This window comes from Labeo rohita, chromosome 2, assembly GCF_022985175.1.
Source record: "Labeo rohita strain BAU-BD-2019 chromosome 2, IGBB_LRoh.1.0, whole genome shotgun sequence".
NCBI lineage: Eukaryota > Metazoa > Chordata > Actinopteri > Cypriniformes > Cyprinidae > Labeo > Labeo rohita.
The window spans coordinates 4,079,404-4,151,492 of record NC_066870.1 but is presented as its reverse complement, the minus strand read 5'-3'; the positions used below and the strand labels follow the sequence as shown (position 1 = coordinate 4,151,492).

The window sequence follows — 72,089 nt, the reverse complement described above, 5'->3', positions numbered from 1 at the left end:
ATTTTGCAGATTCTGCAAGGTGTATGTAAACTTTTGACCTCAGCTGTACAATTAATATCACAGCCATGTGCACTCCTGCTCAAAATTCCTGGAGTTCAATCAGTTGCCTGCCGCTGTAGTGGTGCAGTACAGGGATGGGAAGAGGTAATGATCTAGATACAGCAGTATTTATTAAAATAAACAAGAAGACGAGCCAAAAGGTTAAGGTAAACGCAATTGTGACCGATTTGTAGAACAAAGAAAATAACCGAACATTAACCAAAGAAATCAAGAGCTATATATATACAAAGGATAATGAGCTAAACTAGAAACAGGTGAAGAACATAATCTGTAATCAAGGTGACTAACTAGAGTATACTCAGACACCAAGGCAACAGGATTTAAACACAGGAAACAATGCTGCATTCCATTTACCTCAGATGTCAGAGTTACAAATACAGGTTGGTTAGTACTTTGTGCACTGCTGAATTTATTGAAACACAGAGAAACAGAAATGCTAATAATAATAATTAAAAAAAAAAAAAACGAACTGGCTATTTACCCTGAAAACTTTTCATCTTTATTTGCCATTTGCATGATCTTGCATTGGTAAATAGCTAAAATCTTAAATATTTATACTATAACTAATTAGTTTTGATTAATGCTATATTATACTTATCATTTGTATAATTACTAATAATTTATTAATTTATTTCATGATTTTATCTTAATTTTCAACTGAATTTCACAATTCCAGCCTTTCAAGGCCACAGTGCCAGCTGTCCTTTGCATAACCTGGTGGTGATTTTGTGAATGAGAACAGCTTTCTCCTGGTCTGAAGGGGACAGAATTCAACCAATACGTAACTAAACTCCATAGTAAAACTGACCCTCCTCCAGTCTGAGCCATAATGGCTCTTCATGCTGAAGGAGCTTCACTTGTTGAGGGCTTGCAACTTGCCCATCAAGTGTTTTTCTGTTTCACAAGACCCCCTGATACTCTGAGGATTAAGTGTAGTTAGTAAACACTGCAGACAAAACTAGAATGGGTGGGAAACTGGCGAAGGAAGAGCAGCTCACATTTGTGGATGGGATTATGGCCAGCACGGCTCATCCCAAACATTTGCCCAGTCTCATTTCACAAGCTGACCTCACATTCTCGCAGATCTCATGCATTTGCACCAGTGAGTGCGCCAAAGAGACGGAGAGGCATTGTTATGTGTCTGTGCAGGCAGTGCTAATGCAGTCATCTATTATGTAAAAAAAAAAAAAAAAGTTTTGCGTTCTGAAACTTTGCACAATTACCCTGTCATGACAAAAAAAAAAAAATCTAATTTCTTTAAAGATCTCTCTTCAAATGATTGAATTACCGTGTTTACTGGTGTTTTTGTGATGATGAATGTTATCTTAACGGTAAAAATACAGAAAGCAGATATATATATATATATTACGTAATTTCATTACAAAATAAATGTAATTGTAATTAGTTACAGAAAAATGTGTAATTAAATTACAGTTAATTTTGAAAATGTTAATGATTACAAAGGGGGTCACATATGAATTTTTTCACACACCCACATACAGATTTAACTGACTTCTTTCAGAAATTGCATTTACTGATCTAAAATGAGACACCAATGATTGAGGAGTTTAGGACACAGAATAGATCACATTCTTAATGCTTATTTGATAAATGTATTATTTCCTATTTGGGTTTATGCATATACTTTATTTTTCTTGTTATCCCCAAGGCATTGTTAGATGCCAGTGTTTCATGTCATTTCATTTCAAAACCAGTATCATAGTTATTCCTTGTTATGATCTGTATTTACCCTCAGAATGATTTCAGTGTAAATAAGAGGTGTTGAGTCTGAATTTGTGGTGGCTGTGCTTTAAATTAAATTATTACACTGTGGAATGCTTGATTCTGACTGGTCAGTCATGACATTCCAATGTATGTTATTTCTCAATAACAACTGGTAAAAGCTAACAACACAGACTCATTCCGGCAACTTAAGTCAGCGTTATACGCTTGATAGTTTTTCTTGGTGGAAGCTTCGCATTTGGTTAGCTAATAAAATATTAAAACTCAATTCAATATTATGCGTACAATTTCTTAATTCTGTCAAGATGCCGCTTAATTTCTTCACAGAAGCTTTGTGTTCAAATATTTCAACTCAGATCAGTGTTTAGTGTCTAATTATTTGCTTTTGTGGCAAGCAGCTATGTAATAAGTGGGATAATTTACATCCAGCTGGATCACGAATGATTTGTGTGAACATAGGCGCATTTATGTCGGGAGACACATTCCCTTCACAAATCAATGTAACCCACTGCATCTTCAGCGGCTCATGTGTCGGGAGTAAATGACGACCACTATTTGCATCGAAACAATGGAGTTTGGACTGTTACAGCTGATCTGAGGTAAGACGCTCATGTCAATTAACTATCGTGGGAGCGGCCTCTGTGGGTGTAATGCCACACCGACAGGCATCTGAGAATGGCTCGATTTGAAAAAGGGGATATTATTTTTACAGATTAATTAAAAACCACTGCATGAATTTTTATCATTATAGGGCAGATTTGTACATACACTGCCAGCACACATTAATGTTCAAACAACATGTAAAAGTGAAGTTTGCATCCGATGACCCCTTTAAAGAAAACATAAGAATACTTGCAATATAAAAACTACTAAACTGGTAGTTTACTGAGGTATTAAAAAATGAAATATAAACTTGTTCTGTACTCACAAGTTACTGTTTTTACACTTAAAAGTATATTTTTATAAACCAAAAATTTTCCATTTTTAAAATAGTACACCTACAAGTATATTACTAGTGTATTAATAGTAGTATACCTACTACTACATAAAGTATACTTGGAAAATATACTTCAGTTTGAAAGGGGAGTCAATAAGTTTATGAAATCATATGCAAACCACATGCTGGTGCTACTTAAAGGTAGCCAATACTGTATATGTGTGGCTACTCTATCAAAACAGTATACTCAACTACAAGCCATGTACAAATATGCTTAAACATTTTTTGTATGGTTGTCATTAAAAGTCAAGTATGCTTAAGTATTTTAAGTATATCTTTGATTTGTACATAAAATAGTAGACTGAAGTATACTCTCGTATTTTAGAATACTAATAGCACACTTGAATAAACTTCTTTTTTGTAAGGGTTGGCCAAATCATTCACAGTATGAGTTGCTTTCATCAGGACTTCCAAAATAATGCTTCATTCTGGGCTGTGACACTTTGTTGTTGATGGCACAGACCCATTTGGGTTTGTGTGTGTGTGTGTGTACAGGTATGTGCGTGTTTGCCCGGCTCACAGCTGTGCTCTACTTCTACGCATAGAATCAGTGTGTCACTCTGTTTGTCATCCCAAATGTCATTCGGGTTCCAGTTGCCTCATTTGAACCAACCTTTGAGTAAAAAGACACAAAGAACCCAGAGTGCTTCCTGAACTTTCTGTACAATGACCATTTATCATCTTAAATGACACATCACATCATCACTTAGAAGTAAGCAGGGAAATATTAAACCTCATTTGTGAGGTGAGATTTGTTTTAACAAGAAAAGGGCACATTCTTTCCTCGTATGATTTACTGGCATCAGGTTATGGGCAGCAAGATAAACATCCCATTTGCATTAGCTTTTGCTATTCTTAGGTTGGCAGCCAACAAATAAAGACAATAGCAATGAATAGTTAATTAATATAATGGTTTTACTCAAAATACCAATAGACAGAATCCTTTTCTGGTAGTATAGACCAGAGGGTCTAGAATGTCCGACCTGATGACGGGGAAGGTACCAGCCCATCCCTGAGCCAGAGGCGCCTGCTCCAGCCACGGTGCCATGAGGCTTAAGCTTTTAATCACTAAGCTTAATCCACTGGACAGCTGGGGAATCTTTACGAGCCAAACTGTGCATGATGTAGCCTGTTAGTGTGCCCTTTATCTTTCTCTGATTCACAGTTATATTAGGGTGGTGGGATGTAAGTCCATGAGACCAGTGGAATGTGGAATCACAAAAGTCCTATTGGGAATGTGATACTGCTATCATGTTAAAGCGAATTATTGTGCTTTATGAATCCACTGTTTATGAATATCTCTTGTACCACCAAGCACATCATGCATCCTTTTTTTTTTTTTTTTTTTTTTTTTTTTAATCTACAACATTTCCCATTATTTGTGACCCTGGACCACAAAACTAGTCATGAGGGTAATTTTTTTTAGACTGAGATCATCGAATGGTAGCTTTCCACTGATGTATGGTTTGGTAGAATAGGACAATATTTGGCCGAGATACAACTATTTGAAAATCTGCAATCTGAGGGTGCAAAAAAAATCTAAATATTGAGAAAACTGCCTTTAAAATTGTCCAAATGAAGTTCTTAGCAAAGCATATTACTAATCCTTTTTTTTTTTTTTTTTTTTTTTTTTTTTTTTGATATATAAAAAGTTTTTATATATTAACAGTAGGAAATTTACAAAATATATTTGACATAATGATTTTTGGCATACTAGAAAAATGTATAATTTGTATAAAAAAATGTATAATCCATTTTAGGTGGTGTTTGTTGTGTTAATATGCAAACCACTGAAAAAGACAAAGTCCAATCAACTACTACATAGGCGAGGGCTTTGGAGATGAGAATAGCAGCCTGCAATGTAAAAACCTTCTTGTGGAGAGTAATCTGTAGATTTAGCCAACCTAATGGAACTTCTGCCATTGGACAAATAGAGAGGACCAAGGGACCAGGGATGGAGATTGTCTTCTGGCGAGCTCAAGACTCAGTGGCTTTCGTCTTCCAGACAACTAACTTAGAAGCAGTGGAGTTTATTTTTCCAAGGTCTGAGGATGATATGAATGTAATTGTGGAGAAATTTTGCATTACATCACTTGCTCACCAATGGATCCTCTGCAGTGAATGGGTGCCGTCAGAATGAGAGTCCAAACAGCTGATAAAAACATCACAATAATCTGTGCCAATAATCCACACAACTCCATTATCATCTTGTGAAGTTTAAAACTGCATGATTGTAAGAAACAAATCAGTGTTGGGTGTAACTAGTTACTAAGTAATTAGTTAATGTATTTCAATTACTTTTCCCTTGAAAAAGTAACGTAATGGATTACTTACTCATTTTTTTTTTTTTCTAATTTAATTACAGTTACTTCTTATGTAATTGAAATTAATACTGAGTATAGACTAGAATATTTATATACAATACAATAGTGGATATAACATCAAAATTTAAAGTCTATAATCTTAAAATGTATGCTTTTTATGTACCCTTCTCACTTTAATACTTTGGTAAGTTAATAAGAATATCATTTTAGTGTCTAGTTCTCGCTATTAACTAATTGGTTATTAGCATGAATATTACTGGGATATTGGCTATTTATTATTATATACAAAGCACATATTAATGTCTTATTCTGCAAGACCTTATTCTAAATCCTTAATCATAACCGATTCTTAAGCTTAGCAACTTCACTATGTACTAATAAGCAGTCATTATTGAGGCAAAAGCCATAGTTAATAGTTAGTAGTGAGAATTGGACGCTAATCCAAAGTGTGACCAAAATAATTTCTGTAGTTATCTATTATTTATTTGAAAGAATTAAAAGAATCATTTTATGTCTATCATTGTATCATTAACTTGTTGAGGCTGATGTAGGATTTAGAAAGTAATTATTAAAAAGTAATTAAATACTTTTTGGAGAGAGTAATTTGGACAGTAATCTAATTACACTGTTGAAGATGTAATGAGTAACAAGTAATTAATTAATTTTTTAGAGTAACTTACCCAACACTGATTAAGATGTTTTAACTTTAAACTTCTGGCCAAAATACATTATCCATAATCCAACAACACTATCTCGAGTGAAAAAGTCCAACTCCTATTCTCCTCTCACCACTGACTGACATATTTATTTAGAACTGTTGTTTTTTCCTTGTAAATGATGTTTGATCTGTGTATATTTCTCTCCTTATTCAGACAAAAGCAATGTCTGCTTTTGTGGACATTGAAGCTTCAGACATGGCCAATTGCACAGCATCCTCAGCTTCCCCCTGGATCTCCTCCATTTTGCATCTCCACCTTCCCACTTTTTCCAGCACCATCCGTACAGGAAACCATGTGCAGTTTACCTTCTCATTACTAGTTGGCAGCACTCCAGTGCTGTAAACAGGATCCAGATCACATGCAGCTATGCACATCTCCTGAATCTTCTTCTTTGGCACGGCAGGACCTGCACAGTGGACTCCCAACTCCTCGAAGAGAAATAGTACAAGGGAACTGGGATACTTTGCCAGAGGACAATCAAAGACAAGTTCTAACCTTTATAACTGCAAACAATCAACAGGATGAGGCAGAGACTGATCAAATGACCAAAGCAATGAAAGTTATGATTACAGATGACAGACTGCAAAAAGTCAAGTCTACCTTTGTTTCTGGCTTGCTCTTCATGGTGGAACAGCTCCAGATGGAAGTTCAGCAGGAATTCAGAACCATCTAAAAAAATTCATCAATGCAACTTTGCACAGACCTAAAGAAGTCTAAAACTGAAATGGTGGACAGAATGCAGGAAAAAAGAAAATGCATCTTTACTATCTCATCCTACCTCCAACTTCAAATGCCTCACACTACTCCTACTGCACCTTAAGTTAACATTTTCCACATTTGGAAGGCCTTCAGATGACTCTGAAGCCAGGTGGTCAGCCTTCCAATAATGACATTTCTGCCACAACTACACCCAAATCATCCTCTGCCCCTGGAAAAAATAACATCCACTGCTTCTAAGTTGGTTGATGTAACTCAAAAATGAGTTGTCCACATAAGTATCAGTATCTGGAAAGGGAAAGCCAATGAGTCTTTGGAAGGAGCTCGCTCTACCAGACAATCTCCGTTTCTGGTCCCTTGGTCTGCTCTGTTTGGCAAAAGGTGAGGAAGAAATTTAGTTAGGATTGATAGATTACTCTCAACAAGAAGTTTTTATTTTACTGGCAGCTGTTCTCACCTCCAAAGCCATCACCTATGCAGTAGTCATAGGACTGGACTTTATCTTTCCTGTAAGGGTATGTTTCTACATGCATCTTTCATTCTACATGGCTAGACCTAACCTCCTAACATTCTACATGGCTAGAAAAGTAATGACAAGTAAACTTAGAACGTTTTTATGGAGACAGACAGCAATACCATGATAATTATGCAGGCTTAGGTAACCCTGTGCCCAAAAAGTCTACACTTCAGCAGTCAAAAACTGCATAGCTGTCTCTGTCCCTTCATGACAAAAACTATAGAGTTGTTTTCAGTACATTTACTAGTTTTTTAAAGGGGTCATCAGATGCCCATTTTTCCACAAGCTGATATGATTCTTTAGGGTCTTAATGATAAGTCTATAACAAACTTTGGTTAAATTTTAGCAGTGGTAGTGTAAAAAACACCCTTTTTACCTTGTCAAAATCAGCCCTGTTCAGAGTGAGTCATTCTACTGCATGTTCCTTTAAATGCTAATGAGCTCTGCTCACCCCGCCCCTCTCTTCTGTGGGGTGATGAGCCGGTCTGTTTACTTTAGCTGCATTTAGCCGCAAAACTTGCTAACTAGCACATTATTAAGAAAGGCGAAGATGCATAAAAACTCTTATACTCATTTCCGCTGTAGGTGAAGCTGCATCATGAATGATTCACGCGAACATAGTGTATGTATAACATATATGTAGATGGCCAGGCACATTCACTTCTAAAACGAAAGTAATGTTAATCCTCTGCATCTTCAACGGCTCAGATGTCGGGAGTAAAAGATGACTGCTATGATCATTATTACATCCAACAACAGAACACCTCATTCGCTCAATCAGAGACAACTCTTGTCTTCCCCTAGTAATGGCGGAGTAATGGCGGAGTAATGGCGGTCAGAGTCGGACTGTTACAGCTCAGTCAGGGCAGGTCTTAGATAAGATGGTCATGTCAATAAACTATCTTGGGAGCGACCTTTGTCAGTGTGATGTCACGAGGATATTTCTTATAAAAGGGGATATTACTTATAAAGATTACAAAAATACCACTGGGTGGATTTTTATCATAATAGGGTGGTTGTGTACACACACTGCCAACACACATTTACATTCAAACAACATGTAAAAATGAGTTTTGCATCCGATGACCCCTGTAAGAGATTATCATGTTTGTATATCTTTCTCAGAATAATTTACAAATGACAACCAACCTACCCTAATTTCTGGTTTGGGGTGCCACACGGATCTGTGTTTGGCCCAATCCTCTTATTGATATAACATTGCTAGACTTTCGAGAATATCTGAATTTATGAAATTAAAATTACTGTGCTCATATTGAATGTCAGCTGATACAACTTTTTTAACCAAATTATCCACCCAAGTGTTGTGAGACACCACATGATTTTGAGCTGGGTGGTCTGTAATCTCATTTTGTGGTTGTGGTTCCTCACTATTATGTAAATTGTAACACAAAAATGTAGTAAGTGAATAAACATTGAGACACTGAATGACTAAGAAGAAAATGTAGCGGCTATGGGGACTGACCTCTATCTTTTAAATATCTCCCTGTGCCTTGGCCAAGTAAGATACGCCAAACTCCCTTATTTTTTTCCCTCTGTGTTTCGACATGGGTTCATGAGAGATTTATGGCTGTCATTCTGAGGACCATATTTCCTTTAGCACTCACTCTATTTACTGTTCCTTGTCTTGTCTAGCTTTTTTACATATGATAGCCACCTGTAGACATGGAAAAAAATCATTGCCATCTCTGTAAAGGTATTCCAGAATGTTACAACACAAATAACAGACACCTGATTCACCATAATGGACAATTTCCACACAAGTGTTCATGCTGAAACCAGGCAAAGTCGGAAGTGGGATTGCTCAAGTTAAAACTGACAATTTCCAAACCCAAAGTGTTACATTTGTGATGATAATGCATCTTCAAAACCTAGTCAATAAAAGCACGCTTCTCACTGAAGTTGATTGGTCTGTTGATCCATCATTAAGCATCGATTGTCAGTTGTGCATCTTTAAGCATCATCCCAATGGTTATTTTCAAGCAGGAGTTGGGATAATTCTTAACAGCCTAAATTGATGAATCCAGATTATTCTAAAGGAGGGAGCATGTGCCCAGAGTTTGTCATTTTCTGTAAGTCTATTACATGGGTCATTCATTATAGGTTCACTAAAACCTATCCTGGATCAAGCTATAACAAACATTTTTGTAATAAGTCCAAATTATAGAGTGACTTAAAGGGGTTGCACGCCAATGCATTCCAAGCGTAATACATTCCACATGTCTAAGGCCACCAAAAGTGATTTTGTCCCAAATTTAGGGAAAAAAATTGAATGTGCAAATTTATCAATGAACTGTTAATACAGCATAAAAACACTTTTTTAACACAGGTTTTAACCAAAATTTGTGAATTACAAGGTTAGTGAATGAGATCCAGGTAATTGTAGGCAACTGAGCTAAGTACATTTTTGATTTCTAAAAAATAATACAATAGTGCACATTTGAAATTCTAGAAATTTGCATCACACATAGTTCTATACAAATGTCTATAAAGACCTTTACCATTATGCTTCAGAGTTTAAGATGAATAATAGAGTACGAGGTGGAATTTCCTTTTAGATTAAAATGTTGCTAAGCCTGCACCTCCGTTGGCAAAAAGACTGATTCACCCACAGCAAACGCAAGGACGTAAAATCTGCCAGAACCTGAGGCCCAAAGGACAAATCCGCTTCATGTTTATCTCATTTTATTTGAAATCCAGCTATGGTCTCCTAAAGTTTTTCCCTAGCTGTGCAAGCATGTGCGTCAATGCGAAAAACACATGCTTTGTGTATTATTTATAGATGAATTTGTTTATTTATCAGAATCTTTTGCTAAAGGAAAACCTGCCTCATTTCTACCATTCATTTCAAAAACCATTTAAGTTGTTTTCAGTTAAATACTGCTTTGTATTTTGGAGTTAGAAATCACATGCGTCACTTCAACCCTAAAAAAATCCATTATTTTTAGATTAGTTTATTTATTATGGTTATCTTTTTCTAAATGTAAATACATAGCCTGTGTCCAAATTTATGAATAACTTTAAATAATATTTTTGAATAAATAAACGTGATTAAAAATGTGCACAGACAAAATATTTGTCATTTGGTGTTTTGTGACTGGTTAGGACGCAGTGAAAGCCTAAACACTAAACACATAATTTACCTTTGTTTTATATTTGCCATGCTGTAGACCAGGCATGACACGTATCATCTGTGTTTAGCTTCTTTTAAGTTCAGTTTTTTTTTTACCCCTTTCCCCATACAGAAATGTAATATATGACCTATACTGCTCTGTATCAAGAGTGATATTACCATATATGTGACCCTGGACCATAAAACCAGTCATAAGGAGCAAAGGTATATTTATAGCAATAGCCAACAATACATTGCATAGGTCAAAGTTAGCGATTTTTCTTTTATGCCATTAGGATATTTAATAAAGATATTTTGTAATTTCCTACTGTACATACATCAAAAAAATAATTTTTAAAAAGTAATATGCATTGCTAAGAACTTAATTTGGACAACTTTAAAGGCAATTTTCTCAGTATTAAGATTTTTTTTTGCACCCTCAGATTCCAGAATTTCAAATAGCTGTATCTCGGCCAAATATAGTCCTATCCTAACAAACCATACATCAATGGAAAACTAATTTATTCAGCTTGACGTCACAGTGACCCTTATGACTGGTTTTGTGGTCCAGGGTCACATATAAGGCCTGTAAGCCATATATAATTTCACATATGTACATAATCTGGTTTGTAACATATATAAAATCCACAGAGTACATGTATATGTACATGGTGATTTTATATGGTATTATATGTAGCAGCTTACAGATATAGATCTTATATTTGGTGGTTGTAACTGTAATAGCTTGACTGATGTTATGGTCTCTCCACAAACCCTCGTAGTTGCCTAGAAGCACTACCTGTGTAAACACTGTTAAACTTGCAGTGCAAACGCTTCCATTTCTGTGGTTTCTTCACCTCATAGCCCTTGATTTCACATCCAACCTCAGGCAGAATGAAACATGCCTCAGCACAAAGCTTCTGTGGAATGGGCAACTACACACTTCTGCTCTATGGGAGACTAGAGAGGGGACTGCTGCGTACTGGAGTTGTTTTCGGCACACAAGAACATTTTAACTGGCAGATTATCTCACTTTCCCACCCTTCTTGACCACATCAACCCTGTTGTGGGGGTTAGCAGACAAAACGATGAGAACGTAGGAAACAGATTGCTCTTGTGTGTGTGTGTGTGTGTGTGTGTGTGTGTTGGTATTTTTTCTACAGCCTTTGCTCTAGTTGCACCCACTTCCTCAATGGTAACAGCTGTCAAAACGTTTCAGGATTACAGTACGCCGCACAGTTACGGCTGGCGTTAGAGCCTGGCACAGGACAGGAAGCTAGGAGGGGTGATGCATGCTGGGAATAAGGGTTACACAGAGCGAGGTGAGAGCAGCCCAAGGGAGGAAAAACTAATACGATGCCATTCCAATGCTTGTCATTCTCTAACATATGTCAGACATATCACAGGGTTTCTGTGATGATCTAGCTAACAAAAATTAACCATGTGAAGGATTCTGTTTGTTTGCTTCTGTTGCATTGATTAACAGAAGATAGAGACAGGTGTGAAATAGCCGAGAGAATAAGTGAATGGAGGACTGCTCTGATATGTGCCTTAAAGGCATAGTTCACCCAAAAATGAAAATTACCCCATGATTTACTTACCCTCAATCCATTCTAGATGACTTTCTTCTTTTAGATGAATACAGTCAGAGTTGTATTAAAATGTCCTGGTTCTTTCAAGCTTTATAATGGCAGTGAATGGCTGTTGAGATTTTGAAGTCCAGTAAAGTGCATCCATCCATCATAAAAAGTACTCCACACAGCTCTGGGGGTTAATAAAGGCCTTCTGAAGTGAATCGATGCAGTTGTGTAAGAAAAATATCACTTTTTAAAGGTGAACTCTTATGCTTCTTTTTACAAGATGTAAAAAAATCTCTGATGTCCCCAGAGTGTGTTTAATTAAGTTTTAGCTCAAAACACCCCACAGATAATTTTTATAGCCTGTCAAAATTGCCACTTTTAGGGTATGAGCCAAAATGCACTGTTTTTGTGTCTGTCCCTTTAAATGCAAATAAGATGGTGCTCCTGGAGAAGAGGGCGGAGCTTTAAGAGCTCATGCTCTGCTGCTGTCCTTTGCAAATAAACATTCCACTATTAGTACAAGCCTGTTATCTTTACAGAAAACATACTCAGTTTAAAAGTCAGTCATCTGATTGTACTGTGCATAATAAATGTGCGTTTATGAATTACACAGACGGGAAGCATGGCATGATAAAAATAACTACATGGCTGGTCTCATGGTGCCATCGCATTCTATCACAAATTTTATAAGCCCCACTTGAGATTATGAGCTTGAGAGATTTAAGCGGTCGACTTTACATTGCTTTCATATGCAATTTTTAACTACCACATTCCTATTTAGGATCATTCTGGTAGCACGTGAAGGCAGCATCAGTGAAAACAGACTGAGACAGTCGTAGCTTTATCAACATTAGCCTTACAGAGTTCCAAGAAGTGCTTTCAGAAAGGCAGTTTGGAAAACAAACATGTAAAACTTACTTTTTCTGGAGCTGAGATTCGTGCACAAAGCATTGATATTGTTGCCTAAACATATAGGGGACTGTTTTTTTCTGGGATATTTTCCTAATGAAATTTAACCACAGTGTCTTCAGCGGCTTAGATAGAGGGAGTCTATATAAACTCCTGTGCTCGTTGGTGCATCAGAAAACACAACACTTGTAATGCTTCTTTGGCGCTGACATTGTATTCCTCAAGTAATGGCGGACTGCTGCTTCTCACTCAGGGCTGTGTTTATGCTAATAGGGCAGAGATCATCACAAATGGGCGGGACTTTTTTCCTACGATGAAGTGTACGTAGGAAGAATCTGAAATTGCTGAAATTCTTCTGGCAGACTGCATATGATTTATTAGAATTATAAAAAATGAGTGGGTGTATTTTTACCATTATAGGCTGGTTGTTTTCACACACTGCAGGAACACGACTGTTCAAACACCTTATAAAAGTGATTTTTGCATAATAGGTCCCCTTTAAAACTTTATAAACTGTAATCTCTAGCTTTCAACAACACGCATTCACAAATGGATGATGTAGGATGCAGGTATAGGGAAAACTCTGGTGAGAATATGCTAACATTTTTCTTTACAAATCCCTTAAACTTAAAAATCTCAACAGCCATTCACTGCCACTATAAAGCTAGGACATTTTTTAATTTAGCTTTGACTGTATTCGTCTGAAAGAAAAAAGTCATATACATCTAGGATGGCTTAAGGGTGAGTAAATCATGGCGTAAATTTAATTTTTGGCTGAACTATCCCTTTAATTGTAGGGCTGCCCCCTAATAGTCAACTAAATATTAGTCGACGAGAAGTCGACTAAAATTTTATTAATTAGTTAGTAGCAGAAATAAATGACGAACAGATCTTTAATAGCTTATCTTTAAGGTAATCACAATATATCAGGCATAAAATCCAAACTGACTGCTCGAAACAAAATATGCAGTCAGTTTGCTTGTGAAGAGTAATACATTGCAAAACTGTAAAGGGTCTACGTTTTGTGTACATTCACTATATCAACAAAACATTCTGCTCTTGTAAAATAAAGAAAACCAACAGGATGCCCTTTCTGTCACCTTGGTCTCTGTGAACTGGAGTGCATCACAAAAATGAACCGAATCTCATTGTATAGACCACTGTATATATATCCACTTTTTTCTTCAACACAGTTTCTTCAGACTTCCGGTCCATAATCCACTAGGGAAATAGGGAAATAACAAGAAGAATAAGAATGTGCAGTAAATGGTAAAACTGTTTGCACTACAAACCAGTGTGTTCATAATTAAGATAACACATTAAAATAATATGGTATGACACACCAATTTGCAATATCTAGCAGCAAAATGAGCTAACAGCTAAAAATAGCTGGACACGGATGAGACCAGAAGCCTGACCCACAAAATTTACATGGCCGGATGGTGGATAGAAAACTTGAAATGTCTACTTTTAAATGAACAAATTCTCTGATTATGTAATCGATATTAAAGGTGCATTTCTCTCTAAAGGTGCATTCATTGTACTGCGGAGATGGCAGGTCAGTTTTTATACATATTCATAGTCATTTCGTTTGTAGGTGCTTTGCAGCAAGCTTTATGCATGCAATTGTGCATGGAACAGGCGATACATTAAAGGCGCCCCAAGTACATATTGAAGTGAATTAATATAAACATGCAATTAGTCAACTAATGGCTTAAATAAACTGCTATTTGTCAACTAGAAAAGTGTTTAGTCAAGGGCAGCCCTAGGGTGGACTATTAATAATTACGTGAATACTGATGTAGATTTTCCGATACCAAATCACATTTATTAGCAATTTTCCTATGTTCTTAGCACATGAGTGTTGTTGGGAAACTCAGAGCTCTCTTAGTATAAGGCTTTACACAGCTGGTGAAGAACTTGAGGCTGTTGACTGAACAAAAGATCCTCAGTGGGGAGTTAGTATCATAATCTGGCAAAGTTGTTTGACTTCTGATTCAACATAATCAGAGATTCTTGAGCCATGTCAACATGATATGGAACAGGTTTCTGCAAAAACGTGTAAGCAGAGAGGCGCATATTAATGCTGTTCTGCTGTTTATATTTTAAAAATCACTATAGGTACCAAGACTAGTCAAAATTATGTTACAATTTATGAAACTGTATACTTCATTTTTTTCCCCCCTGTCCTGTCCATCTGCCCAGATGTACATCTTCCTCTCGGCTCACCAATTCTCACTAATTACATCTCTGGTGACGACAGTCTCAATCCCATCCCCAATTACAGCCGGACATTGGAAGATGCTATTCCAGCAGGAGTTTAAAATGGATAGCTTTAACTGAACCAAGATTGTGAACTTTACTACAGATATGAAAGCCATTAAACATAAAGTCATTACAGAAATCTGTCACTGACAAAAGAGCAGCTTGAGACAGCTGTTTCCTGCCTGTAATTAATCTCTGTGCCCCCAAAATAGGATAAAGACAAGAACAGGAAACTGTGACACACCGTGGTGATCAGTTTCATGTTCTTAATTCCTAGATGACGTCATTAGACTTGATTGTGTAGCTTTCCCAAATTTCAAAGGAAAGGGGGTCAGTCAAAGACCTAAAGGTTTGTAATATCATATTACATATTGACCTGCCAGCATAGGTTACTTTTTTAATAATGAAAATATAATATAGCTTAATAAAATCCAACAGAACCAAAGGGTTTTTTTTTAAGTCATATTTCTTTGTTTTTAAAAAATGACTTCCCCAAAATAAATGTCAATTCTGATCACCAATTTTCAGACAAATAAAATGCCCGCATCTAAAGGCCCTTCAAAATCAGAAACACAAAACCTCAACATTCTTTTAAAAACTCTTTTATTATTTTCAGATTTTCTTGCCTTTGTTATACAAAGATGTTAAATAACTTAAATACATTCTTACCAGTCATTCATGATCAGTTTATACCTACAAGCTATACACATGAGGTAGAGGAAAATAATTTAGAGGAAAATAGTTTCCCATAAGACAAGAAAAAGTGGACAAAGACAAACTACTGACAAAAACTCTGCCCTTAAAAGAAAAAGAATGCCTTTTAATAGTTACAGCATTGCACAAACCCTGACAAAATCAGAATAGTGACCAAGCCATTGGAATTTATGGAAAAAATTACTGTGCATTTGTTCAATGCCAAGTGTCTGCGATCCACTCTCCATGAATGTAGGTCTAAAACAATCAACTGACTTGCTAATTAGGTTTATTTCATAAAATCAACATGGTAATATAAAATAGTATAAAATTGTACAGCCTTTATGCTACAAATGATGAGATTGCTACAGCTAACTGGGACATATATAGCCTTACTGCAGGTGTTGTAGTTTTGTGTTGGTTGCATACTAAATATTGGTAATCTTTGGTATACATTCCTTATAATAAAATAAGGACAAAGCTGCATTTCAGACATAGGAGCGGAACTGAATTTTAGAGGGTTTGCTTTGTTTGTTTGTTTGTTTTTTATCTTTGGGGGGAAATGTTTTCTTTTAACCATTGGGAGCAATTATCAAAATGTATACCTCAACCCCAGAAAGCACATACCCAATTACAGGCCAAATGCAAGACAGAGAAAATATATAGAAAATCATCTTGAACTTTACAAAATGTACAATTAACACATGCTCATAAAACGTTTCAAAATAAGTTATATTTTGTCTCTGTGTCCATTTTTTTGTACAGGTTGCATTTGAAAATAGAGAATAAGAAACCAAGACAACAACAAAAACTTATAACATATGCTTTCACAATGCCTTCTGTCAATGAAAAAAATAGTACTGATTACTGAGAACATGCAGCATGCCAAAAATGCAACTATATGTGATCTCTACACTATTTTTCAGCATATATAGTGAATTAGAAGAGAATTGTGTCTTATATGCATGTCATATGCCGTTTTCTGTTCACTTCTGCTGTGGGCAGACACCATGACTGGTGAAACGCTCGGCATAGCCATTATGGTATCCATTTAGCATGCTAAAGTCTATGTTTGTGTTTCCATGCATTCTTTAATTGGCATTTCCCCATCAAATAACTATTTGGAATTCAGCTTGTTACTTTAAATGAAAGAAAATTTGAATCCCTTCTCTGACAGAAACATTTCCTGCACCCCTTGGTTTTTGTATTTGCATCAAAATCTTCTATGAAAATAATTGATTTAATTATAATATCAGCATTTTTGTGTTGTTTTCCATGGCAGATATATGAACATCCTTACTTGAGAGGCAAAAAGTCTTAATATCTGTTGCAAATTTGCAGAAGTAAATGTGTTTTGTTTTAAGGATAATAATTAATAAAATTATCTTTTTTTTTGTAGTGCTGTCTACTTATAAAGATGTCGTTTTTAGCTGAGCATTTGCCCATATTCAATTTAACACCAACTTTCCTTATTGAATCATCCACCAGAAGTTTTTGCAACATTTGATCAAAAATTTCAATTTTAAAATTTTACATTTAAATTTGCTTATTCAAAGATCTGACACATAAAAGATAAAATACAGTGCTTTCCAGATGATGCATACTTTCACAGAGATCTATTAAGGATAATTATTTAAAAATTGTAACATTTATTTACAAAGCACTGAACTTAGCACTTCATAAAAAGTTGAGTTGTGTGATCTGTTTGAGTTGAGAATTTGACTCAATTTTAAACAACAACGTACCTCTACTTAGTCAGACAGATCTAAACATCTTTATTCTGGAAAGTTCTGTCCAACATCCATATGCATGTGCCTCACTTTTGTCTGTATGCCACAGGAACATAACCTTAGCTATTTACAACTTTCAAAAAAAAAAAAAAAAAAAAAAAAACATAAATAAATAAAAGAGCTTCCAAGCTTCAGTGCGTGAATGGTGCCATTTTTCTTGTTGTCTGTCTCTCACTCAGTAGTTCATTCACACTAAACTAAAAAAATAAAAGAGCATATATAATCCATTCATATATATTTTGTCATATCTTAATTTCTGTATGTTGTATTTACACGATGTGGATCTCAACAGAGTTTGGCGATCTGAATACAAAGTCATACATGGTCAAAGTTTGTGCTGCCACTAAACTGACAGAGCGTTAAAATGGTTAAAAGTCTGATCAGAAACTTAGATCCTGTCATTTGGTCACACAGCGGCAATTCTCCGTGCCAGATGTTATGTTAAATAAATTTCAAAAATATGGAATTTGCAGTGTTTACATTTTACAATACAGATTTATGGACTTCCACGTCCACATAGTCTTAAAAATATGCCATGTCCAGCCTCTCCACAAATGTGAATAGATTCACTGAAACGGTCATTGTTGATTAACATGCACGGGCAAAAAAGTTAACAATGTGACAAGAGAGAACCACAGTCTAGCAGTACATCATCCACACTTGAATGTAAAAAAAATTCACCATAGTTTTCCAATATCAATATCTGCTGGAAAATGTATTAGATTAGCTCTGAGGTTAATTATTTCTCCCCTAGAAATACAATGCAAAAAGGGGAAATGTTTTTTGCTCCAATACAAATTTGCGTCTCGCATGTTTATTCTCAACTCTTATTTGCGCTCTTCAGCCAACAAAACGTAAAGCGGCCACGAAGCATGGCATATTTCATATTTAACCAGCATTGTCCTGAAAAGCACTGCTGCAGCGATTACAGCAATGAATCAGCAGCTGGATGGACAGATCTGTCATCAAGTGGAAGCCTAAATCATGGAGACTAACGCTCCTTGTGATATCTCTGAGATTTCTTTACCATCCAATGGCGCGTAGTGGTTTCACTTGTTCCCTGAACAGTCGTTTGTAGAGTTTGTTTAAGGCCGAGTTAAATCTTAAATAGACTGGCAAAGATTTCCACTGTCAAGCAAAAAGAACATAATAAAATAAAAAACAAAAAGGAAGGAAAAGCACATTTCCTTCCATGCAAGGACTGTTCCTTGAGATGTTCCATAAATTATATCCACAGAAAAAACACAAATCAAAAGTATTGCTTTCCTAAGGGCCTTGTCGAAGAGAATTACAACACAAAGTGAATGCAAGCACACAAACAATAAACCATTTGTGTGGTTAGTGGTTATTTAGCATACTCAGATAAGTGGTGTATATAATAGAATTATAATGCAATTTATCTATGTACATATGCATACACACTCTTGTGTGGGTGTAGGATACATGTGCATGTAGAATAAATCTGACGCCATTGCAAATTCCGTCTCCAAGTTGGAATTAAGTCACAAACGCACAGTCTTACGCATACGGCTTGAAGCTATTATTCAGAGACTGTCAAATCATTGGACAAACAATTGTCTGTCCAAGACTGGACTTCACTGCTGATTGATATCTTGGCAGACGAATTACTCCGCGAAATGTTTCATCTAGTTCCAAGGTGTCTTTCAAAGCTGTAGACCATTCCCTTAGGCTTGGTATATTATACAGCTTTCACACTGCTCCACGTGGAAAAAAATGCCCTGCAAAACCTTTCAAAAAAGTGCTTTCAACTAGCTTGATGTCTTTGAGACCTTTCCCCAAACCAGGACGACTTGTCACTTCTCCTCTCTTCTTGCCTTCCGCTACTTATTCACTGTTCTCAGACTGGTGAGAGATGTTCTGCACGGTCGTGGCGGGTTTTACTCCTTACAGGTGTAAACCTCTTCTCTTTGTGTGCACTGTTTGCATTCGACATAGCAGCACCAGCGCACCTGGCACTGACACGGTCTCGTCACCACCCGGCTCTGAGTGTTGTGGCCCCTGCCGCAGCAGATGGCCTCGCAGTTCTTGTCCTTGTAGCATTTGCGGGCCATGGTGCCTGCCGAATACTTGCTCGGCCTGCAAAAACTCGGCGAGTCCTCGATGTGAACGAGATCAGACGTGCGGGGAATGATGTCCTGCCGGGGGCCTGGAGAGGGCTGCTGCCCTTGGGATCGGGTCTGCGAGATTTCCCCCTCCCCGGTCGCCTCGTTGTTGGAGCTGGCCATTTTGATCGAAGTCTCGTAGCGCTGTTTGAGCTGCTTGCCGATTTCGTGGAAGGGTGCCAGCTGCCTCCAGCATGTTTGCACGGTACACGAGCCTGAAACTCCGTGACACTTACAGGTGGTCTCCACCCCTGCCTTGATCACCTGTGCGGGACAAATGTTAAAAGTAGTCAGACGACACACATCAAAAGGATTATAGTCGAGACTTTTTACCAAACATCAACATTTACGTTTCCAATTATCTCAGCAGACACAGCACAGCGCTCAGCTGCGTTACATCAAAGACGCAGTGAGTGCAGTGTTTACTCAACCCTTATGTTGCCCCACATATTGAAAATTCTGTATAGGTCAGTTAAACAGATGGGCAATGCTATTTACAAAACAAGTATTTCAAAAGCACATTGAGCCAGTGACTTTGATGTTCCCACATATTTTGATTGCTTTTACCCTTCCCAACCAAAGACCACTGAGGAGGAGGGCATTATCGTCATTCTTACCTAATTGCTGTAATTATGGTTTCATCAAAAGCACCATCGGTTAACATTAAAGTGCTGTGCTTTAAAATATATCAGTTCTATACAATTTTAAGAAAAGGTCAGTCAGATATATAATTATTATGATAGCTGTGGAACTTTAACTTTAGTCGCAAGACACAAAGTGAAGGCTTGTTTATGGTTCTTAATAGGATGTACGTGATAATATGATGGTTTTATATTTATATATGCAATACACTATAATATATATTATACAGTAATTATATTCTTATACACTACCAGTCAAAAGTAAGATTTTTAATTACCAAGCCTGCATTTATTTGATCCAAAATACAACAAAAACTGAAATTCTGAAATATTTTTACTATTTAAAATAAGTGTTTTCTATTTGAATATATTTTAAAATGTAATTTATTCCAGTGATTTTACAGCTGAATTTTTAGCTGAATTTTTTTAGAATTTTTTTCAGAAGTCATTCTAATATTGTCCTTATTCAGGTTTCTTTGATGACTAGAAAGTTCAGAAGAACAGCATTTACTTGTAACATTATAAATGTCTTTATCATCAATTTTTGATGAATTTAAAGCATCCTTGCTAAATTAAAAGCATTAATTTCTATAATTTCTTTCTAAAATAAAAATAAATAAATCAAGCTTTTGAATGGTATAGTCTATAATGTTGCAAAAGCTTATTTTTATTATTTCAGATAAATTCTGATCTTTGGATCTTTCTATTCATCAAATAATCCTGAAAAAATGTACTTAGCCATTTTAAATATTGATGATGATAATATAATAATAATAATAATAATAATAATAATAAATGTTTCTTGATCAGCAAATCAGCATATTAGAATGATTTCTGAAGGATCATGTGGCACGGAAGACTGAAAAAATGATGCTGAAAATTTAACTTTGATCACAGGAATAAATTACATTTTAAAATATATTCAAATCGAAAGCAGTTATTTTAAATAGTAAAATATTTCACAGTATTACTGCTTTTGCTGTATTTTGGGTCAAATAAATGCAGGCTTGGTGAGCAGAAGAGACTTTAAAAAACATTAAAAATCTTACTGTTCAAAAACTTTTGACTGGTAGTGTATATTTTAAAATTGTGCTTCTTAAAATTACCAGTACATTTTTCAAACCTTTTATACAATACAAATGCAAAATGGAAAATGTTATAATTTTGAAACAAAACAATGACACACATTTGTGTCCTTAATAAGCGCATACTGCTAAAGCAAAAAAAAAAAAAAAAAAAAAATAAATAAATCTTCCTTGCAAATGCAAGCTTAGTTATGACAACCAACATTTGTTGCTTCATTTCTATTTATGTTGCATCACACTGCATAGCCACTTTGTAAAACTGCAACTTGCACCACATAATGTATACTAAACATTAGTTTTTTTTGTAACCCTTTTTGCCACTAATATCAGAACTTTTTAAACACTCTAAACACAAAACTCACAGCCTTTTTCAATTGCTTGACTACAGCACACAAAAAACTAAGCTTATTTGTTTATTGAACTAAAATTACCTATTCAAAATAACACAAATTACATATTTATTACAATCGCTTGGACATATAAATCAAAGCTGACTCAGAACAGTACAAAAGTCTCTTTTTGTATTGATTTATTGAAAGACTAACACATTTTGGTCAGCTATATCTATTCGTTTTGAGAGTATTTCATTTTTTATTGGAATATATTTTTAAATATTCTGGTATTCTAGAAATGTAGTAAATTGCGCTCTTATTCAGTTCTGTATTATGTTTGGTTTTGAACTTAACTTTAACAGTTTTGAAAAAGTATATAAATGTGCAAACTGGCCTGTATAGGTAGGCAGTTTTGGCAGTGATTGTGTTTGAGTAAGAAAAGAATTCATTTAATTTGAAAGCTGTAGTAACTGAATGCATTTTGTGCCAAAGCAATGATAAATGATCCACTGTTTAGCCCACATAGACTGCTGTTGTGCTCCCTGTGTAAAGAGTTTTAAAGAAGTGACCTAAGAACCGAGATGGGTCGTAGAGATTGTAAAAACTCAATAATTCAACTGAATTATTTCAAAATGCAATTTAAACATTACATCTGAGATGACTGTTGATGAGATGCTAAGACAATTAATTTTGTTACAGTTTTTACCTATCAAAATGATAAGTAATTGTTGCATTACTCCTAATGCATAGTTTTATGGAAACTTACAAAGAATATTCCATCAGGATAAAGAGATCTGTTAACATTATTTTACAGTGTCTTTTCATACGTTACATGTACTTACTATTTTAATAACAGTAAATTATGCATGATTTCATGCAACTAACCCTTAACCAAATCCAAATTCTAACCCTAATGATGTTAATTAATATTCCTCAGAAATTACATCTATAATTACACTATAATAATAAGGACACAATAAAATAAACTTTCTTTCTTTCTTTTTTTTTTTTACAGTAAACCAGACAAGAAACACTGCAGATGGCGTTTTACTGGGCTTAAGGTTTTTGTTGTTGCCATATTTCATGCCATAATTAAATATGCATCACATATTTTGTAATAATATTGAATGACTGTACAAGCAATCTTGTGTGTGGACGATCTTAAAATTTCACTGTGAATTAGTTATTTGAAACAGAGATTCAGAAAGTGAACATTTTCTTTAAAGATATGAATGCACAACGCAAAATTCAACACTGAACAGGTTGTGTTACAAATGATGACCGTTTTAAGTTTTGTGTCTAAAGTTTTGAAAAAAATGACATCAAGGTTCTGAAATAAGTGGCAATGTAATTGTAAAAAAAAATAATAATAATTGGATAAATGATAGACAATGTTTTAAATAAACTTGATGCATAAAAGCATTGTTGATGGATAAGTTTTGGTTGATTCTGTGAGTTTTCAAAATTTTAACTACTGACAGAGGTACTTAAATTTAATGTTATGCAGAGAGCATTACCAACCACAGTGTTTAATCCATTCAACTTTTCTGTAAGAAAGAGAACTTTAAGATAAGCATATAAAAGCTGCTGTCTGGACATTTTGTTAAAGAAGTGGTAGATTCGTTCAACAGAAACTGCATATCCACCACAATGGAAGGAGAGGAAAATGTGTAACGTCAGCTTTAAAATGCAGGTGATGCCGAGGCTAGCACATTCCAAGTTTGTTCTCCATATGGGATTTGACCCCAAACCCCGTACACCTCCTTACATGTGCAGATGGACCAAAATATGCAGCGCTGTAAATCTCTTATCACAGACAAAATGGCCTGAGGACGACTACTTGAGATGGACTGAGCAAAGAGGGGCAAGTCTGCTGAGTGCTGCTGTAATTTATATTCATTCTACAACTAAAACTAACAATATGAGACAATCTATTGGTGCCAGACCTGTAGTTTACTTTGGCTCTCGGTTATGGGTCTTTTTCTGTTCCTTCTTTTTTTGTTTTTACTCTTACGAGGGCCTCAACGTTACCTCGGCTCTTTCTCTTAGCAGAAACAATGGAAGACTTGGACAAACTTAGAGCTCTTTAGACTGTAAGGGAAACCTAACCTTGATTAATGGGCACTTATTATAAATTACTGAATTAAATAGTCAATTTAAGTGATTTAAAATGGAACCTTTACAGACTATTTGAGTGACCTTAAAGAATTTATGAAGTTGAACATTTAACCACCACAGAGAAAGAAAGCAAGAAAGAAAGAAAGAAAGAAAGCTAAAAGATTCAATCAGCTACTTTACAGTATACTATATGCAGATAACTCCATGTTTCTCATGCATGTTTCTGTCACACAACATTTCCCACATTATTTATGATTCCCATGAGCCCCATACTTTTTTAATATATCTTAGCGGCCTACCTTCATTCCTACATTGCTGTTGTGCATATCTATCCGGGCGCGGAGGTCCTTGTTGGACCTCTTGCCCAGGAAGTCTTTGACAAATTTGTTGCTGTACTTGAGGTTGTCTCCACAGCCTCCCCACTGCCAAGCCTTGCGGTTCTCCAGGTCCGGAGCCTCATCACAGGTGCAGCGCTCCATGCGGCCAGCGCTGCAGGCTTTGGCCATGGCGTGGGTCAGGCCTGCTGAAGAGATGGCATAGAGGAATGCCGTCTCCTTGAAGCCTGTGAGGAACATGGAGATTACGAGGCAGCCAATACTTCATTCCTGACCTTCAATCTTGTGATTTTTTTTTTTCCTGTGAGTTGAACTTCACCTACAGCGAATGCTTGTAACAGTATGACCCCCCCCTTTGCACTTACTCTTGTTCAGGACACATCAAATTGATCAAAAATGACAGAAAAGACATTTATGATTTTAGAAAAGAATTGCATTTCACATAAATACTGTTCTTTCTGTTCATCAAAGAAACCTGAAAAAATGGCATCATAGCTTTCATGTGGAAGTGGTTACACTTTATTTTGCTCATCGACTTAAAGGTAAAGTCCACTTCCAAAACAAAGATTCACATATAATGTACTCACCCCCTTGTCATACAAGATGTTCATGCCTTTCTTCAGTCGTAAAGAAATTATGTTTTTTGAGGACATTTCAGGAATTATCTCCATATAGTGGACTTCAAAGGTGCACGTGAGTTTGAACGTACAAAATGCAGATTCAATATAGCTTCAAAGGGCTCTAAACAATCTCAGACAAGGAATAAAGGTCTTATCTAGCGAAACGATCTGTCATTTTCTAAAAAAAAAAAAAAAAAATCTATACTTTTTAACCTCATATGTTCGTCTTGTCTAGCTCTGCGATGTGCATGTGTACTCTGTGTAATCCGGGTCAATACAGTTTGGGTATGTCGAAAAACTCCCTTCTCATTTTCTCTTCCAACTTCAAAATCATCCTACATCACCTGTTTTACCTTTTTTTGTAAAGGGCGTTTGACCTTCTACGACCTGCAGCAAGGACAATTTTAAAGTTGGAAGAGAAAATGAGATGGGAGTTTTTCGACATACCCCAACTGTATTGACCCAGATTACACAGAGTTTGCATGTGCATCGCAGAGCTATACGACGAGCATTTGAGGTTAAAAAGCATTTTTTTTTTAGAAAATAACCGATCATTTTGTTAGATAAGAGCCTTCTTCCTCGGCTGGGATCATTTAGAGCCCTTTGAAGCTGCATTGAAACTGCATTTTGTACGTTCAAACTCGCAGGCACCATTGAAGTCCATTATATGGAGAAAAATCCTGGAATGTTTTCCCCAAAAACCATAATTTCTTTATGACTGAAGAAAGAAAGACATGAACATCTTGTATGACATGGGTCTGGAAGTGATTGTTCTGGAAGTGAACTTCTCCTTTAAGGCATTTTACTAACTAGTAATTTTGCAACTACATGTCAACTTTTTAGCAACAAGGTGAATTAATGTACTGTAATTGCCAGACGTGCCACGCTGCAAATTCAAACAAGAGAACTGATTAAAAGCATCAGAATGTGCATTGTGCACATCAAAAACAGGCAGAGCAACAAAATAATATTATTTATCATATGCTAGCATTTTACAGAATGTAAAGATGTAACCCCCTTTAATCGTTAATAAGTCATTTAATAAGTCATTTAATTACACATTTTTTCTCAGTAACTGTAACGGATTACAGTTACATTTATTTTGTAATCAAATTACATAATTACTCCCTAACACTGAGAACAATGTGCGAAGTTTTTCCTTTGCATTTTTAAAAAGTTTTTAAACATACTGACTTCAACATTGTCAAAACAATCCCTGTTCTCACAGATCTGCGAAAACAAACAAAATGCTATATTATGCATTCCAGGCCAGTAGTTGGCGATGTCACTTTGTAAAGAAATTTGTGCATGCCTACAGACTGATATTTTACAAATTCATGTTTTATAGTTTACATGGAGATGACACTAGTATGATTTTCAAAAACGTGCACTTTGAAACCCTATTTCAAAAGTTTGTGTTTTTCTACCCAGGCTCATTGGAAATACATGCCTCTACCTACATTTCTGCAAAACTCAAAAAGCATACGTATACATGTAAACCGCTGCATTTTCTAGGTGAAAAGAACACTAGAGGCGGTAAACCTCTGAAAACGTTCCTTGCCTTTTCACACAAATTATGATTTGCAGGGCCATAGTTTAGATTAATAAAGCCTAATTTCCACACAGTTCCTGCACAATAGTATGTTATGACTTCAAAACAATTCTAACATGCTGTGAGATTTGAAAACTGATACTTTTGAACATTTAGCATCATTTAGAGCATTTAGCATCACATATACAGCTTCATATGTATGAGTTTTATAATGCAGTAGGTTCGGTAGCTCACGTGATACGCCGTTGCACTTGAGAGGTCAAGCGCTCCTGTACAGAGGTTCACCAGTACAATCCTGTGAAACTACCGTTCGACAAAACAGCTCAAACCTGCGTAAAAGGAAGTTAAAATAGCATGGTTGCATCAGTGAATGCATTTTTATCTGGGTTTGGTGTAGGGGTTATTTTACTCCCCGGACAATTAAATTCTGAACCGCTGCAATACGTGTTTGTACCAGCGTAATAAAAAGGTGGCTACGGTCACGTATTGAACAAGTTTTAGCGCTACTCACGTTGAAACTGTGTGAAAAGTGCAATAAGGTATTTAATACTGATGTTGCAGAAATGCTGCCACAAGGACAAATTTACAGTGAGCCTGGGTTGATATTTTCAGACCTCCAAAGTGCTGTTGTCATGTAAACGCACGGACGAAAGGCATAAAAAGTTTTCTGTTTTCAATCCAAAACAGTGCCTCTAACTCTTATTAGATTAGTAGACTTGTAGGTTATGGTTAGGGTTAGCAGAATAAGTTGACATGTACTTGCAAAGTTACTTATAGTCAGTAGAACACTAATAAAAAACTGTTAGCAGATATTAAGCAGACAATTTACTAATACTCTAATGACTGCTAGTTGACGTAGTTGCAAAGTCACTAGAGTGTACAATGAAGAAAGTTAGTAGAATGTCTAAAGTAACTATCAAAATAAAGTGTTATAAAGGTTTTATAAAATAAAGGTTTCTTGAGTACCTAAATTTGCTTATTAGAATGATTTCTTAAGGATTGTGTAACACTAAAAACAAAAGTAATATTAAATAACCATATTAGGGGGGTGCCAAAAGAAAATTGAGTTGTGCAAGACAAACCTAAATAATTCTTACAGAGAAAAATGGTAAAAAGTTGACCTCACTAAAAAGGCATTGTATAGATTGCACGCTATTTACCTCTCTTTAAAATGTTAGCCCTGTAGCGGCCCTCCAAGGTGCAGTTCCATCTCTCAAAGCGAAACTGATACTGGCACTCTAAGGCACTCATGCTGATGGCCTCCATTAGAGTCTCGGCCACGCCAGGGTCCCGTCTGCACATTCTGCGCTGCTTCTTCTCCAGTTTGAGTCGATCACACAGCTTGTAGTGTGCCTTGCCCGCCCTTTCGTCTGGCTGTGAGCTCAGTGGCAAAATGGACAGGGGTTCATTACCTGTAAGCCTACAAGACAGACAAATACAATCACTGTTACTGAGGAATTGTTAAAAGCCAATTTTTTGTTATATATTAATGTCAGAAAAGATGTGTCAGCCAATAGCCTTCACCATTTAGAAAGGGTGTCCCAAAGAAAGACCAAAGTCCAAAAGTAGATTACAGTTTAATTCAGTATATAGAATAATGATACATTTACCGTAATATACCGTTATAGTGATATAAATGTACCCCCACCCCCAAAGCCTAGTGTTTGCATGCATGATTCTACACATTGAGCCAAGCTGTTTGTTCAGCCAATGCTAGTTCAAGTCTTGAGAAGTTCAAGAAATCCAGTATAAAAGTCAATCAGTTTGTCATCTCTTAAAACTGCACTGAAGTGAAATGGGTTATGCATACAGTTTTGTATTGAGGACTGCATTTTGTAATGTCAATGGATATTATTTTTGTAACAGGAAAACCCACATAAGCACACACAACTCAACATGTTTCTATATGAGGCAAAGCAGAGCACATCACTAATTAATAACATGCACTGGGGGTGATGTTGTATGAGAAAATTCTGGTCCTAAATAATTTTTTCTTTCTTTTTTCCTGAAAGAAAAAAGTTCAATTCAAACTTTGATGAGCTGATAAGCTACACAGGTTACCTGTAGGTTTATTAGTCTATAGTGGCACCCTTCCAAAACAAAACTGTGTGGAATATCATATCACAGTATTTGGGTCCAATATTGACAATGGTTATTATGGATTGATAAAATATTGTACTTTTATGTAAGTGTGTGTGAATTAATGGTCACACTGGACTTTCGGTACGCAAAATTTCTACAGACAGTGCATTGAAATTATAAAATGTCACACTCCAGGTCTACAGATTATTATTAATAATGCAACACATGAATTGAAATGAATGTGAAAATACATATTCTACACGTAACACTGCAAGACTTTGCAGCTTGAATATTTGTATTAAGGGGTCATTCCACTCCATGAAATGAAGACACCTTAAAATGACATGAAATTTTATTGTGCCATCTCAGGCTATGTAATTTATTATTTTATGTTTTTCTACCTCGTTTTTTGGGGTATTTTTGTCAACCCTGTTACCAACACAAGCGTAATTAGATACTATAGTTCAATTATAACTCATATGCCACTGAATGATATAGGCATTAGCTCAATAATATACCGAGGGTGACCTTTAAAATGTTTGAATTTCACACGGACAGTTTTTTAAAAAAGGGGTCAAACCTAATCAATGTCATCCCTGCTACCCACGTCAAAACCTGTTACTCTAAAAAGTAACAGGTTGACAGTAATAGGTTTGACAAATTTGCTAATCTCTAGCTAAAAGTCACGTACACAAACGCACATATTGTACACTTTGAAAGGATTTTATTTATTGATTATATTAAATGTACGAAATGCATTTCAAAAATGGTAACAGGATTGACATTACATGTCAAGCCTCATAAATCATCAAAAATAAAACATTATAGAGGAGGGAGAGAAACATGTTGGAATCCTGTTTTAAAAATTAGGTAGCCTCCTAGAAGTGATGTCACTTGAATGTAAATTTTTTTACAAGGGTGTTTTAATGGGGGTAACAGGGCTGACATGAAATTAGGGGACACCAATAAAGTGATTTATATTTTATAGAAAAAAATGCATACTTACACTAAAAACAATGAAACTATATTTAGAACATTATTATTTACATTATTTATAACATTTTTTTATATATCATTTTGCCTTCATTTTGCAAATTAAAAGTCCTGCTGGAAAAGAAAAATCATAGTGAGGAACTGGCCAAAAACCTTACCCTTACATAAATGCTATTCAAATTTGTTTAAAATAATATTTAGTTGACTTTTTATGTAATATTAATGACCGCATATATTTTAAAATTGCACATTTATTTGTTTTTATATTAAATCTACGTTTGATTATATCTTAGGGACACAAAAGGTAACGATTTCATGGAATGACCCTAAGACAAGAGGTCCCCCATTGATGTTTAGATTGTCTATTGGTTCCAAGTTTTCTCCTCACAGATCAGAGTTCAACAAAGCAGATGCAGTAGAATGCCATTTTTTTCCTTGTTTCTATGTGTATGAAAGGAAGCAAAAGGAGCACAAAGTTACCACGGCTTAAATGTGATACTATCACAGTCTAGACGAATAGAAACTACTTTACAGTTCTTGCTATATAAATTAAATTAATGAAAGGACAAGCCTGAGTTCACCTCCGGAAATGAAAAATTAATGCTTTGGGTAATTTTAATGTACATCCTGTCAGCTTCATAGCATGAATGCATTTGAATGTGGTTAATGTTCGCAAATGTCTATTTCCCTATGGAAAACACACTTCCAAATTCAGTATTAACCCAAACAGAGTTTCCAAACTTCGCTTTGGGAAGTGGTTCCCAACGCTGTTCAGAAGTACACATTTTGGACGTCTCCCTAATCAAACACTCCTGATTCAGCTCATCATCCTGTTTCAGGACTTTTTCAAGACCTGAAATGCTGAAGGGTTACTAGGTGGCCCGTGTAAAAACAGCCAAATCTCTATGGCTTTCTTTCGACAGATTTATTTATCATTCACCAGAGTTCAGGGGTTTGTTCAAATCACTAACCCTAAGAACGAACAATAATGGTTCCGACAGCAATCAGAGAAATATCAGCAACCAAATTAAGAACAGAGAACCACCAGTGTTGGGGAAAGTTACATTTAAAAGTGATGCTTTACAATTTTGCGTTACTCCCTGAAAAAGTAACTAATTGTGTTACTTAGTTACTTTTTATGGAAAGTAATGTGTTACGTTAGTTTTGCGTTACTTTTTAAATCTGGGCAGGGCTTGCTTCTTTGTTTTTAATACAAAACAATTCTAATGTAAAAGCCCTTTTACACCAAAAGTGAAATGAATTCACCTCAGGCTGAAAGAAAAGTACATTTATGCAGGAGATCACTCTTCAGCTATAAAAAAAAAAAAAAAAAAATTAAGCACAAATGTTAGTTTTTTGCATATTAGTATGGTTGAATTGCATCATTGAAGGTCAGCAGCAAAGACACTGGTTAATAAAATGGAATTAAATACATAAAGGATATTTGTTTTATTTAACATATTTGATTATTGCAGGGTTGCGTCATATTCTGAATTTGCATTTCACTGTTTTTATTCATTTTGAGGTATACTGAATCAGTTTTTTGTGAGTGAGATGAATTAATGCATGTTCAGATTTAGTCTAGAATACAGTAACATCATGTTTAGTTCCAATTTCCCGACAGGAGACTTGTCAATCAATAAATGGGGAAAAAAAGTAACTGGCGTTACTTATTTGAAAAAGTAACTCAGATATTTTCGTAGAAATTCAAAAGTAATGCGTTACTTTACTAGTTACTTGAAAAAAGTAATATTATTACGTAACTTGCGTTACTTGTAATGCGTTACCCCCAACACTGAGAACCACAAAGATACTTTGCAGTATTTAGCCGACGTCTCATGTTTTAGACATGGTGTAGGCAGCGTGCAATGGAGCAGCACCTCTTTTGTCAGTTTATTTTAGAGCATGCAAGCATAAAACACACTGGCTGGGTCTGCCGCATAGCTGGCGAACATCTAACCAGCATTCTGCGGTTTTGTGACGAGGAGAGCTGAGAGTTACTTTCATAACACATGCAGGGGACAAGACTGTCAGCTAATGACCATATTGGTCACACCAATTGACAGCACTGGCAGGGCAGTAGCTCATTATGTGTAATTTCTGGGTTCCTTTTACACATTCAATGAGAGGCGAAGGAATAAATGGATTTACAAAACTCACAGACTCGGGTCTTAAAGCACATATGTTATTACAGTGAAGATTATAGCTTTAAATCTGCCACTTTTGTCTTCTGATATAGTTGCTGGCTATTATTAACTACAACCTAGGGGTTGCCCAGAAAACATATATCAACAGAGCAGCAGATGTTGATATTAATGACAGCACCAGAGGTTTCCAGAAGTATTCTGCTCTGATCGCTTTAATATAATTTTGCTGAGGATATCAAGACGCTACGTTTTTTGGCACTAGATACTGATTCTTGTCATGCAGCAAAGTTTCCAAACGCTCATGCAATATAGTCTGAGCCTGAAAAAGAGCTGCCTCATAAGGAAATCATGACACAGAAAAAACATGATGTTTATTCAGTTGCTCAAAGGTGACTTCATGCAAAAATATAAGGGGGTCCGCTTGTTTTTTTTTTTTTCAGTTGTAGCCTACAGCCTTGTTGTAAGATGGGGGAATTCTGGGGAGGAAAAAAAAAAAAGTAACTTCAGCTGCTTTTCCCAGGAATTCTTTAAGTGAATGTGTAGAGTGCTCAGCAATGACCACAAAGTTCTCGATCGCTTCATGAATGAGCTTGACCTGTGTGGTCACATACTACCTGGTCTAGTCGAGTTAATTGCTGATTATGAGGTGTACGCCAAAATGCTGTCTTACGTTATTTGTCATCTCTTGAAAACACGAGGGGTTCAGGTTGTTCGAATAATTTGCTGTCAAGAAACCACAACTGCATAATCCAATTAGGACATTAGACACGCTTGTGGCTTGCCTGTGTGATCCTGTAATATCCTGGCTCGCAGAGAGACCACCCTCAACGTACCAACATACTACGGTTCTCTGGAAATGGAAAAAAGGAATGTTCAACTTCTCAGCACAGTGTATCTTATATTATTAACATTATAACTACATCCTCATATAGTGGCTATGATATACTTGCGAGTTTTAGATTCGACTCAGATGTGAAGGCAGACTGTATGTGTAACCTCAAAAAGCAAACAAGTGCAATGGCTCTTTTGCAGAGAAGCTGACAAAATAAAATATATGATGCAAATGGTCACGAGAGCCAAAAATACAGTCTACAGGTTTCATTCCAAGTACTAAAGGGAAATTCTGAACACATAACACAGATTTAAACAGGTGGCTGCAAATGTCTGTGAGACATTTCCCCTGGGAGCCCTGACGAGGCATGAGTTCAGCATGTTTAAATGAACACAAACACAATCTTTGTAAGCTGAAGCTAAGTGTAAGGAATCTGTTTACTGCAGCAATTTGACATCTATTGACAAGTTGTGGAACAGAAACTAGGCAAGCAAAGACTTGCAAAAGCATATTAACAACACCCACATCCATAGCTTATTTTATAATGACAGTTTATCCCTCTGCAACGCAGCCATGTTTGACGTAACAAGTGAACTTCATTCATCAGTATCAAATTTAGACTCAATTTTACCGACGAAGAAATAGTACATGTACACATTTGATATAAACTTAAATTACTCACAAGTGGCCATTGCTTAATTATTATCAAATGCCGTAGACACAACAGTTAAGCTCTAAAATAGATGTATTGTTCATGGCTGCATTGAATGATTAACTTTAATCTTTCTAACAGAAGTGTCTGAAACTTGTAATGCAGTCATTGTATGAGGCCCAAAACTCCCTAATGAAAAGCAAATATACTAAATTGTATTTAAAATACATTTATTTCACACTAAGCATACTACAAATATACTTACGTATTATGTACTTAATAAAAACACCCTGCAATTGTACTTTTGGTATACTAAACTGGTATAAGTCGTCACACTTTATTTTAATGTCCAGTTCTCGCTATTAACAAACCATTAACTATGACTTTTGTCTCTGTAAACTGCTATTTTGCTATATTGGGATTAGGGATGTAGAATATGGTGATGCAGAATATGTGCTTTATAAGTACTAATAAATAGCCGATACGTTATGAATAGCCATGCTAATAAGCAACTAGTTAATAGTGAGAATTATTCCCTATATTAAAGTGTTACCTTAAAGTCTGCTAAATTTTGTTCTTAATGCACTTTAATTGTGCGAAAGTAGTGCTGAAGTCCAACGAAAGATATACCTGAGTATATCTGATTGTAGAACTATTGCAAATATACTTTATTTACACTTTAAATATTTTGCATTTAAAGACCAATTTTATTTAAAGGTCATACATTCCTCATCAGTATTATGAAATGTGTATTGTGCACAAGTAGTATTTCAAAATAAAGTTTAATTGCAATTTTTATATCAGTAAGTCTCGATATGGCAGTAAATATGTTAATAGACATGAACTATACTTAGTATAAAAAATGCATTTTAAATCTATTACTTTTTTACTAGGGTATACTGTCCAAAAGTATGTGACACAGACATCTAGCTACATGTTGCATGTTTCAAAATACCCTTCATAATGCAATTGAAGTACTTGTTGCCACAACAGCTGATAGGGTGGACGTAAAGTCGTATTGTCATTTTTTTCTTTCAAGTCAACTATTGTCATGGCGGAGAAACTTAATTTCTGGCTCAAAGCAAAACTTACTTTTTGTGCAGTTATCCTTCAGCCCTTCAAAAAGGATTAAGGGTTAATTATCAGCCAATAACATACAGACCCGAGATATGTCGGGCTGTAAGAATTAAAGCAACTGACAACAAATTGACAGATCTCGCAGAAACAAAACAGAAATTTCATGTCTGGCTTCTGAGAAGTCTTTGAGACATGCTTCTATCTGAAACACAAAAGCTACTATGGAACTGGAGAGCTGCCAGAGACACTGAGCTCCACTAATCCCTGGGCTACTGGCGATGGCTTACAGCCCAGTATTTTTAGCCTTTTACCCAGAGTGCTGGAGGGCAAGCCTGGATGTGTGAGAATGGAGAGCAGTCAAGTATTCAGGCTTTTGAAAGATGAAGTCACCTCAGCTATGTGTGAGCTTTTATGTGTGTTCTTTTTCCAAAACTGTATAGATTTGACAGACTGCTTGCAGAGTCTACAGTATGTCAACAGAGACTAGCAATAAATCTTACATTTAAGTCCTATCTCTGGACATACCTTCGACTTTTTCAAGCAATAGATCACCCAAAAAGGAAACTTGCCATTTCGTTATTTCTTAAACCTCATGCAGTTCCAAAACCATGTTTTGGTGTTTCCATAGAACACACAAAAAAAAGAATTTTCTCACAGCTATTTTCCATACAGCTTTCATTTCATTTCATTTTTTATAAGAAACAAAATGGGTTTATAAATTAAAAAAAAAAAAGTAAGTAAAAAATACATCATATCTTTTCAGACTTTCCAGCTTATCCACATGCACATTTTTCAGTAAACAAACCGACTGTTTCAACTGTTAGACAGGACTTATTAAGAACTTAATTATAAGGGTGATGTGTTTTTTTGCAAAACTTCAATCAAAAAGACAGTTACCTTTTTTTAAATTTAAGGTAGGACTACACCCAGAATATTGAGTGTTATTACATCTCCCTTTCACATGGATAATTATTATGAATAATCGTGTACTTGTCAACATGGCAGAAAGCGAACCCATGTTAAATTCCTGTGGGTTGTTACTGCTGTCAAGGCTGATTCCACTCAATAATATGTCTGGATGCTACATTATTATTATTGTTGTTGTTATTATTTTAATTGCTTTGGTACTTTTTCACAAGCAAGTTGCACTCTAGCAAAACAGGTTGTCAAAAAAAAGCAAGTTTCTCAAATGTTCACTATGTTTAAACTGTGTATGTGCATGCATTTCAGAGAGAGAGATTTGTGAACACAGATCAGAATATAGCACAAGGAGGAAACAAACAATGACTGTATGCATCAGATTAATCAGAGATGTATCAGTAGGAGGGAGACAGATGGTTTTGTAATAGAGCCAAATTTGCTGACAGTATGGTAAATATAAGACGGCTTGTCCTTCTCTTGTTCTTCTAAATCAAAAATGTACAATCCTGCTTCTGGAGATCCACCTTCCCAGAGAATGTAGTTCCAGCCCTGCTCTAACACACCTGTCATTTTCATGTGAACTTAAAGACCTTGACTGACTGGTTGAAGTCTGTTTGAGATTAGCGTTGAAGCTAGACATTGCAGGAAAGTTGTCTAGAACGTCATTCTTTTAAACTCTTGTGAGATTCATATTCGCTGCTGCAAGGCTAGGGTTATGGTCCTCTCCAAATCCCATCTCATAAGACCAACTTGCCTCACAACTGCAAAGTTAAGTTCCAGAATCAATCAAAAACATTTCTGAGAAGTCAGCTGAACACATCTGATACATACAAATTTAAGACAGTGCAGATCTAAGTGCAGCCTTTTTTACAACTAAAAATATTTTTGTAGAGAACCAGATGAAGCACTGAGGGAAAAAACACACAAAGGCAAATGCAAATCTAACAGCGGGATAATTTAACTATCATACGTTCAAAGAACCATCCACTATCAAACCACACAAGAAGTGATTATTAAACTCATGAAGCAGATTGCTATACACTGATCAGCCACAACATAAACCGCTGAAAGGTTTAGTGAAAAACATTGATTATATCATTACAATGGCATTTGTCAAGGGGTGGGATATATTAGTTGAACAGCCAGTTCTTGTATTTCATGTGTTGGACAGAGGAAAAATGGGAATGAAAAGCGAAAAGATCCGAGTGACAAAGGCCAAATAGCGATGGCCAAACGACTGGGTCAGAACATTTCCAAAACAGCAAGTCTTGTGGGCTGCATGCAGTGGTTAGTACCTACCAAAAATGGTGCAAGGAAGGACAACCAGTGAACCGGCGACAGGGTCATGGGCGCCCAAGGCTCACTGATGCACGTGGGGAGCGAAGGCTACCCCGTCTGGTCCGATTACACAGAAGAGCTATTGTAGCTCATATTACTGAAAACTTAATAACTTAATGCTGCCCATGATAGAAAGGTGTCAGAACAAACAGAGTTCCCAAGATGACCCACGCACGCCGCTGAGTGGACCATTATTGGCGCAATAGCTGAAGATTGCTTGGTCTGTTGAATCATGTTGTTTTTTAAATCAGTTGGATGGCTGGGTGCATGTGTTGTTTACCTGGGGAAGAGATGCATTATGGGAAGAAGGAAGGCTGGTGGAGGCAGTGATTTGCTCTGGAAAATGTTCTGCTGGGAAACCTTGGGTCCTGGCATTCATGTTACTTTGACATGTACCACCTACCTAAAGATTATTGCAGACCACAAACACCCCTTCATGGCAATGGTGTTTCCTCTTGACTGTGGCCTCATTTAGCAGGGTTATGCACCCTGGCACACTGCAAAAATAGTTCAGGAATGGTTTGAAGAACATGCTAAGAGTTCAAGGTGTTGCCTTGGCCTCCAAACTCCCCAGATCTCAATCCATTTGAAATCCAATCAATGGAGGCCTCACCTCACAACTTACAGGACTTAAAAGAATAATTTACCCAAAAATGAAAATTATTCCATAATTTACGCTCCCCCAAGCCATCCTTGGTGTACATGCCTTTCTTCTTTCAATCAGAGTTATTTTAAATAATATCCTGGCTTTTCCAAGCTTCGTAATGGCAGTGAATGGTGCCCAAGCTTTTGAAGCTCCAAAAAGCACACCCATCCATCCATCATAAAAGTAATCCATATGACTTCAGTGGGTTAATGAATGCCTTCTAAAGCAAAGTTATGGGTTTTTGTAAAAAAAAAAAAAATAAAATAAAATAAAAAAATCACATTTAATTAGCAGGGTTTTTTGAAAAAAATATCTGTTTTGCAGTTTGTAACTTAGATATCCTTCAATGTAAACAGTCTGCAAAGTTGATATTCAAAAAAAGTGCATGATAAATAAAGATTTCTCAAAAGAAAGAGTGGACACTGAGCCGCCTTAACAAGTATTTATAGAGTATATAACATATTTTAGAATCTTTTACCTGTTATGATATACGTCACTAGGTAACATATTAGCATAATCCCTGCTTGCCCGTGAAATATGAACAGTCTGGCCTGCCCACAAACACCTCCGCTAGTTACGCTGTGTTCTGCGATGTGAAAGCGTTGTATTGTTTTCATTGCGGAAACACGATGTGAAAAATCAGCGATTAAAATTCATTTTTTCCACGATGCCACAGCAATACAATTTGAACCTTTTGTTTTGCATGTTTCAATGCTAAATTTGCTAAACGCTTGCCAATGAAAGATAAGTCCGTACATTCTTTATTTTGACCAACAAGCATCTACGAATCACAACCTGTAAGTATGCTTGATACATTATTTTCAATTAAGTGCCCAAGTTTTTTGTGATAATATGTGATGTATATCTAGTGCAGCATTAGGTTTCCTGGTAAACCACGATATTACTGACTCAGACCCTCCAGTTTTTCGCGATTCCACAATCACAGAATCCAACGCAAAATCAGCAACATGTCGCATTTTTTTTTTTGCGATCCTGCATAATTTGCCATTTCACCACAAAATAATCACAAAAATGAAGGTATCACAAAAAAGAATAATAATTAAATAAATGTAGACATATTTTGGTTAACAAACTGTATTGTTTTATCATTTAGTCACATTAGCACTTGGCTAACGTATCACAATTATTGTTTTGCGAAACGTTTACAGTTTAGCAGTGAAACTTTAGATGTGGGCACGATTTGTTTGCATAAGTATTTATTAAACAAAATGTTTTTTATCTTATTTTAAGAATGGATTAGAGCACTATATTTTTGTTTTATGTAAAGGTGCATGCTTTGTCAATGGTAGCGCTTGCTAACTTGCTCAAGTATTCCTCTCTGTACCAAATCATAACATACTTGGCCAGCTGACCAATCAGAGCAGAGTTACGGAAGGGAGCGGTTTGCTCCAAACTTGCTTTGAACGAATCGTTTCAAAATCACTGACAAATGACACTAATATTAAATGTATATTCTGAGAAAATTATAATGTTTTCTAATCTTGCATTTAAATCTTTTGTAGAGGACTCCAACAGAATTTTTAGGATGCTTAAAAAACCATATGACCTGCTCTTTAAAACTTTATAAACCATTATCACTGCCAAATGCACGTTCACAAGAGGGTCGAGTTACGACATCTATCTATGTTTTGACAACAAAATTGTCCTTGTAATATTTAATCAAACCTCATGAATTGCTCCTCCAGTAAAAACAATAGACCTACATTAGAATGTTCAGGCGATGTATCAGTTAATACAATAAATACACTATAGCTAGATCTGTATTTGGAGAATCATTTATACCATTGCCATATCAACCAGCTCTAAAAGCGATCTGTGTTAAACACATTACAGGCGTAACATTATGACTTACTGTAAAGCTTCTTTTGAAAAGATTTTACAAATTATACAAATAAATTTGACCTGACTCTTATTATGAGTCCCAGACCATTTACAGATTTTATTACAGGTGTTCATGTACGGCATGAGATGGTGTGTTATCTTTAGGGTTGCATGATTTTTCACCACTTGGCTTTTTCCATCATGCTCTCTCACAAGAGTCTTTGCTGCAGTTCTGTCACTCAGCGCTCTGGGGCTTGTTTGCCCCTTTTTTATTACTGTCAGCACTTCATATTACCCGTGACATAACCGTCATATGCATTTTCCGTGGTGAGGGTTGAACTAAAATGGTTCATTACACACTCTGGAGGTTCTTGCCAGGTTCCTTAAAGTTGTTATTTGTTCTAAACTCTGTTATCCATCTGTTCAGCATATTTGTGATTAGACCTTGCAGTACAGTGTTTATGAATAATAAAATGTCAATAAAAGGAATAATGGATGAGCACCACAGAAGATAAAACTGAGATGCAGAGAAAGCCACAACTCTACAGCAAATTACCCCCTTGTCTGTAAACATGAGGATTTGCTCATGACATACTGACAGCACATGACTGTATTGGTTCTCACATGTGGTACCAAATTAATGTTTTGCTCACATGTCACTTTAAGGTGAGTGTGAGAGTGTCAGATGACTCCTTTCTCTCTTTTACCTCGGGTACCAGCTAAAGAATTTCACCTTAACAGTAAAAGAACAGTCAAGGAAGTAAATCAATTGCAAATTGGAGAAAGTTTGTCAGCTGACCAATCTGGCCTCTTACTTATCGACACAAGGAAGACACAAGTGTAATAAAAGGAATTTTATTAACAAAAAACAGACGAGAGTATCTAACACAACTAAAAAATGAATACCTATTTATGGATAAAGAAAGAAGTGCATAAAATGTATAAATGCAAAGCAATTGAGTTGGAGGTTACTATGGCAGTTGTGTTAACTTTCACCCATATATTTTAATCGCTATGTTTATATATACTGTGTTAAGTGTGGCTGTTCTCTATCAGACATATTGAAAGGCAAGGGACTAAGGAATTTACTATTGTTCACACTTGGGGATAAGAATCAGTTGCTTCTCCTCAAGAGCTCTTATCTGAATGCAAAAGACATCTGTTTATGTTGTCCACGGAAACACGACCACACTGAATTGCAACTTTTCCACACCGCTGTGTGGAAACGAGGTTTCAAACTTTGCCATTCTCTCTGCTTGCTGTCCACTACATGACAAATGAGTGACATTCCATTCACAAGCTCAAGATCATGACCTTCTGTTAAACAGTTCTTTGCATGCACCATAACGGTAAGTGTTGCATGTGAGCTATGAAATTGTTTGGCTCACGAACAACATGATGTCAGAAGAGAAGAGATCATTTGGGAAAAGAAAAAGCTCCCGTGGGAGAGGAAAGGTCAGTGGATAACATTAAAAACCTGATGTTGTTCGTATTATGGGAGAGAGATTATAGAAAACAGATGTGAAGAGACACAGCATAACTAATCACGCTGAAAATCCTGACAGTTTGAGATATGGACTACTAAACAAAAGTTCGAGAGGAGCTTGTTTATCGTATGCTTACATCACTCCCGGGACCTTCAACATGCCTTCAAATCTTTCAAGTTTACTTTAAAAAATGTACTTGCTGATAATATTAATGAAATAAAATGACATTTAAGTGTACTGATAATTTACTCACCCTCATGTCATCCAAGATGTTCATGTCTTTCTTTCTTCAGCCGAAAAGAAATGAAATGAAACGTTTTTGAGGAAAACATTCCAGGATTTTTCTCCATATAATGGACAATGGTGGCCAATGGGTTGAAGGTCTTAATTGCAGTTTTAATGCAGCTTCAAAGGGCTCTACACAATCCCAGACGAGGAATAAGGGTCTTATCTGGTGAAATATACAAATTTATATACTTTTTAACCACTAATGCTTGTCTTGCACTAGCTCGACCTCACGCATGCATGCGTGACGTAAGGCGGAAGTAGCGACCCAGTGTTTACAATGCGAACGTGCAAAGAAAGTCAAACACCCTTTATGAAAAAAAAAGGTAAAGCAATGATGTCGGACGATTTTGAGGTTGGAGGAAAATTAGCATTATTTCGTCCTCCCCAACTTTTTTGAACCTAAGTACACAGACAAAGAACTAACCACATGTGACTTTTCCAACGTGATTTATGCCTGCGTGCAAGGCGAGCATGTGCATCGTAGAGCTAGTGCAAGACGAGCATTTGTAGATAAAAAGTATATAAATTTGTATTTTTTAAAGAAAACAATTATTTCACTAGATAAGACCCTTATTGCTTGGCAGTAATTGTGTAGAGCCCTTTGAAGCTGCACTGGAACTGCAATTTGGACCTTCATCCCTAAGCCACCTTCGAAATCCACTATATGGAGAAAAATCCTGAAATGTTTTCCTCAAAAACCTTAATTTCTTTGCAACTGAAGAAAGAAAGACCTGAACATCCTGAATGGCATGGGGGTGAGCAAATTATCATGAACTTTAACACACTTTTAAAAAGTGCACTTTTTGTAACAATGTCAAATTAAAAGTTTTATTCTAAAGTCATTTTAAATCACGGTTATAATAATATTTTGCTGTGCTTTAAAATGGTACACTTATTTTGTTTGTGTTATCTAACATAGCAAAGTACTTTTAAAGTACATGTTTAACTACAGTTAAAAAGTTCATTTGAACTACAGTTATTTGGTATTACATTTTACATTCATTTTAAATGGTTTTTTAAAAATTGCAACTGCATTGCAAAGGACCTTAAAAATGGATCCAACAGCAGTACGAATTCTCCTTCTCTGACAGGGGATTCCACAAGGAAAACACACAGGATTTTTTAGATGTGGCCCACCTTGTCCACTACACCAGAGACAGCATCTGCGTTTTTCCCGAACAGGACTTAATGCTGAGACAACAGGACTTAAACAGGACTTAAAGCATATCTGCTCAGAGATCCTTAGTTGAACTGGGTGCATGTCCTTTGTGCATACTTCAGAGAGAGGAGGATCTCAACTCCCCCCAGTGTCTGCACCAGTCCCAGTTCACCCTCCTGAAATCATCCAGCCTCTCCCCAAGCCTGCCACGACCTAGAGTCTGAGCCCATGCCTGCAACAGATCCACAGCCACAGCCCACACCCACCATGGTCATAGAGCCAGAGCCCACACCCACCACAAAGCCAAAGACCGTTTCCGCCATGGAGAACTTCCATTCCAGAAGCAGAGCCTGATGCCATGTTCATTGTGGAGCTGATGTTTGCCAAATTGTCCAGTAGCCCCTCACTGCAGAACACAAGATCCAGGGGGCAGGGTTCGATCCACATCTAAGGGGTGGAGATGGGTGGGTTTAAGGATCGGGGGTGAAGACGGGTAGGTTTAGGTATAAGTAAGGTGGGAGGAGTTGGATCTGAGTCCAACCTCGCCCCCTGAATCTTGTGTTCTGCAGTGAGGACCATCTCAAATTTTTGACTATGTTGCTGACTATGTTCCCATCCCCAAGATGGCTCTCTCCCTGCCAGTTCCATTCGAGCTTTTTGTGATTCCGAACACTTTCCGGAAGGATCCTATCCAACCTTCTGACTCCTCCTTCCCTACTTGCTCTCCCTGACTCCCTGGCTCCAACTTGGACTTTCTGGCTTTCAGAAATCCCTTTGGCTCCACTGGGCTCTGCCTTGGTCCTCAGTCCCCTCCAGCTTCATTTGGTTCTCCAGCCTCCCTGACTCCCGACCATGACTTGTGGCAGTATTAGACGCCATCTCTATTTAGCATGCAACAAATGTTTTAATTTGTACTTGAAGTGTCACTATTAGTGACAAGAATAGCTCATCCAAAATAGAATCATTGCTGAAGATGTACTCAGACCATTCATGATTTAATAAATCCTTAGGACTACTTCATTAAAATGTCTTAATGATGAATATGTTTATCACAAACAAGCAGCTTTTCACTTCACGAGACGTTAATTGATGGACTGGAGTCATGTGGATTATTGTGATGTTTTTATCAGCTGTTTGGACTCTCATTCTGATGGGAATGAGGATCCATTGATGAGCAAGTGATGTAATGCTAAATTTCTCAAAATGTGTTCCAATGAAGAAACAAACTCTATATCTTGGACAGCCTGAGGGTGAGTACATTTTCATTTTCATATTTCTTTAAATACTGTTGCTTATTTTTTCTTTTTGGGAGCACTTAAAAGTTAAAAAAAAGTTTAAAAGTTATAGTGTTTATAGCAAATATCCGCAAACAAACTACACAGCAAAACTCAATGTCACTGCTTTGGTCCCACCACAAAAACAAGTCCTCACACACAAGGCAGTTAACCTAGACAAAGCGAACTTGCTTTCAACGCGTTTGGGCTTGCTGGTTGTGTGGTCTCCCGGCTGGCAAGTCAGGGTCCCCAATTACTTCAAATGCATGCCAATCATTCCCCCCAGCTGTTGACCCCAAACAAAGCCTTTTCTCAGACACCCCCCTCCACCCCCCCAGCTGTCTACCACAGTAACCCAAAACAAAGACAGATGTGAGGAAAAGTGTGAGTTACTCGCACAAGCCAAACAAAAACCTTCGAGGAGTCCATTCGTGTTTCTGATTTGGCTTGGAATGCACTTCTTCAATTCTCTGGACAAAAACATGGCAATCGTAGCCAACTCTCAACAGATGTGTCAGCAAGATGGATTTAGCATTAGTCCGTGATGCTCATTCAGACAGAGTGCTTCAAGATGCTTTAATGACATTTCACACATTGCAATGCATGTTATAGATACCAGAAAGATAGTGAGCAAATCGTAATTGCACAATATCTGCTCAGTGTCAGTGAAATGAACCTGTGGCCTCCAACCCTGACCCTGTCTGATCTGACTTTGTTGTCAGAACAGCTCCTCCAGGAGGTGAGGGGCCCGAGAAACACTCCACTAGAAAAAGAACACCTTCTCTACTGGGTACTGAAAAACAACTCCTCCTACTTCAGGGATAGAAGAACATCTCCCTCAGAAAGCAGTGCTGGAGTCCCATCTAGAGTTTGGCTGGCTTGACCCAGGAGGAAAGCAATAGTGGTAGATCCAGCCAAGCAGCAGTGGCAGCCTGTTTTACATCTTTCCGCCCCCACGTGTGGCAGCCAAAAAATCTTAATGACTCCCTTCATAATGATCATGCTCAAGCGAATGTTTACCTGTGGGGTGCGGTTAGCATTACAGGTTAGTGATTACTGGTTTGACAGGTGGATATATCGTAACACTTACTGGATGTGTTTATTGTTTATGAGTTTCCAAATTGTGAAGGAATTGAAAAGGAGTGATAAGTATACCGGTGTTATAGGGGCTATGTTAGGAGAGCAGTAACTGGTTGTACTACATGTACTACTTACTATCAGACAACATTTATTTTATATGTACACTGGTTTGAATGCAATTTGAGTCTCAGTGTCCACTGCAGAGATAAAAGTCTCCCAAAAGATGCATTTAGCCAATATCTTTACTGACGACAAAATAAAAGAGTGGTGCGTTCAATGAGAAAGCTTTAATCAAATATGTGACCCTGGACCACAAAACCAGTCATATGGGTCAATTTTGTTAAGTTTTCTATTCATGTATGGTTAGTTAGGATAGGACAATATTTGTCCAAGACACAACTATTTGAATATCTGTAATCTGAGGGTGCAAAATAATCAAAATTTTGAGAAAATCACCTTTAAAAGTTGTCCAAATGGAGTTCTTAGCAATGCATATTACTAATTAAAAATTAAGTTTGGATATATTTATGGTAGGAAATTCACAAAATACATTCATTGAAAATGATCTTTACTTAATACCCGTATGATTTTGGGCATAAAAGAAAAATCTATAATTTTGAGAGTATAGAAGACTACAGAAATGCAAAGACAGTTCACTCCTATACTTAATAAATGGGAGAAACTGCAATGTGCAATTTGATGGAATAGTCCCGCCTTCTAAATGAAGGAACCAATCGTCGATTGGTAAAGTCTTTGCGTCACTGCAGCAGCTGTTAGAAGTACCAGTTCCCATAGAAACCTGATGCTGGACCGGCCAATGCGCATGCACATGCATAAGCGTGTTGTGGCTGCGCATGCGCATTGGCTGGTCTAGCTTGAAAAATAAGCTTTTTAAACTCTATTTGAGCATAAGAGACAACATTCACAAGGCAGTTCATCTCAGATTTTGTTGATGATTTAAAATATGTAACTTAAAGGAGAACTCCACTTCCAGAACAACAATTTACAAATAATTTACTCACCCGCTTGTCATCCAAGATGTTCATCTTTTCTTTCTGTCTTCAGTCGTAAAGAAATTATGTTCTTTTAGGAAAGCATTTCAGGATTTTTCTTCGTATAATGGACTTGATTGGTGCCCCGATTTTGAACTTTCAAAATGCAGTTTAAATGCAGCTTCAAAGGGCTCTAAACGATCCCAGCCAAGGAAGAAGGGTCTTATCTAGCGAAAAGATTTTTTTCAAAAAATAAAAATTGGTATACTTTTTTAAGCACAAAAGCTGATGTAGAACAGGCTCTGCGATGCGCATTCATGATGTTACGAATTAGTAATGGGTCGTTCTTGAACGATTCGTTCATTTTGAAGAACGAGTCGTCTTGGGGAGTGATTTGTTCAGTCGCGCATGCGCAACATCCTATTAGGTTCTGTACTGGAATTAGTTCATCTGTTTCGAGTCTTCGGATTTTTCGGGTCGTTCGTTCATCTTATGGTGCTGTCACGTGATGAACGAACGACTTAAACCCGAAAACTTGTCAGATAAGAGGTGAGGTGAGCTAATCATAGACTAACCTTTCGGTTACTTATAGCATTACAGTTTTGTCTTGTTTGTAGTGTGATCAACGTTTGTGTAAGCAGTAGATGTGTTAGGGAAGTAACACGTAACATTTTAATTATATTCTGCTAAAATGAATGAAATGAACGAAAATCGTTCATTTTGCTGAACGAGACTCAAAGGTCCAAGTCAGTAAAACGATCCAAACTTCCCATCACTACTACGAATCACATCTAAGTTCATCGTCTGTGTACTCCGGCTAAAAAAAGGTGGAGTATGGCGAAAAACTCCATCTTATTTTTTCCTACAACTTCAGAATTGCCGTTTGACTTACTTGCACTTTCTTAGTCTTTGCGCGTTTGCTTTGTAAACACTGGGTCTGTAGTTCCGCCTACGTTCGAAATGACCTTTCGACATGATTCAATAGTACGTGAACATGCATCCCAGAGTCTGTGCTACACAAGCTTTTGTGCTTAAAAAGTATACAAATTTTTATTTTTCGAAAAAAAAAATGGTTTCGTTAGATAAGACCCTTCTTCCTCGGCTGGGATCGTTTAGAGCCCTTTGAAGTTGCATTTAAACTACATTTTGGAAGTTTAAAATCGGGGCACCAATCAAGTCCGTTATATGAAGAAAAATCCTGAAATGCTTTCCTCAAAAACCATCACTTCTTTACGACTGAAGACAGAAAGACATGAACATCTTGGATGACAAGGGGGTGAGTAAATTATTTGTAAATTGTTGTTCTGGAAGTGGACTTCTCCTTTAATTTCAACAACTTCAGCGTCTATTTATAGTATAGGGGGTGGGATGCTTCGGATTCTAGAGAGCATTTGATTGAACAGAAATTTTGATGAGAAGCTGAAGTGCAGGGTGTTTATCTATATTTGCGGAAGTTAGAAACAGTACGTTTTGAATGCTTATATCTTGTAAATGCAAATTTTGTCATTGTTTTGGAGCACACTAGCTTATAGATAACTTTTAGGCTAACATATTTCTACTAAAAGCCAAAATACTTCAATTTTGATTTCAGTGGGACCTGAACACAATTTTAACAAAAAGCATTGTAATCACTTCCATGAATATAATTTTTTTGACTACTCAAAGCCAGTCAGCATACAGAAACTGTTCTATAAGATGACAAATCTTCATGAACACAGTCTGCACCCCTAAAATTATCTATGAATTCACCAGCAAACTGTCTGCCTCGCAAGAACAAAGTGCTCCCAAATAGCAAGAAGATGACGGGACATGACGGCAACAGTTGAGTGACACACACAGGATGTGAACGAGTCACCATGACCTTTAGAGTCACTGTGGGCTGTGGCTGTCTAATGAGACTTACTCTCCGGATTCCCGACACCAGTCAACTGGCACAATAGCTGAGATGTTGAGAAATATCATGTTGTAAACTTGTCAGTTCTAGTCACGATAGAACACAGGAAAACTGCAGATGTACACACACAGGATGGCTAAAAATCAATCGGACACGGATAGACAATCCAGCATGTTTGAAACATTTCGCAAAGTAAAGTGTTTTCCATGTGCTAGTGGGGCCAGATGGGTGAGGATGAGATGTTTATTCACTCGGCACTAATATTTTGTTTGGCAAGGTCACACAAGTATGTACTTAAAATCATTAACAGAGTTGCCAGTCTACTACAGCTGTAACCAGGTGTAATATCCAAAGGAAAAGTTAATGGACAATGCTTAGCACGACCCAACGGAAAACTATTTCTTAGGGGGATTTCTCAGTGGTGTTTTAATTAAATATCAGCGTCGTCAATTGTTGAGATGCACTAACAGTAAGTGCAACAGTCTTTGGAAAAGTAGTAGTATGCCTTTCCTCAACACAACACGTGATTTGAGGTATCGTTCATGCCTGTAGCACAAATGGTGCGGTACAAGTTAAGTATTTAACAAATTAAATCATTTTGAATACCTGTTCAATAGTAAGTGAATTTTCTTTTGTGGAGCACGATTAATATAATTAATGTGGATAACACTGCTAATAAGGCTTTGTCTTGGAAGAATCTGATGAGTAATTAATTGAATAAAACTGAATCCACTGAAGTTTTATTGTAGGTTGATAAAGTATTTTCCGGAAAATGACTATTAGTCACATCAGGTCAAAACTGCATTGTTGAGAGGAAAAGAAAACACAGATAAGTTGCATTAGTGTACAAGTTACTTTTTATTATTACATTATACCGGTAAATAAAATGAAACGTTTCTCTCAACTCCATAGCAAATCTTTTTACCAAACAGTAAAACAACAGGAATTAAAAATATAAGTATAAAACAAACATAAATTATAGTGTCATTTCTAAATCAACTACACATAATATAAACAGCAAGGGGGTGAGTACATTATTTGTAAATTGTTGTTCTGGAAGTGGAGTTCTCCTTTAAGTAACAGTCTACTAATACTCTTAACATCTGGTATAGCTGGCATGTGGTTACAAAGTTACTTACAGTCAACAGAATGTCTAAAGGAGACCATCAAAATACAGTGTTGGCCAAAAATGAAACTACCTGAGTGGGAAATGTGCTATACAAATAAACGTGGGCAAACGTACCTCACTCATTCAGCAGGAATCCAAATGTGTGTGCCTTGCTCATGTTTTGCGTTTGACGTTAATTGCATTATATAAGTCGCTTTGGAACTTTGGTGCTTTTCAGATGATAAAAAGTGACTTTTTTATATTAACAGGCCACAATATCTTAGAAAATAACTTATCTCTAAGTGTAGAGGTAGTAGAGTAGGACACACACTGTAGGTTGGTGCGTACAGTACCGTGCGTGTGGTTAGCATTAGTAAGAGGTTTAACCACGGGGCTCGACCCAGGTCAGCTGCTCAGCGATGGTGACTGTGTGACTGGCACAGCATGGGTGCACCACAGAGCTCCACATGACTCTACCTATCGACCTCACACCATGGCACTGACAACCCCAGCAGCCAGTGACAGGTACGAGAGCTGCTCCACTCTCTCATTTGGGCTTCCACTAAAAGCCTTTTCTAAAAGCATGCAAACATAGACCTTAATGATGTGTTTGTCCTGACCATAAAAGCATAAAAATGGACTCGAGGAGATGGGAATCCTAACATGCTTTGACTGTGGGGCTCAGTAACATAGCATTTATGGTTCTTACTGTAAGCTCCGTGACAATATAATGACACAGCATCTGTGACACTGATTCTATGGGTGCGCTGATACATTGATCATCTTCATTCCAAACAGAAGGCCAAAATGTCTTTTACGAAACCAATTAATCTTAAAATGACAGCTATGTTAGTTACAGTTATTTATATTTGCTGCTGACAGAAATTATATAGCTTTTCCTGCATATTAGAGACTCTCGTAAACTCTAAGTGTACCTTGTACTACAGCTGGTGCCTTGAGGTACCAAAGACCAAAATTGCTTTTACAGAACCAATTAATCTTTGAATGCAAACTATATTAGTTGGTTATTTATAGTTGCTGCTGGCGGAGATTATGTATCTTTTCTTACATATTAGAGACTCTCATGAAAGTGTCTAGAGGAACCAGTTGAAGTACTTGGTTACCATAGCCAAAAACATCTATTATATATTTATTCAAATCACAGATTTGCTATCAAATAATTTAGCAGTATATTGTTCCCTTTAGTCTTAAAAACTGAAGGCTGATTCAGGCACATAATTTACCCTAGCAAAACCATCTACTGAGACGTTCATCTGTGGTTGTGTGTTTTTGTTTGTTTGTTCACGTTATTGAGGCAGCGCGGTTGTAACGGACTATATGAAAAGGCAAACAACTTTAATTAAAAACTCCCAGTTTGATGCAATGAAACGGAAAAAGCATGAACTCAAGGTACATTCTTGGTTTGCCTTGCCTACTGTTTTGACATCAACACCCAGTTCTTGTAATAAATGTGCATGTATGGTTCATAGCTCAGGGTTTTTACAGTCATCTTATGGTTTTTCAGTCATCTAATCTTGGCTGTAGTCACTGATCATTTTGGCCCCGAGTCCACCCAAAGCCCTTTGTGGCGGAAAACGGCCTGCGGTGGGAGACGGAAAACACATGACATGGTAGTGCCACTAATTAACGTCATTTCATCAATCCTTGACCACCAAAAGCTATTCAGATTCCGTATTGGCTTTCCGGTTTTGCCTGGCAGTGCGCGCCTGTCTGCGATGCCCATCACTGCATTCCCAACAACAGCCTACATATCTACAAAACACACCGCTGACTGGGTTATGGCAGGAGCGGACCCGCCCTCTCTTAAAAAATCGAGGCAGACCTCCAAGCTGTGGTCGGAGCCATACTACCAGAATATTGAGCCATTTGGATGCAAGTGTGCCAAACACATTTAAAGACATTCCCCAGAGCAATAATACCATATAATCAAGGCAGGGTTGGGATGACTCCTGCGGGAGAAGCCATTCTCACAGCTTGTCGAGAAAGCCATTGAGGAAAAACAAACCGGTAGAAATATAGAGACACGGATTTATGTTTTTCAAGTGGTTCGAGTGAAATGTCATGAAAGCCAAAGAAATGTTCATAATCTTAAGTGTGTTTATTGTAGAAATGCTACACTATGTTAAGCTGCCCAGCAGTGATACGCACTTCGGTGGAGGTGTACCTTTAGAGAAGTGAAACACATTTTAAGTTTCACGTAAAGAAAATATGCATACGATTCAGTAAAACGTTCGTGGGTGTGTATAGGAAGTGGTCACATGTGAGGATCTTCAGTTGCAGACACTGCTATTCTCCGGCACTGAAAGGCGATCCACCGCAGCTCAGGCAGCCGCTCTCATCAACATTCCCAAGCCCAAGTCTAGTCGGGAGATTTAATCTGAAGTCTTATGCAGCAAACTGCTGCTGCACCGGGGCTTTCCTGAGAGTCGCGGCCAAAAAAATGCCATTGCAAACAGATCAAACTGACCACAACTACCTTTGAATAAAACTGCTGCTCTGTTGACCTTCTCCCTGTATCCTCGTCGCACAGCTCTCTGTGCTCATATCTGTTTTTGCCACTCATTTCCCACTGTGCTAAGGTTTCATAAAGCAGCAGATGATGATTGAAGAGCAGGGCGCTTTTACAGTAGTGACTCCACCCCCTGGTGGAAACATCAGGCACTGCAAGCACTGCTAGACCTAATGATGGACAGGTTGTGACAAAACATGGCTCGTTATTTAGTTAAATGACAGATGAATTGCATGAGAAGTGATGCACAGCTTTAATTGCAGATCTACAAATGTATGAGGCCAGAGGTGGAAGGATAGAAATACTGTGGAAGACTTGAGCCTGTTCTGACTGGGTTCTGACTGGGTTCAAGGGGACAGAACTACACCAGAACCAGAACTTTTTGAACCTTTATTATAGGGTTATAATGCACATACACATGCATGTTGTTGCAGCCAACATCTTCAGCATTTGAAACAACTGGTGTTTAAAAAAAGTGTCTGTGACTCTTTAACCTTATCAACTGATAAAGATTTGAATAGTTCCTTGTTAATAGGTCAATTGCATTTCACCATTCTGCCTTTCAAATGACAAGAAATGATCAGAAAACTTATTGCTGAGAACTTATTGCAACAGTTTTGGGCTTTTCATATGTAAACACATCGTACATCATTTGCATGTGTAGTATCATAATTAAGATGGCAATAACTAGTCTACATATTCACCCTCAATTTCAATTCAGGTTGCTTTTAGGACAGCAGTTCCCCACATGTGACCCCAGGCTGGCTTCCTCAGGAGATCTGCATAAACTTGTCAAAGCCAGGTACAAAAGAATCTCATTCCACAGATATTCAAGGCTTGTTTTCCCCATGTTTTCCCAGCATGTAACCTCTTCCCCTTTCGTCCCTCAGGCTGTTTGAGGTGAGCGCTACACCTAGACAAAAAGTGCACGGCCCCCGTATTGCCGTATTGTTCCACCACCATTTTGTCCCCAACCAACCGAACCTGGTCTCCTTGGGGCTGCCGTTGAATGAGACACAGCTGAAATAAACACTGGGCACCTGCCGCTACAGGCTGGAGGGGACGGGTGGTAAAAACTAAGGCTTTGCATTCTTGTGGCCAGGATGACAATTTCAGCAGCGGGCTCAGCTAGGCAAGGAATCCCACCCAACCCTCAGAGACACAGACCGAGGTCAAACAGAGACTGTGTTTAGGTTTCACATATGCTCCACCGCACTGGGGAAATTGGGTATGCAACATTGACCCTCTATTTAAGTAAATCAGTGGCCAGAAGATGCATTCGCCTCATGGAAGGTATTTATTTGCGCGTTAGTGGCAGCAAGTGTGACAACATGTCAGAAGGTAATGGTTTCATGCTTTTTCTGGCACAAGGTTGAAATGACTTGTTTGATTTGCGATTGTGTCCTTGTCTTGAAGAGTTGCCCCCCTCTTTGAGTGTAGAGTTGACACCCATATCAGCATTCACAATTAACACTCATTGTGTGAGATAAGAAAGAACACCCATAATGCCATAGTGAAATATATCGCTAATGAGTTTCCTATAGTTTGTTTTCATGACCCGATAACATGGAAGTACAAGCGGTTTCCGTCAAAGTAGACAAAGTGCTGAAACTGGCAAACTTTGAGCACTTCTAAACAATGGCTAGTTAGTCTCACATACGCGTGACAAATTGAATGTTAAAAATATCCAGGCGTTTATTAGACACAGCCTCTTGACACCGCATATCTGCTCATTATCAGACATTGTAGTTTATCGTTTTCCATTAAATGTGCCAAAAAAACAAGGGGAAAATATTCTCAAGTATTGATAACAATCTTTCAGATCAAATAATGGAGGCTATAAATCCTTATATAAAGTACTGTCCCACCCATGCGAACACAGGCCAGCATTTATTAAATTTATTGACTTCCTAAGAGGGGGTAGAGTAGGCTTAGACCCAGTCTACAACCACTGCAGCCCAACAAACCGGTTTACTGCTTCATAATGTTCAATGGGGCCTGAGGGAGCCACTCCCGCCCTGGCCCTTGATTTGCCCTAACAATATCCTCTCCTTAGCACACCTTTTTACACAGATTCTTCCATCACCGTTGAGCCAAGAGAAATAACGATACCGTGTCATGACCTTCGGTGAAAACTTTTCTGTCTTGTGCATCACTACTAATTCTGTGTTCCACCTGTTTGTGGATTATGTCCAGTAATTTCAGATTGCACATGATCATTTTGATCAGAATTGTCATTGTAACACTTACATATTCTTTGTCTGTATATTAAAGGCTTTCATAACAGTCGAATTCTCTGATTTACTCGATTTCAAACTTGTTGATACAAGTGACAATGATTTAAGGACGATGATTAAAAGTTAAACACATGCTTCTCGAAACATGAAGGCGCGTAATGGAAGAATATCAATAAGAAGTAATGCACGCGTCATAGAGGAACATATTCCAAAGGCGTTCCCGCGGTATCACAATTACCTCAATTAAAATTATGCTAGGGGAATGTTTATAGGGGGGAACTGGGGAAACTGTAAATTCAACACACATTCTTGAACTTGCGCTTATTAAACTTAGCGAGCGAGCGAGCGATGGGGGTGCCAAAACGAGTGTTTATGCTGGATGAAGAAATATTATCTGCGATCTGAACAGACGTTTTGGCCACCAGGTTAGAGATCTTCGTAGCTTTATTGTTAACAGCTGTTGAGAGCTGCTCGTGTCTGTTTTCATTCCTCTACAAGCATCTATGAAAGACAAACCTGACCGGCTAGTACCTGCCATTCAAAACACGCTATTGAATTAGGACATTGATAAATGGCCTGATATGCCGCATTGAATGAACTTGCAAATAAGCGCATATTTATTGAATTTGCAAATAAGCTATTAACCGGAGATTTCATGCAAACATTCTATAACGTGAACATCACTCAGACTGAATCGCAACTAGGTTGTTATGGAGAGAAGTTCAGGCTACATGACATTTCCTAAATTGCGTTGTATTTGTTTTCTGGTCTTTGATTCATCAATTCTATTCATTACAAACTTGAGGCTTGAAAAACATTTTAAAGATTGAGGAGAAAGTTCTTCTGCCTACCCGAAGTAAGCTGTGCTCGGTCCAGGCAAGCTGATCAGATGCACTATAATGGTAAATGATAACCATCCCAGGAGAAGGTGTCCATCCAGCATTTTGTAGCGGCTCTGGGGCAGCTCATTTCGTTCGTCCTGAGTTGCTGTGTAAAATCCCTGCTTGTGAGAACTGCACTTCTTATACACGCCGAGGATTTCTGCGCCCCTCCCATTCACTTAGAACAGGAGAGAGAAAGACTGAGAGAAAGAGAGAGAGAGAGTCGGGGGCACTGACTGAGCAGCTGGATTTTGAAAGTCTGGCTTAATTATTTACGTTAGCTGAAATGAAAAAGCTAACAGATTGTGTCTAAACATGTACGATAATAATAAAATAAATATACAGGTTTTCTTACATACTGCATATTCTCTTAACTGGCTTTTTAATATCAGAGAAAATCTCTCGAGCTGATGAAAGATATAGAGCAGGCTCAACCAACAAATGAATATTTTTCCCATTATTCATGTTCCATTATGTTTAAGGGGTAGGTTACCCAAAAACGAAAATTCTGTCGTCGTTTTCCTCAAGTTGTTCCAATCCAGTATGAGTTTCTTCCTTCTGCTGAACACAAAAGAAGAAATTCCGAAGAATGTGAGTTGACTGCCATAGTATTTTTTCCCTCAATATTTTCTTCAAAATATCTTTTTTATTGTTCGACATATAGAAACGCATATGGGTTTGGAACAACATGGGGAAGAGTAAATGATAAAATAATCTTGGTGAACAATCCTTTCAACGCTTGCCCAGTACTGTCAAGATTTCTTTTCTACATTTCTGAGAAGACATACTGACACAAGCTAAGTGGCAGTGAGCAACTGAAAACCAATTATTTGTGCTCAATCTTTACATGTTTCGCAAGATCTAGACGAAACGTTTAATAAGCAAAAAAAAAAAAAAGTTATTGGAAGTTATAAATCATGATGAGAGATTTGTTTTGGCAAGAGCAGAGGAGGAAAGGTTGTCTATTCTTGTTTGCATGCTTTTTATTGATGAGCAGTGAAGACAACATATGCCACACTATAGAGCTAATCTCCTCTGCCTTTAAGGAAATACCAATTACTGACACCCTGAAAATGATGTGTCATTAACATAACATAAATAGCACAGATGAAACACAAATCTTGGCATCATTATACCTCTTACACATCTTTGTTTTGGCAGCGGGTTGTTAGTGAGATAGGGATCTGTTGGGCTGGTTCCAGCTCACTCTTGGGTACACCTGGAAGGAGCTTGACATGCTTGAAATGACAGCCCTTGAATGCTGCAACAATATGAACCTTTTCATCACAAGGATCACAGTAGCAACAACAGGTGGGCTACTGGAAGCTTCTGCCAAGTTTCTGTTTGCTAAGCTGCCTGTTCTGCTGGATCATAACACAGGTACAGGGTGAAATGGCATTACTGAGGATCTACCTGAGCAACCACGAGGCAATGACGTCTGCTTTGTTGACACCAGATGATGGGGAGTTTGACCTCACAATTAAAAAACGGGATTAAAACAACTACATGGCAATATTCCAAAAGTTATCATAAAGTCAAAATTGATTATTTACTTTCGTAGTATGTGTTCTTCAGTGTACGTTATTTTAAAAAAAAAAAACATTTTTCATCTGACGACACAAATCCCTTTCATTTATCAACCCCTCCCTTCCAAGCACCTGTTTTATGGGTTTTCCAAATCCAATCAATTCCACTGGAAGGAGCCATATTTCCTAACCTATGACCACCTATCTTAAATTCAGGCATATGCCTGGATCACACACCGTGTTGTGCTACTTGGACAGACCACCATCATCTCTCAGAACCTTCTGAATGAAAACAATTTAACCAGAGATTCACACTAAATGCATCATTTAGCATGTTATAAACAAGTCTGTTTCGTTAAGTCATTTCAAAGTCCAAACCTGCTTATACAATGTTTGTTGTTTTAGTAAGCACACATTCGGGATATAGAGACAAAAAAACAAAAACAAAACAAAGATGGATGATACGTCTGTTCTTTTATTTGCTACTATTCTATTTTCCAGAAAGGTGAAGCCAAAATGTCCCAGGTATGGCTGCTGTCATCTTGCACCGATGACATTAATTTGGAGCCCGAGTAGGGCAGTAGTGATCATATATGGCTTAATATAACATAAATGATGTCTCTTACTGAAATATATAGTTGAAAGCCCATGAAAGATTTACATTATTTAAAAAATCCACAATGTTTTACACATATTTTGGACTATGGGGGATGCCATTATGATGTAACATGGTTGCACTCAGTGTAACTGTTGCCATTTTAGCCACAACACAACTCTTGACTACACAACTCGGAAAAATAAAATACCGATACAATGACCACAGCTACTGAGAGTTCACAGGTGGTGATGGATATAAGCGCAGGCTTTAACCAAATGCCGTACCATCGATTTTTCCTCACAAGGAGTCTAAACGCCCTGGATAACGAGTGAAATCCATGCAGAGAAACTCTTTCAGTGGCCACGGTGTCATGACAAGTGTCAGCATGTTTACATTCTGCCGGGATGGCATCTAGCGTTTCTTGTCTCTGCCGTTTGTAAGCTCTTACAGTAGTTGTAGTCTACTAAAAGACTCAAAAGGATTAAAGCTAAAGTGAGCAGAACAAAGAAGCGTGTCTTCAGGAAGTTCTATTCCTCCACAGGCATCTTCCCATTCTTTTCTCCTCTTCTTATCACTTGGGAAAGCAGTGAAGACTTATATTGCGTCTGTTGTTGCCCTTTCGACTGAAAATTACAAATAAAAGCCGCACAATGTGGCATCGTATCAGTATTTTATTTTCCAACTTGCTTATTCTGAGTTGTGTTGCAGTAAAAATACCAAAAAGTAGTGTCAGTAGCTCACCTAGTGCAACAATTTTATGTCATAGAAATAATGGCACCCCCCATAGTCAAACATATGTATAAAACGGTGTGGATTTTTTAAATAATGTCTTTTTTTTGTGTTTTATACTACATATTTCAGTATATATTACGTTATATTAAGCCATACAAGTGTTAATACCCAGGGTTCCTTTTAAATTGATAAAACCATCTTTTGGGAAAATTTTAATGTAATGTAATTAATGTAATTGCATGTAATTTGCCCACCTCCCATTTGTTCACATGGAGAGGGCAGGGTTTATGATGTAAACTGCATCAAAATGTTTTTGCTTCACTTTTCAGAATGTTTTTTTTTTTTTTTTTTTTTTTTTTTTTTTTTGGTAATTATGTATCAAAAAGTAAACAAACAAAAAACACAGAAAAAACAAACTGAATCTTCATGTTTCAAGTTTCACCCAAAAAAAGGGGGATACAATAAATTAATTAAGATTGCAATTAATAAAAACTGTTAGATAAAACAGAATGAAGAACTGTCACTATACCACATTGCACTGTTAGTAAGTCTACTGAGTTTGAAAATAATTAAAGTTAAAGAAAAATAAATGAATGTAACAGAAAACAGCTGTACAAATGGATGGTTTTAGAACAGAGGAATTTAAGTTCTACATAGTCCACTGGTATAAAAACAATATTCATTTTATAGCTTGGTTTCTATGGGGGAAGTACCCAAACTTCACTTTTCACCCACAAGTTTGCGATATGCATTCACACCAATTTCAATGAAAAGGGTATGAGTGGAATTTAATGGAAAGAATTAGCTTACAGAGACATGCGTGTTTTTGTTTCTGTTAGGTATGCATGGAGATTTACCAAAAAAATGACAGCTGAAGAAGACGAATGACAGGCCATTTGCACTGATGTGTAAAGCCATGTCATGGTTAGTGAAGAATCGTGCCTGTTGCCTTCCAGGCTTTTATGGTTAGGTGTGTAGGTCAAATGCACTCCTACACACACAGTGCATCCATGTCCATGGATTTATACTTGTGTTTTTCCAGATCAGACGTGCACAAACACGCATGTGTAAATGATCAGAATAACTGCAGATGTGCGCAGGAGTGATTAACCAGTGACAAGTAAATTTTCACTTTGAGCCACCACTTAAAATGTTTTTTGTTTTTCTGTGCTAAGGTCTTTTAGTGACCCTTTAAATAATTGTTTTATGGTTTCAAAACTTGCTATGCATTTACAGAGATGTTTTATGTTTAATTCATTTGGTAGATGCAGTTATCCAAAGCAATTTACATTGCATTCAAGATGTTCCGCTTTTTCAGCTTTTATTTAACTGAGCTTGTACACATATTGCAAAGAAACTGGATTGTGAGGTTCTTCTCATAAAATCTATTCATTGTGTATTGACTATGTCTGGGTGTATAAAATGTAAATTCCACCCAGTTAACGTTAACGCATCACAGTCAGACTCCCCTGACAACCTTTTCGGGGCCCTGTGGTATTTTCAGGATTTTTAGGCATCATTAGTGGTTTGGGATGTGGAGGCTGACACTGCATCTGTAGAGCGGCGCTGTCTCAGGTCTCGCACCTCAGACAACTGCGGAGTCACCCTCTACTGTTTATTTTCTCTGAACCATCTGAGGGTACAACCATCACTACACCCTGACCACATATTTATGCTCTCATCTTATAAAAAAGCTGGGCTTATTGTGAGTGACTAAGAAGACCAAAGAAATAAGTTTGTCTCTGTAATCTTTAATCAGAATGTAACATCTCTCTTTGGCTCTGAAATGACTTTCTTTTTTGGCTGATGTCACCAAGCTCTCTTATTTTTCAACTCCTCCACCTCCAACCCCCTGTCATTTAGAGACCACTTTTCATGATCCAATCAATTCCAGATGGATAAAATCAAGTTTCGCCCTACATGTTTTTTTCTCATCGAATATCCTGTTTCGCTTTGAAACACGTCATATTACAGAAGCAACGTGGTTGGTTGTTTCAATAGTCCAACATGTCAACTTCTGGTTGGTTGAGACATAGCAATCCTGTTTAATGCTGTGCATTCACAATTTAATTTACTTCTATTATGTGCATTTATTAGAGATGAACAACATATGTGACCCTGGACCACAAAACCAGTCATAAGTAGCACAGGTATATTTGTAGCAATAGCCAAAAATACATTGTATGGGTCAAAATGATCGATTTTTCTTTCATGCCAAAAATCATTCGAATATTAAGTAAAGATCATGTTCCATGAAGATATTTTGTACATTTCCTACCATAAATATATCAAAACTTAATTTTTGATTAGTAATATGCATTGTTAAGAACTTCATTTGGACAAATTTAAAGCCGATTTTCTCAATATTAAATTTGTTTGCACCCTCAGATTTAAAATCTGAGGTCAAATATTGTCCCATCCTAACAAACCATACATCAGTTGAAAACTTATTATGTATAAATCTCAATTTAAAAAAATGATTCTTATGACTGTTTTTTTGGTCCAGTGTCACATATTTGTATCATGTTGGTTATAGGCCAATATTAAACCTATTTTTTTTAGGTATCAGTATCAGCCAATATTGGATATTGACAGTGGATACATGTATACATTTAGACACTCACTAACATAATAACACATCAATAACGTGTTAAATGCACCTTTAAAAGTATTTTACATACACTATTGTGCTTGTAGCAAAAGATGAAGGCCAAAAGAAATAAGTCATTGGAGGTGAAGCTTAAGTTAAATTAAATGGAGCTGAAGTTGTTAAATTTTGATCTTTTGAATTATTTAAGTCCAGTAACATGAAAGCAAACAGGCTTGATATGCTTTCATATATACTTTAAGGGCTGTTTTATGAGCAATTTCACCATGTTTGAAATACATATTATTGGTAAAAAAAAATAGCATGCACCTGAGCTCCTCAATACCTTGTCCTGCAGAAGACCTTGATGTCACCTCAGATATACCAAAGCTACTCTCTTCATGTATTGTATTTAGCTATCATATTGTATGCTCTTGCAATTCCTCAACTGATAGATCTGGTCCAGAGGAGCCCCCCATTCAAGGTGTCTGAGGAATGTGCAAGCAGAATACAGCTTACCTAGAAACCACAGACTGCTGTTTGTACAATGTGCATTAATGGACTTTATTGCATAGAATGCATTAGTGCACTACTAAGTAGTAAAAGTAGTAAAGTTTGTCTATCATACTGGAAGGACCCAGTCTGTTAGAGTTCTACATATCAGTCAGCTACTGTTAATGCATATTTCTTCTCTAATTGTTGTGAAATTCTTCTGTTAATATGTAATGACATGTAGGAGCATGTCCATCTCCTTAAGGCTTTCTCTGTAGACTCCTTGTCCTCACAATACAACCTAGTTTTCTTAGCTAAACATTATAAAGGAAAAGGATTCCTGGGGCTTAGATTCCATGGCTGCTGGCCCTGAGGGAAACACAGTACCATAGCAATCACCTCAACAACACAAGAAGAGAAGCTGATTGCATGTAGTGTAAAATTGTTGAAAGCAGACAGGTAGTTAGGCAGCGATGTACTGAACACTGACCACGTTGGGCAGACTGAATCAGCAGGTCTTAAATCTAAGTATGTCAAAACCAACTGAAAAGCAAAAATTTTGATTCTTTGAATTCTTTCCATTTAAAGCAAATGTGATTTGCATAATTTGTAAATGCAGTTTATTATTTTCTATTACAACATTTATGTAAAATACAACTGTATGTAAATACATGCTTGGAGGATTTTAAATCATCTCAGTGACTTCATTCTTTTGAATTAGTTCACCAAAAAGATTTCAATTCTTCACTGACCCTGTGTCCAGAATACAGCTGAAAAATACTACACAACTTTAGCCTAGATTTTTACAGTCTGGACAAGTTGATGCTAGCTGCTGAAAATCAGAGCCAGACTGCAGCTTTGAGTTGACAGATTTCATAGAAAATCGCGTAGTATGCGATGGTCACAGACTCCAATTTTTTAGTTTAGAATGTAATTCCTTCCAGTCAGAAGATATCAAAGATGTTTTGAACTGATTTTAGTACACATATTGCAAAAAAGGCACATGATTCTGTTTGAGCTTGTTGTGATCAGAATGACTTGAATGTCTGTAGTGTGTGATCCTCAGTTATTTAATGTATTATGCCAAGTTTTTCCTCTGTAACTATTTATAAATTCATCAGCTGTATGATGTCTAATGTTCAGACTTTAAAAAACATGTAGTTTATTCCATATACAAATAATTTTTGGTGTTACTTTTGTGCCACAATTCTGGGAAAGTGAGTCTTTGAATGTGCAACAAAACACTTTAAGTGCATTAAGAATGATTCAAGTCTTGATATTTTTAATTAAAAAATTGTGTGTACAAAAGACTCGGTTAAGAGAGCGGTTAAGCATTATGCACATGACACCAAAGCAGATCTAACATTTTTCCTTCATTTTCATTCACTATTGCTTTCAAATTGCTAAAAAAAGCATATTTGTTCACAAATGTAACAGCACTACGCATGCAGTCTGATTAAGACACAGATGTTGCATATATCTTGCACAGAAGGTTTAACCCTTTGTCACAGACAATTCAAAATTCATTGTTTACAATTTCCAAGTTCAATATAAACTTGAGATCACACTGTGAGCATTTTCATTCATAAAATTATTTGTTTTAAATAATAATAATTTGCATCTTTCTAAATAAGACATTTGTCTTTAGTAACGTGCCTATAATGTACAATAAATATTATTTCAAACTGAAGTAATGTCAAATAAAATAAAGTAAAAATATAGCTGCAAGCAGTGATTCAAGTGCTTTAAGGCATTTAAGCACGTATGAAAATAAACATTACATAATATTTAGCGAAAAAAAAACATTTGTGGCAAAGTCTGGTAATTTACCATAGATATACAGTGTTTTTGAATCCTTTAACTGTTATAGTGCCAGCTGTGGTCCGATTGCCCTAAAACTTTGCGTGCTTGTTTAGAATCACCTGTTGCATGTGCTCAGCATTTGTGATGTTTTGAGCTTTCCTTTAGGATTTTTAGGCATTTGGGTGTATTTGAAGAGGCCCTTTTTCTTAACAACCCCGTTATAGCTTCCCAAAGGGTAAATTTCAAAAATGAGTCCAGAGAATTGTACTGCAGTGTTTTGTTTTTTTTTCAGAATCAGCGAAAAACCTAGGACTAGTTCACAAAATCAGGTTTTTTACATTTTCTCAATTATTTGATTGAAAATGATTTGATTGACAGCATTGGTTCTAGAGGCAAAGTTGTTTGAAATAAGGAGGTCTCTAGTATGATACGAATATCATGTGTATGTGTGAAAAAACGCAAAATATACAATATTTTTTATGATAATTATTGATATTCACTCCAGAGAATCTTCCTGCACTGGTTTGGTTCCTATTGGGCAAAAAACCTGGGACTATTTCGCAAAAGTAGGTTTTAGAAAAATTCCAAAATACCCCAAAATTTCACCAGGGTGACGTTCGAATATGAGGTGTGTGTTTGAGCCAAGGACTCCAGTGACATAAGACACTTGAGCCCCCATTAGGCCGTTTGGGGTGAGCCTTGGTGACGTTGTAGACAGTGTGAGTACTGCCATCCCTCCAAGTTTAAAGTTTCTACAATTTACGGTTTGGTCTGCCCAATGAGTTTTACATGGAGATTGCTGATCCTTGGCCAACAATTACAAAAGGGTTTCAACAATTTCAAAAGGGTTTTTATGCGCTTGAACCCCTAATTAAATTACAGGTAGCCTCTACCTTGCACTACACAGATGAAAAGTTTTGTAGCAGCAGTCGCAAACTTGTAAGACTTTCTGTTGCACTGATGCTGGATTGACCTACTGCTAAACATGTTCCTCTTTCCCACATATCCCCACTGTGTTGTTCATGACAGTCAGTAATTTGGACATCATTCTCCACCAGAATATGTGTGCTACATACCACAAAACTATTCTCCAGACCTCTGTACTCCACCTCCTGCCATAAATTTCATCTCATTTTCATTCGCTCTTTCCCCCATTTAGTGAACTATGCGGCATCCAGTATATAGGGAACAATGAATGACTGAAACAAGTGAGCAGATTTTTCTGCCTACTTTGTCCTGCAGTTCACATGATTCGTAGAGCTTTGTCTTGGTCTATCAAGCCTGATAGCTGATGAAAGCTCTCTGTGATCATCAAATAAGCCACTACCTTCAGCACAAAAGCCCTTTCCTTCCCCTCACCGTCTCTTCAGACGCTGGGACTGACAAAGTGACAGCAGTGGGCGAGCACTTCCAGGGAAGAGCCCGGTTTTCAAAGGCCTGGGGCAGATAAGCAGGTCAACAAAGGGAGGAACAAGGCATCCACCCGACAGATTTCAGCTGTGTGATGATTGAATGGAATAAAGCTGACGCAGATGGACATGGCGATGAATAATCAAAGATTAAAAGGCTTAATCCTGAGGGTAATCTGTCAAGATTGCACTCCAAATTTCATAACGAATTTAAATGAATAATAGAAAAACAATTTGTTAGATGCAGTCCTACTACTAAGCATGTTCCTCATTCCCACATATTTCCACTGTGTTGTCCATGATAGTCAGTAGTTTGGACATCATTCTCTGCCAGAATATGTGTGCTACATACCACAAAACTTGACCAGAACTCTTTGTTCTTGCTTAGTAAGCCAGCTGACAGCATGACATTTTGGATAAACAACCAAAAACTTTCAATCAGTCTTGACCAAAATAGTAGATTTTAATATATGATAGCTTTATAAAGTGCTGGGTGAGTATGCCCAGATCAGTCCCTTCATCTATGAATTTTTAGCGACGTCCCTCATGATAAAAAAAAAAAAAGTCTGCAGTTTATACCTTATTTTTTTCTTAAACTCAAATTTTCTTCAGAAAAAGTATAAAATCTCATTTAGATCACTGGCCTTACTTTTATTACACAGATCTCTGGAACACTTGATTCTGATTGGTCAGTTGCAACATTCCGAGGTGTGTTATTGTCAATAACATCCGTCGTCAATAGCAACGCAGAATACCACTCATTTATGTCTGTATTTATTGTAAAATAAAACTGGAGGACTTCACTATTAATAGTAGGCCTGTGGTAATATTTGTCTTTGTTCTCAAATCAACAGTTTATGTCTCCGTCTTTATTTATGTGTAATTAGTGATACGACTGTACGATAGGCCTTAAATGTCCATCTCGTCTGAACTTCATAGGCTCAAAGTCGCTTGTTAGGAACTGTTTTTCTTCTAAAAAGCTTCTAAAATATTTCAACTAAAATCAATATTTTGTGTCTAATTATTTACTTATGAGCCAAGTAGCCTTGTAATAAGCGGGATAATGTACATCCAGCCGGTTGTTATCGCAAAATAAAATAAACCTCTTCAGGTCTGGGTTTATTCTGCGATAACAACCGGCTGGATGTACATAATCCTTTACAAAACACATGCTACAAGAACAAGAAGTGCAAAAACTCCCTTGCAAATTTGAAGTTATTTTCTCATCTGTTTCTTATTCACTCCTCATTTAGCTCTTTACACAGCGCTCTCGTACTGGTCTGAGACCTTTGGCAGGGGTAGGAGTGGCAAAAGCGAGACAGATCAAACACCTGAGCGGGACTGACTGCTACAGGTATTTCATTGTTTTCTGTCCTAACATTCTCCTCTGGAATTCAGAACGCTCTTATAGATTGAGCTCAGCAACAAAAGACAGGCTGTTGTCAGTGAGTCATGAAAAAGTTGACAGTTTGATTGCAAAAGCTGCACATATTAACAATGCCTAGAAAAACTTTTCACATTCCATAAACAGTGAGTAATGATGATTTGTAACATTTGTTATTAGAGTGTTGTGCAGGCCTTAAAATGTCAGCATGCATTAAAGTTTTTGCTGGTGTTCTTTCGCCCTGAATATCATTATTTATTAGTCTCTTGAATCCACTGAATCATACATTAAAGTTTACACCTGTGTTAAGTGTGTCATTATAAAAATGAGAACTGATCTAAAGTAGGTTTCCTGAACACACCCTTATCTGCCACTGGTTGGACAAACACACACTCCAAGCCCAAACTTACACCACTGGTTGAGGCTGAGGCAATGTTGCTGTGTCAAAACGATGGGAATGCTAAAATAAATGGTAGCCATATACATATAAATCAACATACAGATGATTTGTAGTTGTCCCTGCATATAAAACTAGGATAGAAAAAAAACTTGCACAGATTGCACAGATTGCACACAGCTATGAATGAGCTTAAATCAACTAAATTTTCAAACAATACTGACCTCTAGTGGTCTAGTGCATCTCAAGGCTCCTCAACTCGGGTCTTGGGGCCTATACCTTGAAGTCCATTTAAGCGGCTAGCCGAGTAAGTTTCAGTTTAGTTTGTGCCAGCCCTGGCTTTTAGGTACCATGAAAGTGACTCTGCTTTTACTGTTTTCAGTGCTTTAGTAACTTAGTAACTTCAGTAACTTTCGTAACCTAACTCCATGGCTAACGTGCTCCAGGGCAGCTTTTGTTCTGGGTAAGAGATCGCAAACCAAAATTGGACCAGCTGTAAGCAATGTGACACCTCTGATGGAATAAAATCACTCCCTCGGGTTCTTTATTTGCTCTAAATTATAGGTCAATTCACAGTAAAAGAGACAAAATTGTCCAGCTTTTAGAGATGATAATTCATTATGATTACTTTATAAGATTTAAATATTATGTATATATTAATACCGTAGTCTTATTACACATCATTACACAACTGACCCTTTGCAGGGAGTTTGACTGAAAGGCATTCTGACCAATCATAATGCAGAATCTGCCATTTTTTTCTGACATATAAACCAAACAGGAGAGCAGATTAACGTCAGTGGACCTGAACTTGAAAAATGGTGCGTACTGACATCTTTCCGTGGTTTTTACGAAGGGTCAGTTATAATTTGACAATTAATATTAATATTAATATTAAGTTTAAAGGATAAGTCCACTTCCAGAAAAATTTACAGATAATGTACTCACCCCCTTGTCATCCAAGCAATTATGTTTTTTGAAGAAAACATTTCAGGATTTTTTTTTCCATATAGTGGACTTCTATGGTGCCCTGAGTTTGAACTTCCAAAATACAGTTTAAATGCGGCTTCAAACGATCCCAAATGCGGTTGCAAACGATCCCAGCCAAGTGAAAAAGACGGGTCTTATCTAGCGAAACAATTATTTTCATAAAAATATAATCATTTATATACTTTTTAATGTCAAACGCTCATCTTGTCTTACTCTGCCTAAACTGTTTTTTTCCGGTTCATGACAAAAAACATGTCGAAAAACTCCCATCTCATGTTCTCCTTCAACGTCGAAATCGTCCTATATCGCTGTTTTAACTTTTTTGTTAAGGGTGTTTGATCTTCTTTGCATGTTCACTTTGCAGAGACTGGGTCGGTACTTCTGCAGCAATGTAGGATGATTTTGAAATGAGTTTTGAAGTTGAGGAAGAAAATACGATCTGAGTTTTTCGAGCCAGAATACACAGAGTTCAGACAGAGCAAGACAAAACGAGCATTTGAGATTAAAAAGTATTTAAATTGTATTTTTTTAATGAAAATAACTGATCTTTCGCTAGATAAGACCCTTCTTCCTCGGCTGGGATCGTTTACAACCACATTTGGGATCGTTTGAAGCCGCATTTAAACTGCATTTTGAAAGTTTTGTTCTGGAAGTGGACTTCTCCTTTCAATTAATTTATGCAGATAACTGGTAAAATAAATAAGCTTTATTAACAGTATTTAAAACATTTAATATTACCAAGCTTAGATGTTTGAGTCTCAGTGGACCTAAAGCTGTAAATTAGTTTGCTTCACTTGTACTTTTATACCCGCACTGTAAAAAAAAAAAAAGTAAAATTTACGGTAAAAAAAAACGGCAGCTGTGGTTGCCGGAATTTTACTGTAAAAAATATGGTAGCAACGTTTTAGGTTTTATGGTTTCATTTAAATTAATGTAATGTTAAAGGAGAAGTCTACTTCCAAAACAAAGATTCACATATAATGTACTCACCCCATTGTCATCCAAGATGTTCATGTCTTTCTTTCTCCAGTCGTAAGGAAATTATGTTTTTTGATTTAAACATTTCAGGATTTTTCTCCATATAATGGACTGATATGGTGCCCTGATTTTGAACTTAAAAAATGTAGTTTAAATGCAGCTTCAAACGATCCCAAATGCGGTTGTTCTCTATTATAGATCAGTGGAAATGTCAGTTTATGGTTATTCACTGTAAATTTTACATTCTTTTTCCCACTTCAAAAAACAGTATACTACCGTAAAATTACATCCAGTTTTTCACCGTATATATAGTAGAGGAATTTACTGTTAACCGTTTAACAGGATTTAACTGCAGCATTTTTACAGTCTTTTACAGTTAATTTCATGGTAATTTTTTACAGTGCAGATATTTTCTTAGTCATCCTTCCTTCTAAAGGATTTTCTTGCTGTGTAAATGCATTATTCATATTTTCATAATAATCTCTTAATCTTTAGCAGAAGTGAAAAATTAACGCTGACTCTCTTGCAAGAAGTCGCACGTTTGCCGTGTTTCACACCATGTGATTTGCTCTATGCTGCTGATGTCTCATTTTAATTTCACATGCTCCATAGTTAATCATGAACTCATGGATCAAAGCCTGGGTTGCCAAAGAAAGTACCAACAAAGCTTGAATTGCTTGGTTTGGTTTTGTCAGTTCAAAATCATTCCTGTAACCCTGAGTTTGTTAAATTAACTTCATGTTATAGTCCCCTTGAGGACCACTGTCAAGTTGAGCTCCAGCTCTACATAAACACACCTGAACAAGCTAATAAAGATCTTCATGATTACTATAAAGTTACAGGTAGGTGAAATTGATTGGGCTTCGAGCTAAACTCTGCATGATGGTGGCCCAGGACCAAAGCTGAAAACCCCTACCTTAGAGTAACCCCAATGCACAAATCGCTTGCATGAATCCACAGTGCACTGTTTTTATTGCTAACCAGGAAAGTGAAAGTGAGTATTCATATTTTAAAAGTAACTGCTACCGTACAGCTGGCTCTTTCCATTGCTCTAACCTTGAAAAACTTCACCATTCTCTTAATGCTTTTGCCTGCTTGCAACATTTCATTTCTTCACGTATCCTATGCCACAGACCCGGTCTCTTGAGATAAACCTGAACTGACATTTGTTCTCTCAAGCCGCACAGATGTTCCAGGCAGTGGGTCAGCATCTTATGAAACAGGAATATGAAATTTACTGCACGGCCGTCCGCCTGCTGTGAAGGAAAGTGAGGCTGAGTGGATTGATGGGACGCTCGTCTCAGCAGTGGGTGATATAAGACAGGATGCGTATGAATTTCTGTTTTTAAGTCTTCAGGGCGGCAGCTCTTTCTCTCTGCTCATCTGCTTTTGGAAAAGAAATAGATTTTATTCCCGCTGTGAAGAGACAAGACTGGAATGTATTCATGTCATCTAGGGAAAATTATTAGTTCAACCTTATGAGTCACAAAAAAAAAAAAAAAACAGAGTTGTAAAACATTTTAAAGCAACTTAATACTTTTTCCCATTTTTTCCTGATTCTGTTTAACTTGTACTGTCTGATTTGATTTAGCAGTCCTGATCAGTAAAAGCCGGTTGGTAGGGAAATACTTTTGAAAAAAATGTTTTTCACTGATGACAGTTTGGCAAAACAAAGATTCCATAAAATCAAAAACAATTGCCAGAAATCATCTTGACTATTTTATAAGCCTATAAAAGTCTGAATTCTGCATCAGTGCTTTTCTCAGATCGCGTCTTTGATTCTTTGATCATTCACGCTATGTGATCGTCACTCACATGAACGAGCACGATATGCCTATATTGAATACGTTTGAAAACAGCTTTTTCATTTTTTTTTCCAAAAGTTTTTCACCCACACTAAAACATCGGAAAACGTTAAATTCACCTTGCTGTGCATGTAAAACCTCATTAAAAGCTCATTGAGATAATATACAGATAGAACAGACATAATCTTTCATGCAATTCTTCTGGCAGGATCATATTATTTACGAAAATATCCCACCATTCACTGGCGTCCGGGTTGCATTTATTTACTATTAGGCCTATCAACATTTTTCTTCCTGTAAGAGCGGCCTCTGCCATTTGTACATTTTATGGGTCTGGCTTCCAGTCTCATCTGCATCCAGCTATTTTTAGCTGTACAAAACAGCTTCTTTTGCTGCTTGATATTGCAAATCGGTGTGTCTTACCATATTATTTTAACGTATTATTTTAATTATGTTTCGTAGTGCAAACAGTTTTACCATTTACTGTACGTTGTTAATCTTCTCATTATTTTCCTCTAGCGGCTAATGAACCAGAAGTCTCAGAATAAGGAATAAGGTGAATGTGTTTGCTGCAGAACAGCAATCGTGAGTAAATTTTCTGTCATCTTTGCAAGACTGTAATACGAAGAGAGTACAAAGTAACATCTTTAGCAACAGTGTGAAAGTAGCACATAACATACACAATACCGGAATAAAGATAGATATAAGATAGATACAATATCACATGACTAAACGTGTCATGGTTTTTAAAAGCCTCCGTTTTCACAGTCCACACTACAACGCGACAACAGCGTTTTTAAATTTAACCACTTTGGAAAGCGATTTCAAAAAGCTTCATTTTCTTTGACAAAACACCATCTCAGTGTGGACACGAGGCCAAAACAGAGAGAAAAGAGGTGCTTTTTCAAACAAAAACATATTAGGCCTTGTCCACACTAATACGTTGGTATTTGAAAACACATTTTTTCTTTCCATTTTGGCCTTCTGTCCACACTGAGATGGCGTTTTGTAAAAGGAAAACTGAGCTTTTTGAAAACACTCTCCAAAGTGGATAAATGGACCTTTTTTACATTTCCGGGTTTCTCAGCAGTGGAAGTCATCATAGTTGGGCAGTGAATGGGAGAGTACCACAGATATATTTTTTGCATTCCCATTTGTGTCTTCACGACTTTCAAAAAAATTGAGAGGGACTAATAACGGCAGTCAGAAGAGAGAACAATGTTAAATTTACTGTTCCTCCCATAGACGCTGCATTAGAAACAACCAAGCTGTCACAGTCGTCAGCTGGTGTGCCCAGGATGGCCACCAGAGGACACTGTTGGTGGAAGCACATGGCTTGTGTTGTGTTTGTTTGGTGCCATGTGTTTCTCCTGCTTATTGTTTGACCCCACCCATTTGTTACCTCATTATTGTTTCAGTGATTCCACCTGGTCTCCCTCCAGCTGTTTCTCGTTTCCCATTTTCACATTCACACCTGTTTTCATTCTCTGCTAATTTCTTCCTCTCTATTTAAACTCTCATCCCTGTCTGTCCGGTGTTAGTCCGTTTGATTTCTTGCTGAGTCCGTTTTGATTTCTTGCTGAGTCCGTTTTGATTTCTTTCCAAGTCTTGTCTTGTCCTGCTTAGTCTCTGCTAACTTTTCTCTGCACCCTTGGCTTTTGTATTTTGTATTTATACGTTCATTACTGCTGTGATTTTTCAACGCTGGGTCGAGATCGCTCCCCAGGGATTCTCTGTTTGCACGTCATCCTCCGTGAGTTTTGCCTAACGGATGGAGTTCCTCCCTGTGCGCTTTTGGACTGTGAGTTTTTGTTTTGTTTTTGCTTTCCCCAGATTATCTCCAGGGTGGAGCGCTGGGAGGACTATTTTCCTTGAATATTGTGTTTTTTTTGTGTTTTTCTCAATAAACCTATTTTGCCCCGCATTTGAGTCTTTCCTAGTCAGTCATGACAGAACGGACTAACCAATGAAGACTCAGCGGAAGAAGGGCTTGTGCCCTCCACCAGCCACCACTCTCTCCTGTCCCTTTTACCAACGTATCCTTAAATTCAGGGCTCTATGCTTCCTCCGTCAGCGGGGGACTGACCTGAGGAGGTTTGCCCTAGAGTTCAGTGGTGCAGCAGAGAGGTTGGGGTATAATGATGGAGCCCTCAAGGACCTTTTCAATAGTGTCCTTGATGAGCTCCTCTACTGGTGGAGGATGAGGGAGCTGGACCACCTGATGTTTGGGGAATTTGTGGATTTCCTGGCAAGTTCCCCAGTTAAAGAGGCTGCAGTGGCGGCTGATGTGGCTGCAATGCCTCCAGAAGTGCTGGTTCCAGCGCCCCTGGTTGTGGCCGTAGAGACTGCAGCTTCCCCAGTGGTGGCCGTAGAGGCTGCAGCACCCCTAGAGGCGGCCGACAATGCTGCAGCGCCCCACTCTCGGAAACAGAGGAGGAGGAGGAGAAAGAAGACTTCCTCCAGCCTGCAAGTCTCTGAGGTTGTCCCAGAGCTCACTGCCGACCGAGGGGTCGTTCTAGCCCTGACCAAGCTCCTTGCCCTGCCGGCGCCGCCCAGGCTCCTTGCCCTGCCGGTGCCTTCCAGGCTCCTTGCCCTGCCGGTGCCTTCCTGGCTCCTTGCCCTGCCGGCGCCGTCCAAGGTCCTTGCGCCGCCCAAGCTCGATCCTCCCGATGCGGCGCTGTCCGCTCACGATCCTTCCGATGCGGCGGTGTCCGCTCACGATCCTCCCGATGCGGCGCTGTCCGCTCACGATCCTTCCAATGCGGCGTTGTCCGCTCATGATCCTCCCGATGCGGCGGTGTCCGCTCACGATCGTCCCGATGCGGCCGTGCCTGCTCGCTATTCTCCCGAAGTGGCGATGGCAGCACCAGCTCTTGAACTCTGCACCTGTCCTGTTACGGCCAGGGTGGTCGTGAAGATCACTATTGTGCCCTTTGGTCCTAAGCCCCCGTAGTCTGTCCCTCCCGTCCCTCCCTGGTCGTTGGCCGGGGTTCTTGGGCCTTCCGATCCTCCCTGGCTTGGCCCATCCTGCCTGCCTTGTCCTCTAGTCCCACCATGGTCGCTTGTACGGCCGCGGTCTCCAGGCCCTCCTCCACTCCACGGGCCTGGCCCACCATCCCTCCCCTCTGTTCCGCCTCCTCTCCACCTCCCACCTGGACTCTTGTTTTGTGCTGCGGACCGTGGAGCGTCTGGAATCCGCTCCTTAGAGAGGGGGTTCTGTCACAGTCGTCAGCTGGTGTGCCCAGGATGGCCACCAGAGGACACTGTTGGTGGAAGCACATGGCTTGTGTTGTGTTTGTTTGGTGCCATGTGTTTCTCCTGCTTATTGTTTGACCCCACCCATTTGTTACCTCATTATTGTTTCAGTGATTCCAACTGGTCTCCCTCCAGCTGTTTCTCGTTTCCCATTTTCACATTCACACCTGTTTTCATTCTCTGCTAATTTCTCCCTCTCTATTTAAACTCTCGTCCCCGTCTGTCCGGTGTTAGTCCATTTTGATTTCTTGCGGAGTCCATTTTGATTTCTTGCTGAGTCCGTTTTGATTTCTTTCCAAGTCTTGTCTTGTCCTGCTTAGTCTCTGCTAACTTTTCTCTGCACCCTTGGCTTTTGTATTTTTTTTTTTTTTTTTTTTTTTTTTTTTTTTTTTTTTGTTCTCTGCCCATAGAACCCGCTGGCTT

At 37.5% G+C, this 72,089-nt stretch overlaps 1 protein-coding gene across 1 annotated transcript; it reads right to left on the bottom strand.

The window, feature by feature from the left end:
- Positions 1-15,911: 15,911 nt before the first annotated feature.
- On the bottom strand, positions 15,912-53,885 carry wnt9a (wingless-type MMTV integration site family, member 9A). Its single transcript, XM_051093561.1, is given in 5 exon segments — positions 15,912-19,831; positions 24,043-24,305; positions 27,411-27,670; positions 53,681-53,859; positions 53,862-53,885. Coding segments are annotated over 5 exon segments (1,215 nt in total). The 3' UTR covers positions 15,912-19,342.
- Between the last annotated feature and the right edge of the window lie 18,204 nt (positions 53,886-72,089).